Raw genomic sequence first — 72,089 nt, 5'->3', positions numbered from 1 at the left:
ATAAATAAACAAAGCTTCCTTCTCACCTTCTCCCACATTTTGGCGGGAAACGCTGCTCTCTCGATGACCTTCATATAGAGGAAACACTGACCTGAAGGACAAAAAGCGTCATTAACCAGCTGATTTATTATCTTTGTTATTTATTTCTGGTGTTCGGATCGTGCGGCGTGTTCACAGGTGGATGTGACTTTACCTTTCTCCTCTCTGATGGTGGCGTACTGGCTGTTGGCCAGCGGGCAGGACGAGCGGTTACACAAACCTGTGACGTTGTATTCATTACGACAGAAGTTCTGACTCTTCGTCCTGGACAGAGGGAGGATGAGGAGGAGAGAGATGAACTCCGACACAGTGGAAACTTTTATTTTGCTGAACTTTTACATTCTGATTTGGTTTTAAGACAGACTTGAAAAATTGTGAAAGTGTCCTTTAATAACTGACTGATTGAATGACAGAAGATCAGATTATGTTTCAGACTTACTTGACTTTGTAGGAGCAGAACTGTTTGTTCCCAATAAGATCCCAGATCACCTGCAGGAAACAGATTTGACACTTTACAAACATCCATCAGTTACATCAGAAGCTTTTTGATGCGCCAATATGAAGTTTTACACATAATCAAACTGTTATTGTTCAGTCTCGTGTTCTCACAGCTCTAAATGTGAGCAGAGAAGCCGGAAAACTTTAGAGTGACATTTTTATAAACGGAGTTTGGCGTCACGTTTGACAAGAAAAGAAAAGGTTTTCAAATGCTCCTTAAACACTTTGCTTTCACCTGAATGTCATTAGTAAAGTTATCTACTGATCTGTAACTAATCCAGCGACTAAACAGTAGAATTAACTGATAAAAAGTAACCAAATTCCCCGGTTTTAAAGGGTTACCGGTGCGCTAACGTTAGCATGAAGCACGTTAGCAGCGTCACATGAAATAATGAGACTTACGTCGTCGTGCTGCATGTTTATTTCCTCACAGAGCTGCTCACAGCTTCACCACAAAGTCTCCTGTTTGTCTCTGTTATATTAAACCACTTTCTGTAAAGTTACGAGAGATTTCTGCCTGTGTTCGAAGCCACATGGACGATCACGGAGCCGCCATGTCTGTTTGCATGGACGAGATCTCGGCTGCGGGAAGTCAACGCGAGGAAAGTCTCGCGATACTATGACCAACAGCATGGATTACTGTGAACAAACAGGATGAATTAAATTTTACCGGTGAAATATTTCAGACATTCATTAACAAATTACACACTTGATACAAATCTTTTCCTCAGGAAACAAAACGTTATAAAAAAGAATAAACAAACTTAATGTTTTACAGAGTAAATACAATTTAAAATGAAAGTGAAAAATAACATTCCCTCTGTTTTTTTTTTTTAATTTATGTTAAAAAAAATTTGGATTTATCCTATTTTATTTTTTACGCTAAATGAGACGTTGCTGTCAAAGAATTATATTTATTTATTTTCAGTTGTATTTATAATAGTTTTTTTTTTTTTTTTTAATTATTATATATTCTTTGCTGATGTGACAGTTAATTTAAGATTTCTGTTTAAATAAAAAATTGTTCAAATAACACAATGTGTTTAATAAATTAGTTCTGTATTTATATTACTTTCACTCTGCACATTACTGTTAATTTACTCTTAAATTACTGTTAATCTACTTTGCACGTGTCCATTTCTGCACTTTTGTCCAAACTGTGATTCAACCTGAACATTACTTTTGCACATTTTGTATTTGTACATTTTTTATTTACTTTACTGTGTGTTTATTATTAGTGCTGTTTTATTATATAGTAGATTTTATCTTTGCAGTTATCTATGTCTTCTTTTCTGACTCTGATTCATATTGATTTCACCTTCTAGACAGATTATCACGTATGTTATTGAATTTTGACACGCATCTGAAAGTCCCGCATAGTCAAACTCTTTAATATGTGACCATTTAAAGGTGAATGTCGGTTCAGGATCAGAAGGGCTGAGGCGCAGAGCGTAACAAGGTAGGGCTGCACCTGTCACGGAGAGCCGTGAACGCACCAATCATCATTTTCATGAACCGAAGGATCGAACTTTCAACATGGCGCTGAACGCGTCAGTACCGCCGCACGAGCTCTCTGACTGACGGTGTCACATGTTGAATACTCTACATGTATTATTCTCACCTGTCTGCTCACCTGTAAACACAACAACAACAACTTACACTCGCCTCAACGTGTTATAAGAAGAGCAGCGACAGGTAGAAAGCAGAGTTTTGTGATCTAGTCTGAAGAGATGCATTATGGGAGAAACCGAGGTTAAAAACAACGGCGACGCCTCGCGCTCCGGAGGAGAACTACATCCCATAATACTCATAATGTTCATGTTTTAATAAAGTTATTTTAGAAAACGTTGTGTTCAATGTCACAAACAAATTAATAACACACACAGTTATGAAACAGTCTCTAACTAATTCAGGCTAACATGCTAACATGCTGCCATCAGGCTAACAAGTTATTCTGATGAAGATAATTTGGTTCTTTGAAGGCAGTTTGAGGACTGATGATCAATCCTGGATGAAGATTATTGATCCTGGATGAAGATTATTAATCCTGGATGAAGTTATCTTGACTAACGAAGGCAGAATTAGCAGCAATTAGCGCTGTAACCCTGATCAGCGTTCATATGATTGGCTGAGAGCTGATCATGTGACGACTGTTAAATGAGGCAGGTGTGTTGGGAACATGAGTGTGATTATTCTGCTCAACAGTGTTTCTACTGTTTCATCTGTTCACACTGTGAGTGATGTTGATGTTCCTCATTCAACATACTTATTAATTATATTAATGATAATTAGTTTATGAAAATTAAAGTCTCAAAGAGCATCTATAACTGCTTCAACATGTTTCAGCAAGTGAGTTCTGCATTAATCACTTAATTGGATTTAGTGTTTCAGTTTCAATATATTTGAAAACATAAAATATAATTCATAAATCTTACCTGCATTGTTATGTGATGAGATTATATTAAAATACACAATAAATATAAAGGGCAGCAGAATATTTCCATCTGGATTAAAGCTGAGTATCATTTAAAGAATTATAATACAAGCACCCTTAAACAGGTTATTTCATTTGATACCCGTCATGTGATTGGAAGCAATCAGTTGTGTAAAAAGCCGCCACTCCTCCATCCAAATGATTTTTACATAAATACATTTTTGAAAGTGTTCAAATTATTGAGATATTTATAAAATAACTGTACAGGTATTATCACCACAGACTGTTTGGGTTGCAGCTGATCACACGTCACATTAAATAGAAGAACGCTTGCAGTGATTGGCTTTTTGGTCTTTTTTTTCTAGATCTGGTACAAAAAGGATCAACTGCAGGTGTCATTTAATTAGAGAAGATTCGTTATTACTTGGTTCTGAGTTATTTCAGTACTGATACTCAGCTCCAGTCTGACTGTAGTCCAGTACAGTGAAGTTCAGTACTTGAGTAAATGTACTTAGTTACATTCCACCTCTGTATTATTAATTATAATAATCAATTTATGAGTATAATTGGCATTGCCAGTGTGAAGTTGTTCATGTCTGTGATACTGATGAAGGCTGATGAAGGTCATGTCAGAAGCATGACTCATCGTCCCTCCGACACTAATTAAAGCTTATTCTTCTTCTACAAACTTTAATCCGTCTGCTGGTTTGTTTTGATCATGTCGGAGGAAACAGAATAAACTCACAGACTCCTCAGTGAAAAAACAGAGAAATGGTTTATTTTAGTAAATAGTGTGAGCTCTTCACTGCTGTACAACACTGGCATCTGTAGTTGGCACTCTTTAAAGGGACAATCCACCCAAAAAAAAACAACAAAACAAAAACAAAACAAAAAACAACAGAATTCACACTCGTCATCACCTCTCTGGCTTCCATTAAACTGATAATAACGGCTGTGAGTTCTGTTTATCGGGGGACATCTTTAGATTTCTTCTTTTTTTTTTTTTCCTTTTTTTATTTTGCTCAATAACCTCCCAAAAATACCAGCCTCTGGGACACACAGTACAAAATGAAACAGGGAAAGAAAAAAAAAGAGAAATAAAATCAAAGGCACCCAAAGCCACAACAGACAGAAGTCAGCCGAACAACTGAAAACTACACTGACATGCAACTCACATCGATTTACACTGAGCTATATAGGCATGCAAAAACAACACTGCTCTGAACAGGCGCTGATTGACAGCACACACACACACACGCACACACACACACGCACGCACACACTCACACACACTCACACACACACTACAGATCAACAGCTTTCTGTAAAACGGCGTGTCGGCTGCTGCACAGACAACTACTGACGGGAGGCTACAGATCGACCCAGACGCAGTTTGTTTCCCCCCACGACCCAGGAGTCTCACTGGGATGTCAGATGCATTGTGGGTAACGCTCCCACAACATCCAGTTAACGATTAATAACAATAATAATAATGATAATAACAACAACGGCAGCTGAGGAAAGTTCAGACGCCACCGACTGAAAGTGACGAACACCTGCTGTTCAGGTGTGAAGATTAAAGAACAGCAGTCAGCTGATTCCTCCAGAACCAGAAGTGATCGGATGACGGATCAATATCGACTATTTCTCCAACCTGCAAACCCTCGAATGCTCTCCACGTTTTCTTTGAACTGTAAATATTCTGCATTCAGGACCCGAAACACACGAAACACACAAGAGTTTTACGAATTTTGTTTTCTTTTGATCAGAAAATGATTAATTATGATCTGAGAAGGTTCCACAGCTGATCGCTGAGATCCAGAATCATAAACCGGTTTTTGTCATTTCTACAGTAGATCAATAAAGTTTGTTATGTTGAGATCACAATTAATAATTCTATTATCACCAGAAAACACAAGATGGATCCCGGATTTTCAAATGAGAGACGTTCTCTAGGATCAGAACATGTGCTTAGATTAGACCTGATGTTCAAGAATCTGCAGAAAATCTCATTTTGAAATGTTCCACAATATCAAACAACTGCTTCTAGAACCAGAACAAGTGGTTTTAAGGCAGAACAAGTTCTGGAGCTCTCACTAGATTCTAGATTTGTTCTAGAATTAGAAAGCGCTGGTTCTATGTCTTTAAATAAGAGTCTCCTTGCTCTAGAATCTTAAACTGTGCTCCAATCAAAAGGAAAGTAAATGTGTTCGTCCTTCAATAAGATGTTTTCTTCCATAAGAACAATGTACACATGTTTATGATCATCAAACCACAGATTCTAGAGCAGTAAGTCTAGAATCAGAACATGTGTGTCTGAAGGAAAACATCCGTCAACAAGATGTTTGCTGGTCAGAACGTGACGGGTTCTCAGTTCGATGGTAAACGACTCTAGAGCAGCAGTGCAGGTGTTTGGTTCTAGAACCAGAACAAGCCGAGCACGCTCTAGAATCAGAAAGTGTTTTCAGAACAGGAGGTCTCCGTGTTCTAGACGTGTTCCACAACCTCAGAGCAGCAGAGTTTGTGTTACGACGCTGGATTACATTTGAGATTTTCTAGAACAGACTCAAAATCAGAGGAACAAACCCAGCTGGTTCTAGACTTGTAGCGTGTTCTGCGTAGAGTTTCCACGTTCTAGAAGCTGTGAATTGAAGGAAAGCAGATTTGTTCTTCCTTCAGCGAGACGTTTTTGGATCAGAATGAGAAGGTTCTAACACGTTCCACGGTTTCAAACTCTAGAAAAATAAAATGTTCTGAAATCTTGGATTCCAGAATCAAAATAAGTAAAACATTCTGAAAGTGGCGCCACTGTGACTCGAGACTGAGAACGTCCCGACAGAACGTGTTCCACAGTCTGAACACGTGAGGATTCATGTTTTAAAAACACACTCGAGAGACTCTAGAACCAGAATGTGATGGAACCTGTTCCACAATATCCAACAACGGAACAGTGACGCAATGTTAAAAGTGATATATGAATGTGAATGACACACACACACACACACACACACACGCACACACACACACACACACACACACTCTAACCAGGAATGTTCTAGATTTCAAACAGCTGTGATCCAGAATGAAAACGGTTTCAAACGTTTTCGTTTCTGATCTTCCCTTTCAGGCACACGAGATGCTGAACAGGCAACACGGCTGTTTACGCTTCAGCTGTTTGGTGTCTGAGTGACGTCTACACGCGGACTGCGGCGGGCGGGCGGAGCTACATCCGCTCAGAGCAGAGGATGGTGGGATGTAAAATGAACCGAGACGGTTCCTTCCCAGCATCCTCTGCCTGAATTCGACCAAACACTGAGGAGGAGGGATGCTGTAAAATGACTGTAAGGGACGAGTGAGAGTCAAAGAGAATTATTTAAAAATCCTAAACGTCTAATAAGATCAGTGGAGCTGATACACAGTTTACACAGGACAGAACAGGAGAGGTAACATAAATCCAAAGAACAGATAATATACAGAGAAAACAAGGCAATCAGCTGATATAAACATATAAACAGAAAGGTGACTATACAGCGCGTTGATATGCAGCAGAAGAAGAAGAAGAAGACGAAGAGCTACGAAGGGGACAGATTTAAAAAAAACAAGACTACGTCAAAACCTCGTATGTGGCTGGACCGTTAGAGGGCTTAATATGAAACAACGGATACAGGAAGTGGCGACACCTGGCCGAAGTGACTGATGGAGTGACGCTATTGGGCGACCAATAGCGTCACTCCATCAGTCAGTCAGTTATAGTTTATAGGGCGCCCTGCTGTTGTGGTCCAGCCAAAAAAAAAACAACATATGAAATATAAAATCAACTTTAAACAGATGGTTTGCAGGTTTGATCTGTGCTCCTGCAGCCGGGAAACAAACGCTGCTTTGTGTCATAACCAACCAATCAGAAAACAGCGCTCAGGTTAGCTTCGGACGGGGGGGGGGGGGGGGGGGGGCTTGACGACTGCTACAGTTTACCTTCACTCAGGTTTCAGTGTGCTGGTTTGTTTTTGGTTTTATTAGACTGAAGCGGGGCGGACGTGAACCAATCATATTGTTTTTAGAACTGAGCGACACTGCTTCAGCTGTCTGAGGGAGAACGTTAAAGGAACATTCAGAACATTTTGGGAAATCCTCTTCAGTCGTTCTGATATCAGCTCCTTCGCAGCAGAACTTCCCAAAACATCAGGTTTGTTCCTTCAACCTGAACAAACATCATCTCATCTGGACCAGAATCCATCAACGCTTGTACCAACATGTTTAATTAGAGGAAACATCAGCATCCTGGCTGGTAAACGTCTGGAACACTTAATACTTTTTGGCACAGAAATGGTCGAATAAAACATGTCGAACGTCCGTGTTGAAGCTGCACCAGAAACAGTTTTAATAACCAGAAACACGTAGAACTGCTGAGCTGCAACTAACCGTCACTTTCACCATCAGTTCATCTGGTTCAGTCTAAGAGTTGTCAGAGAATAGTAAACATGTGTTTTATAATTTCCCACAGCTCAAAGAGATGTATTCAAATATCAAGTTTTGTCTGATCAACAGTCCAAAACCCAAAGATATTCAGTTTACTGTCATATACGACGCAGAAAAGCAGCAAATCTTCACATCTGAGAAGCTGGAACCAGAGAAGGTTTTAGCATTTTTGTTTTGAAAAAAGATTAATTGTAAAAAATCACTGCAGTTATAATTGTTTGGTCTAAAAAAATTCCAGAAAACAGTGAAGAGAATCCTTCTTCCTGAATCCTGAATTTACTGTCACATGAGACGAAGAAAAGCAGCAAATCCTCACAAACAACAGTCTGGAACTGGGGAATGTTTCGCATTTTATGCTTTAAAAACGTTTCAAACAATCGACTGATGATCAAAATACTTACAGAATATTTTGTCAGGTGATCAAATAATCAATTAACGGACTGACGGCTGCAGTTCTGTCTGTTAGCATCGTTAGCATTTCTGCTGAAACTGAATCTGGGCGGCAAACACGACGTTGTGACTAATGAACAAACACACCAACAATCTGAGAACTGAGCTTCTGCAAGTGATGTAAAAACTAAAAAAAAAAAAAAAAAAAAGGCATTCTGGGTAATCAAATCAACAGCGACAAGAAACGACATTTTATTTCTAAAGGTTCTCTAATTTTATACTAATTTCCTGAGTAATTTGCAGGTATTTAACAGTTAATTTTTAGGTTATTTTACAGAGACGATGGTGCAATTTGCTACAAATTATAAAAAACACAAAACAGAATAAAGTGTTGAGTTGGTTTAGTTGGTAAGTTCCCGCTCGTTATATTTGAGTTTATACATAGTTGTTAATTTGCAAAAAAAATCTTAAAATCTTACACTGTTAACAGTTCTTTAACTGACAGAAAATACTTCTCAGTGTTTAGTTTTGTGTGTCAAACTACATATGAGCATATTTAGGTTGAGATGAGAGTATTTCCTGTATTCTACCAAATTAAATAATAATGTCAGTACACAGAAACGTCACAGCAGCTTCTTTTAGGAAACGATTCAAAAATTACGGAAAGTAGGGATCCATGAAATAAAGTGCTACTTGTTGAAAGTGTTTTTAAGAAACAACCTATTACATATGTAGTATTTTCTGTCTGTGAAATAACTGTTCAGAGTCTAATTTAGGAAAATTTTTTTGCAATTTACCAACAACATGAATCCAACTATGATGTAAAACGTCCTAAAGTGAACCGTACCTGCTGATTACTCTGGAAATGTTCGGAAATTAGTGTAAAATTAAGGGACCTGTCAAATAAAGCGTTACAAAAAGGACAAAATGATAAAAGAATGGAAACAATAAGAGTCTGTGTTCTCTGCCCCCCCCCCCCTCCAGGCAGCGTTTCAGTCCGTCCACAGGTGACCTGCAGGGAGGCGGAGCCACAGAGACGCTCTGCCGTCAGACACCAGTTCCTCCTGAGCGTCCTCAGAAAGCAGAATAGTCACGTTACAGCGTCCGTGATGGAGAGCAGACGACGGTTCATCTAAAAAAAAAGGTCCCCTCCCTTCATTAACCCTGGCAGACCTGTCCCCCCCACTCCCCCTCCTCACAGCGCAGGTCTCCAGCAGTCCGACAGGGTTTCAGGAGAGGGGGCAGGGGAAGGGGGGGTTCGTCTCCGGGTGTAGAAGTCGGGTTTCAGCCATGTTTGTTATTAAAATCAATGCAGTTATTCCAAATGACTTTTCTTGGAGCGATTTAGTGTGTCAGCAGCCGTTGAAGAATCCTAGAAGAGTCTGAAGCTGTCTGGAGAAAAGTGATGAACGATCAGATAAACCTGCTCGCTGGTTTCTAGTTTCTGGGGTTTTTTTCCGTTCTTAAGGCGCTTCATAAAAGAAAGAGGAAAGAACTGAAGTCATCTGTGTCAGACTGTGTCACAGGATGTTTTAAACCCTAGTTTATCTTCACAGGGAGGGAGGGGGTGGTGGGGTTGTGGTTGGGAGGAGGTGGGCGGGCGGGCGGGCAGGGGGGTTCGGTGGGTCTAGGCAGGTCTCGGTAAGTCTATTTGGGGTCCTGGACCGAGTGCTCTGGTCTTAGGAGGTCTTGACCAGGTCGTAGACGTAGATGTGAAAGTCGTCGTCGAACTTGATGAAGTAGACGGAGGGTTTGGCCTCCACCTGGTGGATGACCATGCCCGACCGCTTCCCTCCGTCCTCTTTGGCGTATTCCACCTGTTTGCCCACCAGACTGTCCACCACCTCGCCGGGCTCCCGCTCCGCCGCCACGCTGTCATCTGCAGACACACAGAGAGGGAGACAACGACTGTTACTGCTGTTATTATCCTGATTATTACACAGACACATGTGTCCAAAAGTATGTGGACAGCTGAACACTGGACGTTAATCTGCTGCTGGAAACAGCCTCCGCTCCTCTACTGGTTTCAGGTTTCCTGCCAGATGTTGGATCCTGTGACCTTGATAATGAAGCCCAGCTCACAGTCGGAGCTCCGGTTCATTCCAGGAGTGAGTGTGGGCTGAGGTCAAACTATTTCACACCAAACTGGGAGCTGGCTTTTTGTGCACAGGAGCACTGACATGTTGAAACAGGAAAGAGACAAACACACAACTTGGGAGACGACTCGTCTGAAAGATTACGGAGTGTTGGAAGATTAAGATTTTCCTTCATTGTAACTAAAAAGATCACCAGAAGTTTACTGAACTATATGAACAGACTGTCCACATACTTTTGACCACATCATATATTTCTCTATGGATGTCAGTCAGAAGAAAGCAAAATGCAACTCATAATGTTTTTACTGATATCTGCTGTTGGTTGTCATGGAAACTGAAGACAAAGTTCTACTTTTGTGCAACAAATGTGAACAATAAATTATTTTTTCCATGTTTTGTACATGTTTTCAGCGTTTCAGTAACGTTTTGTCTTTGTCAGTAATTAACATTAGTTAACAGAACAGATTTATTACTAAATTCATCAATTAACACATAAAAAACTGCTACAAATTCAAAGACTGCAACAGCTGTAGCTTCAAAACGATCAGAGGACGAAACAAGACACTCGAACTAACAATAATCAAATGTCTAAAATGAGTCTGAACCAAACTACAGCAGCTCATAACAGGCTCTGCTGGTCTGAGTGTGAAGACTCACTGGAGTCGGGCATGATGCGCAGGTCTCCCTCCTTGTAGTCGTCCAGCAGCTGGTACATGTAGAGGACCGGGTCTTTCTCGTAGGTGATGTAGAACCAGGAGGTCATGATGGGGGCCCGGGCCAGAACCATCCCCCTCCACTCCTCCTTCGGCCCGTCCTCCGTCTCGAACATGTGCTCCACCGCCTTCCCGATCATCGTCTCCGCCAGCAGCGAGTCGCTCACACGGGCCGGAGCTGAGAAACCAGACCAGAGTCTCTATCAGACCAGATCCTGACTGGAGGTGAAACCGTATCAGGATTTCATATCAGGATTACAGTGACTGACGTTATAACGGTTGTCAGTATTATCACAGTATCGTTCAAATGTGCTGAAAAGGTTCAAAAAACACGGAAATCATTTCACCAAGTTTTATATCGAAAAACACAAATAAAATTAGCAGCACTTTGTGTTTACATAAACATTCAAATAATAACATGGTGAATAACTAATGAAAACATACTAACATTAGAGACGACACCGTGTGGCCATGAAAGGAACACCCGTCTCCTCTACTGGACTCTACTGGATTCTACTGGATTCTACTGGACTCTACTGGATTCTACTGGATTCTACTGGACTCTACTGGATTCTACTGGATTCTACTGGACTCTACTGGATTCTACTGGACTCTACTGGATTCTACTGGATTCTACTGGACTCTACTGGACTCTACTGGACTCTACTGGACTCTACTGGACTCTACTGGATTCTACTGGATTCTACTGGACTCCTGTTCTCATTAAACTGTCACTTCTTCTTCTTGTTCAGTAACTTACAGGAAAAGACTGAAAACAGGCCTGTGTTAAACAATACAAGGGGCGGTGTTGTTGTTGTGTTGTTGTTGTTGTGTTGTGTTGTTGGTGGTGTGTTGTTGGTGGTGTGTTGTTGGTGGTGTGTTGTTGGTGGTGTGTTGTTGTTGTGTTGGTGTGTTGTTGTTGTGTTGTTGTTGTGTTGGTGTGTTGTTGTGGTGTTGTTGTGGTGTTGGTGTTGGTGTTGTTGTGGTGTTGTTGGTGGTGTGTTGTTGGTGGTGTGTTGTTGTGTTGTTGTTGGTGTTGTTGTGTTGTTGTTGTGGTGTTGTTGTTGGTGTTGTTGTGTTGGTGTGTTGTTGTTGTGGTGTTGTTGTTGGTGTTGTTGTGTTGGTGTGTTGTTGTTGTGGTGTTGTTGTTGTTGTGGTGTTGGTGTGTTGTTGTGGTGTTGTTGTTGTGTTGTTGTGGTGTTGTTGTGGTGTTGGTGTTGTGTTGGTGGTGTTGTTGTGTTGTTGTTGTGGTGTTGGTGTTGTTGTGTTGTTGTGGTGTTGTTGTTGTTGTGTTGTTTAAAGTTCCGTTGAGACAGTGAAACTGATCCAGCAGGTCCAGTTGTGGTAACTTATCATCAGAAACGCTGCACGCTGGTTTGTAATATTAACAGACTGGTTTCTAAACGCTGGTTACTGGTGAGCACATGTGAAACACGTCTGAAATAAGCATGAAGTGAACTGTGTGAGCTGTCTGCGGACGCAGAACACGGAAATCATGACTCGGCCTTTTCTCCTCTTAGAAGGTTGAATAATCTCAGTCGCTGCCTTCCACCATGTTTTCATTGATGCAAAACAAACAAACCCACGTCGCTGCGTCTGGGAGACTGTTGCTAACTCTGGTCCACGCTGGACAGTGTTTACTGTGAGCACAGTGATCAAACACGGTTTTGTCAGGAATCTTACCGCGATTTATCATGAAACCTTTAATCTCTAATCATGACTGTCGAGACCTTTTCTTCTGGTCTGATTTCTGCTTTAAGCTTTGCTTTTTGATGCAGAACCTGTAAAAGTTTTTGTATTTTTATTTGAATTTTATTTCTTTTTATAATATTGAAGAGTGTGATGGTGATGAGTACAGCTCCCATTTTCATGGGAGTTCTGTTGAGACAGTGAACACTAAAACACTACAGCTCCCATTTTCATGGGAGCTGTAGTGTTTTTGTTTACTAACATTGTAGTTTAACGGTGAAGGTTTCAGAGTCTGAGAGCAGCTGCTGTATCGGAGCCAAAGCTGTCTGAGAATATGGAAAGAAGTTCCTCACCCACTCTGTCGGGCAGGACCTCCAGCCCCACCACCCGCTCGTCGCTGTACAGCTCCAGGCCGTAGATGCAGTCGAAGCCGTCGTACTTGATCAGGTAGAGTGAGGGGTTAACAGGAACCTGGTCCAGGACCGTCCCCTTCCACTGGGACGACTTACCTGCAGGACAACAGGAACTTGTTAGCAAACAGTTGTTTATTTCCACATCCAGCAGTTACGGAGCAACATTATCATTCATTTAGAGTCGTGTTTCTGTCCAGTATTCACTCTCTTTTAGCTCTTTTTTACTGTCCCCCAACTCCTGAGGGAAACATCTGGCTCTTTAACTATGTTCACCAGCTAGTCTACAGCTAACTGTGTCTGTTAGCGGGTAGCGTACGGCGGCGTTTTACAGCTTTTTCTTTGAAAACGACGCTATGAGAGACGCTGAGAGTGAACCAGAACAGTAAAGTTGCAGCCGGACAGATAAACAATGAGCTGAAAGTCACTATAAAGCTCCGTAAAGCCGAGAGGAGCTGCAGAGTCACTGATGACTCTCTGTAGGTTCATCACTACCAGCCACGATAGATATAACATTATATATATATTATAGTAATGTCTGTTGGCTCTGACTAGCTCAACATCTGGTCACAAACTTTGTGAACAGTCATGAGATGATTTTTCTTTTCTGTTATAATAATTTGTCTTTTCAGGACTTCCCCGTCTGTATGATGGAATTATGGGAATAAAAAGGACAAACTCAGCTGAACAGGTGTTTACAGGCAGTAAACTTCAGCTTTATGTCCCAAAAATATAAAAATAACCGTCTGTAAATCCGACTTACTGCCCTCCTTCCAGATGTGCTGGATCCTGCAGCCGACGATGTTCCTTCTGGGCTGAGCCAGTGTCTTACTGGGACCAACACTGGTCCTCTGTTTCCTGCAGGGAGGAGAGAGAAGACAGTCAAGGAGAAGGAGACGGCAGGAGAGAAGAGGAGGAGGGAGGGGAGGATAGAGAAAAGGAGGAAGAGCAATAAATAGTAAAGAGAAGTAAAGAGACGGGACAGAAAAAAACAGGAATTGAAACAGGAAAAAATAAAATTAAAGGAGTAAAGAAAGTAAAATATGATTTTATTTAGTCTTTCAGTTCAACAAAACCAAGCATTGACCCGACTTACTTGTGTGAATTCTTCTTCTTCATCATGTTTGCAGACACGCCTGAATGCCCTGAAACACAAACACTCATCTTCATCACTTTCACAGCATCCATCACAGCCAATCATCAATCCTCAGACGTCCGAGCCGACCTTGAACGCACCGACGAGGCGAGTTTTCAGTTGAAGGGAAACGTCTCTGAGATCATCAATGAAAAGTTACTTTATTATTAAATCAGATGGTTTCAGTCTGTTCTGATTGTTGCTTCCAGTTCTTTTATTGATCTCATCAATGACAGATTATAAGATTATTTTCATTGTTGAATGATTGTTTGGTTTATCAAAAAAAAAAACAGTGAAAAATATTCTACAATCTTTAATCTGTTTGTTTTTATTTCTTTTAATCTTTTTTATATTTTACTTATAGATAATAATATTATTATCATTATTAACAACAACAACAACAACAATAATACATTTATTTTCACAGCACTTTTCAGAACAGTTTAAAAAGCTTAAAAGTCTTTTACAAGAAATATTAAAATATAATGTTTTGATCGTTTTAGTTATTGTTTATAATTTGGTCTTTGAACTGTTTTAGTTTCTCTTTGGGATTCATAAAAGTATTTAATCAATACATCATATCTAAGATGATTCTTCACTATTTATTTATCCGACTAAAACTTCAAAGCTTCAAATAACCAAATAATTTGGCATTTTTGCTTAAAAAAAATTATTTGATAATCAAAACAGTTACCAATAAACTCTCTATCGATCGACTGATTGATTAATGATCAGTGTGATCACTGAATCAGTGTCAATTATTTTGTTTCTGTCAGTTTGGCGCGCAGCTCTAAATACTACATTACCCATGAGCCTCAGCTGCTGTTGCTATGGAGATGAAGATGTGAGTCAGAGGTGACGTGAACTCAGAATGCTTAAACCTGTCGCCGTGGTTACCGAAGCTGCCTGGATGTGTCGTCAGGTTTCTCAGAGAACCACAACAGAATGCTGAAGCTCTGTGATTGGATGTTTGTTAGTGAAATGCATCCTGGGAGTCGTAGTTAACTTTTCTCCTTCAGGTTTGGACTTTTTATCAGAGAACCGGATGTTTTCATGAAGCTGCAGACGTGGCGTGTTTGAGGTGTGACGTGTTCGGTGACTCACCCCCGTCCGCTCGAGGCCGCGGGGCCGCTGGGCTCTTGAATGGGGTCTTCATTCATCCACCTGTAGGGGGGCAGCCTGCCAGGCCACCGGTCGGGGGCCAAACGCTGGGAGCCGGACTGTGTGACGCCGGGTCAGTGGAGGTGGTGGGTGGGGGGGGGGTCGGTGTGAGGCGTGAGGAAGAGGGGGGAGGGGATGAGGATGGAGGGAGGGGGCAGGGGGCAGGGGGGAGGAGGAGGAGGAGGAGGAGGGTAGGGAAAGGAGGGAGGAGGAAGAGGAGGAGGAGGAGGAGGAGCACCAGGAATTAGGCCGGGCCCTGGACAAGCTGCATACAGGCCGGGTACAGACTAACACCTGGAGTCTGAGGTGAAGTCACAGCTGATGAGGAGACGAAGCGTTCGGCCTGAAGACAGAAACCAGAGCGAGAAGATTAGAAACTACAGCAGAGAGTCTCTTTTACTTCCTGTTTTCATTCACACGTAACAACAACAACAACAATAACAATAACAGCGGCCGACGCTTCATACGAGTGTTTATTTTCTACTTTGACAGCTTGTTCACAGTTAAACGTATCGACCGTCTTTCTCTGCTGCAGCAGAAACAGCGACTGTAAACTGTTTCTTCTTCGCTGGTTTTCTGTGTGGCTGACTTCCTGTCTGTCTGTCCTCTGCACATGCCCAGTAGGAGGAGGAACTGTTTGTGTTTGTGAGAGACTTTTAACCGGCTGATTCTGTTCAGTTGAACGTTTCTCCTGTCGGGAGGAAACATTCGATCTCTGTGACTAATCTGATTATTGTTTTACAAAGACGACTGCAGGTCAACAGGCAGAGGTCAAAGGTCAGGGAATCCTCCGTCCTGCTGCTGTTTATATGAATTAAAACCATCTCAGTCTGAACCAGAAACAGCCTCCAAATCAAACTGATGACAGTTTTTATCTTATTTTATTATATTTGGAGGATTTTATTCTCTTTATATTAATATGATTATTTTATCTAGTTGAACCTGATAAAGTGGAATCTGGGTGGTTTTATTAGTGAAGAATATTAATAACATCATCAATCATTTTCATTTCTTTAAAGGAATAATTCTCTGATTTCAGTTTCTTCGGTGTAAACATGTTTCTGCTTTTCTGTGATAATAAACTGAATATTTTGATTTTATTGACCAACAAACAACCGATCGATCAGATCTGATAACTACTCTATCAACTAATCCTTTTGTCTATAAAATGTCTGAAAACAGTGAGAAATGTCGACATTGAGCCCGACGTCACGTCTTATTTAGTCTGATCGACCAAAACCCAAAGACGACGGCGATACGACATCATCAAACATCGAGCGTGTTCCCTCCCTGCCTCATCAACAGCCAATCATATCCCTTGATAACGCAGCAAGCTACTATTGACACGCAGGCAGCCAATCATTGATCAGGTGTGTCGATCGGTCGCAACTTCGACATGTGACACGACAACAGAAACAGCGTCGAGCGAGACGACGAGGAAATAAACAGATCAGCTGTGAGCACGTTAACGTCTGTGGTGGACGTCGTGCCGTCAGGTCACATGACCTCCTCAAATACGTCAGAGATGTTCAGCAGGTTGGAGCTGCAACGATTAGTCGATTAATCGATTGAGTTTCATTTCATCTTCTTTGGTTCCAGCTTCTGTTTTTCTTTGTCAAACATGTAAATTGTAAATTGAAGATCTGAAGGTTTTGGACATTTTTCTATATTTTTTTCATTTCAGAGCCAAAAAAAACTGATGATGAAAATAATCAGCAGATGAATCAATAAAGAAAGTGATGTTTAGTTGCAGCTGGATGTTGTTTTATAACCTGCAGGTTTAACAAATAAAACAGGAAATGGAACAAATGAAAAAAAGGTCAATAAAAACCAAAACGAGGCAGAAAAGTCAGCATGAGAATCATCATCATCATCCTGCTGTCAGTCATCAGAGGCAGAAACACACACGACATGTAAAAATCTGGATGAACTTTAATCCAACAGGCAGCCGGAGGAGGAAAATCCCCCCCCCCCCCCCCCCCCCCCCCCCGATACCCAGAAACAGTCTGTCTCACAAGGTCACCAACAGCCAACGACGACTACACGGAAACACACACACACACACACACACACACACACACACACACACACACACACACACACACACACACACACACACACACACAGAGAGCTGCTGCTTCAGAACGTAACCCAGAAACACACAAAGAGTTGTGAAAAGCTGCAAGCTGCAAGAACAACAACAACAACAACAACACAAACCACAGAGCTGCTGCTGCTGCTGCAGCCGCTGCTGCTGCACACATGCAGCGCTGCAGCAGTAACACAACACCACAGCAGCACGCTGACGTCACGGCAGCTCAGGTTCAACCGGGATTAAAGCCAGACGCCCAGCAGGAGGACGAAGGTCTGCTGCTTCAAACATCTTCACACTGAAAACACCAGCGAGGTTTCACTGCTGCTGCTGAAACCTCAAACTAGTGGCTTCATTGATCAGCTCATCACTGAAGTCAGACGTCTTTGTCTTCTGTCACAGTAAAGTGAACGACTTCCAGTTTTAAGACTGTTGGTCAAACAAAACCAGACAGTTAAATTATTGATCAATCTGTCTATTGTTTGATATTATTATTTAATCGTTTAGTTTATAAAACATTAGAAAATAATGAAAAAGCTGCAGAAACAGAAACTTAACTGCCAACTATTCTGATCATTGATTTATTGTTTTGAGTCGTTTTTTTAATGGAAAAAAAAGTCCAAATTCTCTGATTCAGCCTCTTAAATGTGAATATTTTCTGGTTTCTTTCGTCTCTTTGACAGTAAACTGAACGAACAAAACAAGACATTTGATGACGTCAAATCGGGAAACACTGAACCACATTTTTCCACCAAACAACTAATCGATTAAACGAGAAAATCAATCAATTGGACAGATGTGACAGATGTTGGGTTTCCTGTCACATGTTGACGGGAGAAGCTGACGATCATCAGACGTCTCACGTTACCCGACTGTAGTTTCGGAGACAGTAAAACTGGTCCAGCTGCTGAAACTACAGGACATCAGATCCAGGATGTTCCAGCTGAGGACGTCAGGATCTGGATCACAGATCCTCAGCAGTGTTCCTGCTGTCTGACTGCACGCTGCTGCTCTGCTGCATTTATTTATAGCGAGCATCAGGTTTAAGCTGCAACTAAACCATCCGTTAATCTGTCAATTATTTTCTCCGTTAATCAATTAGTGGTTTGGTCCGTGAACATCATTAACTGGTGAGAAACGTCCGTCTCGGATCACGTTGACGTCCTCAAACGTCCTGATCGACAGTCAAACTGTAAAGATATTTATTTACTATCACAGCTGACTGAAGAAACCAGGAAATATTCACGTTGAGAAGCTTTAGCCAGAAGATCAATGACTCAAAATGATTCATTGATTATCAAAACAGTTGATCGATTCATTGCTGCAGCTCTGCATACATCTGTACAAAAACTGAGGAAACGTTTTGACATTTACATGCAGAGTTCAGCAGGTTTCCTCACAGCTCTGATCAATCAATTACTACAATTTACAGATGAATCTGTCAGCTGTTCTTTTGATTAATCGCTTCATTGATAAAATAACAGATAATAGTTTTAAGTTGCATCTTTGGCTTTTAGGAAACAGTGACTGACTTCTTTCTGACATCAACCGAAACATAACCACTAATCGATTAATCTAAAAATAATAATCAACATTGATAATGAGAATTATCATCAGTTGCAGTTTGTCCTCAGTATCTGACTGACCTCACCTGAGGCTCAGCGTACCTGACAGCAGGTTTGCAGACTTTTACCTGAGTGTCCTTCTGCGTTTATCTTCCTCACAGTGTTTGATGACCCCTCACACCTCTGCACACTAACAATCACAGAGTGTGTGTGTGTTGAAGCAGAGGACACTTAAAGTAATTCCTGTGTTTGTGTTAATATATCTGAGCTGCTGCTGCTGATACCCATCCAGAGGTCACCGTCCCCGCTCCCCGTTACCTGCCCGTCTCTACCTGCCCCGCTGCTCGCACTGATGTTAAAATATGCGCACAGGTAATTAGTGAGCCCTGCAGGCGGCAGCCATATTGCGCCACTATTTACAAACCCCGCATCCGCGCAGAAACGGCGCAGACGAACAAAGAGCGGAGGTCTGTGCGGGAATCTCAGGCGCTAAGCTAGCTGCTCTGCGGTAAAATGTCCGCGCGAACAAACAGCTCGTGAAACGGCTCGTGCAGCGGCGCCGGAGGCCTCAGTTTCTTACCGATACAGCAATCAGCGTCGCCGCATAACCTCGATCAACCGCCGTGACTCCAACTGATCCGCTCTGCCTCTGTTTAGCTGGCCGCTGCGCCAAGCTAGCTGCGCCAAGCTAGCTGCGCAAAGCTAGCTGCGTAAAGCCAGCCGCGCTAACATGGAGCAGGGTGGAAGAGAGGCGGCGCGCGCTTCAAAATAAGAGCACGAATTTTGATGCAGTGAAATAAAGATTTTTAATATCGATTAATCTGTTGATTATTTTATGGAATAATCGGTTAGTTGTTTGATCCATAACATGTCAGAAAATGGTGAAAACTGTTGATCACTGTTACCCAAAACCCAAAATCATCAAATGTCTTGTTTTGTCCACAACACAAAAATATTCAGTTTACTGTCATAGAGACTAAAGAAACCAGAAAATATTCACATTTAAAAAGCTGGAATCAGAGAATTTGTACTTTTTCTTTTTTTTTAAAAAGTGACTCAAGACAATTAATCAATTATAAAACAGTTGATTAATTTAATAGTTGACAACTAGTTGATTAATCATTCCTAGTTCCAGGTGCTCAAATGTTTTAAAATACAACACATTGAAAGACACCAAACCACTTATTTTACGGCAATACTTTAACTGCATCGAGCTCATAATACTTATGTACTTTTACTGTAGTAGGATTTTTCATGCAGGACTTAAACTTGTAATTGAGTATTTTTATATTGCTGTATTAGTACTTTTACTGTAGTAGAGGATCTGAATACTCCTTCCTCCACTAATTAAACCTCATTAAATTTGGAACAAACCTTTGTCAGCGCTTGTACGCAGTCTTTTATTTTAAACCTTCTAACCGGAGGTGTAGTGTTTCCCGCCGGTTACCTTGACGCGGGTTGTTGTTGTGCGGGTTCTTTCACCGCCGAGTCCCGCCTTTCTCCTCTTGCTAAATAGTGATCCCGAAGAGTGACGGCGGCGCGGTTTGCTGCTGACCTTCCTGCGAAATACTGAGACTCTCTGTTGACCTGTTTTTTTCTCTCAGTCGGAGCAGAACAGCAGAACAGCTCAAACACGAACAGCATCTGGTCTTTTTTGTGAGCTCGGAATTTAAATTTAACGACACCGCACGCGTCACACATCGTTAAGTTAATCAAACCGCCACTGCATTGTAGTGCGGCGGCAGCGCGGCAGGCGGCGCTGTTGGCTGGATACAACGAGAGGCGGTAACTGTAAATGTTTTAACTGATCCAGAGTCAGATCTGATAGCTGCTAACTGTGTAACAGAGAAACCTACTTAAATAAGCGCTGATCTGGGAACAGCTCCAATCACTGTATCATACGTTGGAGGCGGCGCCGCGCGCCAGGGAAGTTGCGTTGGTTTGGATGCCATTGACGGTCCGTACGGGCGGTGTTTGTCGATATAAACAGTAATAGACGGAAGCGCCGCTCACCCGCGTAACCCTGCTGATAAAAACACAATGACAAACTGTTAAATTACAATCAGAGCGGAGGAATTTTGGTGAAAAACGAAAGCCGAACCTCCTCTTACAGTTTACCGCTCCGTTAGCGAGTTTAGCTGAAGTCCATGATAGCGCAGACACGTAGCTATAATCCACACAGCGGGACACCCTGGAAGAGACGGAGGCACCTCAGGAGGATGGACGGCAACACGGACTCCATGTGAAAATCGTCCCGGCAGGATGTGAGATGAACCGGGAGAAAACAGCGACCGAGGCCAACGACATCATGTTGGTCCGGAGCTCGGTGAGTTAGCCGTGTTAGCACTGTCAGCTAACGGAGGTCTCTACGAAAATAACCGTTAAAAATTAAAGATAAACAGTTGACAGCTGCCGGAATCGGGTGGATAACATTATACAACAGTAACACAATGGAGACGCTCCTCTGTCATGTAGGTGAACGACGGTTCATAATTCGGACGGTTAACGTTAGTTAGCTCGAATGTGATGTAACTCAACGTTAACCGGTAATTCTCTTTTTCACTTAACTTAACGTTAGCTAGTTAACGGTAAGTTCAGGTCAAAGGACGATTTCACAGTTTATCAAGTGAGTCTTAAACCAACAGTCAGGAGCCTAAATGAACATTAATGCTGTTTTGTTTGCTGTAATCATTCCTCCTGTTCATACTGACCATTAGAAGATCCCTTCATAATGCACTTACAATGGAAGTGATGGAGGACAAATGTATTTAAAAGTTTATCTGAAGCTAATCTGAAGCTTCAGCGTCTAAATGAGTCAAATCAAGTAGATATCTTTCAACGTTACAGTCTTTTTAGTGCCAAAGTTCCCCTTTTTGTTACTATACTTCCACCTGCAGCTCAACAAAGAAACACTGTCCGACGAAACACAAAGAGGGAATTTGATGCTAAAAAGACTGTAAATGTGTCAGATATCCACTTGATATGACTCAGACTGCTGAAGCCTCATATAAGCTTCACATCAACTTTTAAATGACTGTGTGGACACACTGTGGATTTGAAGGATCATTTAATATCCAGTATGAACAGGAGGAATGATTACAGACACCTGACTGCTGGTTTAACTTGTCCTTTAACCACAATAATTAGATAACGCTGCCTAGTTTCATGGGAACATATCTGACTGCTCTCTGTGTGGAGGAGTCAGATGTTTACCTGATGGCAGTTTGAACACCTGTTTGCAAATGAAGGCTGTTTATCAGCAAATGTACACAAACAAACTCTACACAGAACAAACTTTGACTCTGTTAAATGAGAACTTTCATATCGATTTACTATGGTATCAATTTGCATGTAACTGATTCCTCAACGGGCCCTTCATGTCGGTTTAGTATTTTACAGCTGCGTCATATAAACTAAATATAAAAGGTGAAACTTTGTGTTGAAAGCAGCTTCTACTGGGTCTCTGCCCTTTCAATGAAAACATGATGCATTTGACAGTAAATACTTCTATATATAATTATCTCATTCTTCCATATGTGTAGTTAAAATAAAGTTTTCCACTGGACTATTAGTTGTGAAATACATTCAGCTTCACATCAGATAGTTTAAGACCACAACTAACTATCACTTTCGTTTACAAAAAGTGAGAAATGTAAGTTCCCACAGCCCCAGGCGATGTCTTCAAACGCCTGAATCTCTATGAGCTTCAGTCTAAAACCCAAATACATTCAGTTTACAGTGATATAACAGAGAAAAACAGAGAAATCCTCACATTTGGAGAAACTGGAACCAAAGATCTTTTAGTGTTTTTGTGTGAAACATCACAGTTAGTGATCAGCTGGAGGACGTCTGGCTTACGTTTCTCAGTCTGATGCCACTCTGTCTCAAGACAAGGCTCTGATTCATTTTCTGTCAACTGACAAATCAATGAATCAATGTTTCAACTCTAAAATAGTAAAGAAATACTTGTAGTTTTCATTTTGATTCCACGTGACAAATTAAATGTCATCATGCAGCTCTCTCTCTCTCTCTCTCTGCAAGGATGAGAAACACTCAGACTACAGTACAGTCGGTATCAGCTGACTGTTGTTTACCTGTGAAGCCACATCACAAACAGCCTCACTGATAATAATATGAGGAAAGTATAGAAGAGCAGATACAGGATATCAGCTTATTTAGACTGTTTAGTTTGTTAAAGCTGCTCTGGTTGAAACGTAAACACACGTTTAGCATCTGCAGGTTAAGCTAACCTGTTGTTGCTAACTGTGGAGCTAACCTTCACTTTACCAGCAGCCGGTGAAACAACAGACGAGACTTTTCTTGGTCTTGAGAAGCCGCAGCATTTATTAACAGACACGCTGTCGTGAGACTGATAACTTCCTGTTAACCTCTTCCTGCTCTGCTCTACCTCCACCCTCACTTTTCCGCCGCTCGCTCTCTCGCTCAACCGCTACGCACACACATGAAGCGCTGCCCCGTTCTTTAAAAGGTACAGATTTAGATGAGTTAATATGTGTCATCACCGACAGCTGTGCAGTTTTCACATCTGTCAGATTCGATGCAGCGTGGTGTATCATCTACGTAGAGCATAAAACTCACACTCAGAGTTTGGATATTCAAATAAAATGTTGGACAGTAGATGATTTGAATATTGTCATGGATAACAGCGTTTTCTACCTGTCATCAGTTTGTACGCTTATACATTTAAGTTTTTGCCCACAAACTTTGCTCCAAGTTTGCATGTTTCACACACTGAACAGCAGCCTGAACATTCAGATTTCTGACTGCAGAACCTGCTCGACAAGTGAGTGTTTTCCTCCACAGACTCTGCAGCTCCGAGTCTACAGGTTCAAACTTAAAGGATCATTCTGCTGATTTTCTATATTTGTCTCTTTCAGAAATAATAAGTAACTTCAGATTGTACAACGACACACGATACATAAATTACTACATAGATTTCTTAAAAACATGACTTTATTTCTTCAGCTTTTAAATGTTCTGCTAAATCTCTCATCCAATGATGGCAGCAGACCGTTTCTGTATCACAGATGATGAGAGTAGCGAGGTCAAAGGTCACATTCATCTTCATCAGCCAGTCATACTGTCGGAGCAGGATGTTAAGAGGAGAGCAGAAGAAGACTTTCGTTTCGATCTGATCGGACAGGAAGTGAGGTGATTCCCGCAGATGAATCTTTAATGCTTCTTCTTCTTCTTCTTCTGGCCGCAGCACGGCCGAGGACGAGCCAGAGTGACTCATGCGGTGGTGGTGATCTTCCTGGAGTTCTTCGCCTGGGGGCTGCTGACCACGCCCATGCTGACTGTGAGTAAACACGCCAAAACATCCCCTTCATGAGGTAAACATGCACCAGCAGCTGCAGGGTGTTTATTTGGTTTCACACGTCTCTCTGTGATGAAGACGAGTCTCTTCTGATAACAGATGTTTTTGTGCTTCTCCTCATTTCTGTCCTTATTTCTGTCATAGTTGTTGTTGTTTGATGTTCAGATGATCGGTTGGATTTCTGGCAGATCAGAAATGAATTTTAAGTCGTCTGTCTACAGTTTGATCAGATCCTTGATCACATTTCCAACATGGCTGCTGTTACAAACTGTCGTGAGCTTGTTTTGAATCTGATTGGAGGATGTTTGCTGTTGTGGTTAAACCGTCGAGATGGAAAAACTTAATCTTCACATCAGAATCCTCCAGACATCTGCAGCTCCACATTCGTTCATACTTACTGTTCTCTTTCTATTGTTGAGGATGATGTCGTCTTCTTTGAATAAACTTTATCGGTTTCATGTTTATATTCAGGTGTGAGCTCAGCCAGTCAGTCAGTGTAAGAGTGAAAGTTGCACGTCTGGCTGTGCAGAGAGGGAGATTAAAAACGTCTAGTGTGAGTTCACACGACATAAAAGCTTTGATAAGATGCAAAGCGTCTCTGATAAAAACATGATCCTCGACTCTGAAGGTTCATCAGACGCCAAAACATTTTCCAGCTGTGGAAAGACTCAGACAGTGGAGATGCATCGTTCATGTTAAAGTCCCTGAATGTGAGCTTGTGTATATTTGATTGGATAACATGGTGCTTTGCTGCAGGCTCAACTTTTATGCAGACGACCCTCTGATTTATAATTATCAAAACAGCTGGCAATGCAAAAAATGGAGGCAAAGTTAAATTTGTCTCCTTTGTTGCTGATCTGATGTTGTGACTCATAACTGTAATAAGATCTGAACCTTGAGTTTTCTGATTGCGGTAAAACTAACTGTGGTTTATCATGTAACACGAGTCACTTCCTCTTGATGGATTTTTATAACTTTTGAGCATTTCTTGCTTAAACTAAACATGTCCTGGACGATGAAGCTGATATTCATCTCAGCTCCCGTGAATGAAGTGAGGTTTGATAAAGCAGTTGTGAGGATGTGTCCCGTCACGTCTGCTGCTGCATCACACAGATAAAAAGCCTCAGTATGTGTGACTAGTGTGTAACAGCCGTGTTAACTAATGTTTCCATAGCGTATTTTTTACATTAGTCACATAGCTGGCTCATTAAAACACTCTTTAACACGCTCTATGGCCATCAGTGTGCGTGTGTGTGTGTGTGTGTGTGTGTGTGTGTGTGTGTGTGTGTGTGTGTGTGTGTGTGTGTGTGTGTGTGTGTGTGTGTGTGTGTGCGTGTGTGTGTGTCTGTGTGTCTGTGTGTGTGTGTGTGTGTGTGTGTGTGTGTGAGTGAGTGAAGATAAGAAGTTAAACTGACGTCAGACCTGAAATTAAAAACACATGTTTGACATTCGGTTGTCGTTTCAGGTCCTTCATGAGACGTTTCCTCAGCACACCTTCCTGATGAACGGCCTGGTTCAGGGTGTGAAGGTAACACACACACACACACACACACACACACACACACACACACACACATCAATATAAAACCATCACATCAACCTTCTGGGCTCTGAGACATTTTTTTTCCTGTTAGTTTTAACACAGAAACATTTGTATGAACTCAGTTCTGTAAGTTACAAGCTACTAATCGACATCATCTCTTTCAGCTCAACATGAGATCTGTGAATATATGAGCTGCAGTGATGTCACATGACATTATAAAAAAGTTAGAAGACCAAGAAGTCAAAAGAAAAAGTCAAACAGAAGTTGAATTTTTCACCATTTGATCCGTTTTCCACAACAAACAGCTCTGTGTAAATGTTAAATGTCTTCACATTTGTAGCCTGAAGCTTCGGCTGACAAACAAAAACAACGTCTCTATTACTCAGAACAACAGTTATTTACATTTATATCAAAACCATCTGGATTCGTTTCTTCATTTCTGTTCAGTAATAAAATGTTTGCAAACAGAATAAAACCACATATTTGACTGTATGTGTAACGAGGATCACTTGAGACTGTAAAGAGTTGTTTGTACAGTTGATATTAGATAAATAAACACATAAAACATCAAATTATGGCTTTTACAATTTAGCTGATACGACCCCAGAGGCTTAAACGGACAAGTGTTGGTGAGAATATAATGTTGTCATAATTAAAAAATACAACATTGGACGGAGGCTGATTTTATGGGGGGGGTTTTTTAACGTTTGTTTTTTCTGTGTGTGACGGTTCAGGGCTTCCTGTCGTTTCTGTCGGCTCCTCTGATTGGTGCTCTGTCAGACATCTGGGGCAGAAAGTCCTTCCTCCTGATGACGGTCTTCTTCACCTGCGCCCCCATCCCCTTCATGAGGATCAGTCCCTGGTGAGACAGGAAACAGTCTGAGGAAGGAACAGAAGCTTAATTATTTAACTCGAATGTCATTTAAGTCCAGTTTATTTATTTATAGAGACACATTTAAAAACAACAACAACAACAGGAGTCAAAGTGCTTCACAGAAACATGTGAAATACCGTTAAATAATTCAAACAAAACAAAAATAAATTGATAAGTAAAGAACTGTAACAGACAAAGTTAATTTTATCACGCTATTAAAAATTAAGAGGCTTAAAGTGATTCTATGAAGGAGGTTCTGCAGTCTGGGAGCACAGATGGAAAAAAAAAAAAACTGGCTCAGCTTTTTGGATCTGAGGATGTAAAATATGTTTCTCAGATTTTTAACATCGGGTTAAAAGTCGAGATTTCTGGCAGGTGTTCTAGAAATCAGACAGTCATGATGCTCCTCACAGTTTCCCCACAGTCACAGGTGACGTCTTCAAATGTCTTTATTTGTCCAACTAACAGAAATATTCAGTTTATTATTATAACGTCTGATGAGGAAAAGCAGCAAAATCCTCCCAGTAGAGAAGCTTCATCCAGACCACCGTCAGTTTGTTTCAGCAGCATTTATGATCGACCACTTATACAGTAAAATAAATATTTTTAATAAAACTGAGATGCAGGTTGATGAAGTTCTGCTGTGTTTGAATCATAGACTGTATAAAAATATGGACGTAGTTACCGTGACGACGCCCGTCGGTTTCTGAAGAGCGGTTTTGAAGCTCAAAGCGAGCCGCTCCGGCCGTCGCCATCTTGGCAGTGCGTGACGCTGCCTAACTCCCAGCCAATCAAAAATGGGTAAAGAGGCGGGGCCGAACGGCTGAAACAAGCCAGCTAGCGGCTGGCGGACCTGTCACTCAAAGCAGCCACGTCCTTCATTATGCAGAACTTTACGGCTTAATAACATTTAAACAGGTGAGTTATAAAAAAATTCACCCCCCGTACAGTTGTCATGAAAGAGGAAATTAGCTACAGAGACCAAAACCGTTTTTTGTACCAGACTGTAAACATGTTTATTTCTGCTGTAAAGTTGGGCATTTTAACATGGAGGTCTATGATTGACTCGCTTCTGGAGCCTCAAGTGGTCGTTCAAGGAACTGCAGGTTTTGGCCTCATGTAAAAGCCCCGGAGGTTGCTGCCTGGTTTGAATACGAGGATCTGTTTGAAGCAGTCATGTGACTTTAGATCCTGAATATTAAGAGTCCTTCACATATTTATGATTTCGTTCCTGTAACATCGTCAGATTCACGCTGGACGGGTTTTTAAGAAGACAATATTCAAAAACCGGGCGCCTACATTACCCACAATGCAACTGGATTTCTGACAGTTGGGTGGGAGATTCAGGTGTGTGATGCTAGTAGCGGCTAATGTAGCCTGGAGCTGCTAGTGAGGTCTGCTAACCTCACTACTAGCTGCCTTGAGTGACATCACTTGAGTCAGTTCATCAGATATCACACTCGCAGCCTTCACAGCTGGATCGTGCAGGTAGTTTCTGGACTCGGCAGCCGTGTGTCTTCAGCGTCTCAGACGGAGTCGTATCATTTTGAAACTAAGTGAATTTGTAGTTCAGGCCTGCAGACGTCCAGTCAGTGTGACGTGTCGAGTCAGCGGAGAATCTGCTGCTGCAGCCCTTTGTGTCTTCAGGCAGACTGTTGGGAGTTTAGAGTCACATGCTGCTCATGTGAGCGTCTGAGGATCAGAGCAGCAGCAGCAGCAGCAGCAGCAAACATGTTCACCAGAAACCTCTTTCCTCTCCTGCTCGTTCTGCATGGAACATGCACGCTGCAGATCCTCAGTGTGTTTATCAGAAATCAGCCGTGAAACATGAGCAGCAGTGGAGGCTCTGGATCACAAGAAGACGATATATAATATCTAGATCACTGATAGGCTCCTTTTTAAAAAACATTCTGAGTTTATTTTAGCTGTCAGGAGTCAAACATTTCATTCTATGTGATATTAAAAAGGTCTTGAATGTAATTTGGTGAACACTGTGCGTGTTGTATGTAAATCTGAGCTGTTTCCTGTGTGTGTGTGTGTGCATGCGTGCATGCAGGTGGTATTTTGCTCTGATCTCAGTCTCGGGGATCTTCGCTGTGACCTTCTCGGTGATCTTCGCCTACGTCGCCGACATTACAGAGGAGCATGAGAGGAGCACCGCCTACGGCCTGGTAATTACACCGCCGATGAGTAAAGACGCTGCTGTTTGTGTTTATCAGATGAACATTAACCGAACCAACCAGTCAGTATTTATACTTTTCATTCTTTTCTCTTGTAAAACCAAAAAAAATACAGTTTGAAAACTCTTGTGATAAATCTCGGCGTTGTGTCGCCCCGGGTTTCGTCTCTCAGGCTACAAACAGGCTTCCTCACATTACAGTCTCGTTCCTTCGTCTTCCTTCAGCTGGATGTTTTTCCTCTGTTTGTTTTCATTCATCTGCTGAAGGAGGAAAGTTTCTCTGAGCACAAAGAGAACGAACTTCCCAGTGAAGGAGGAGACATTTTTAAATGAAACATACAGTATTTACATTTAAATGAGATAGAAGAACGATTTCAATTTTAAGGATTTTAATGAGACAAGAAGAACTTTTTGGGGGGGGAAAGTGAAGTGGTGAAGGTTGTTGAGAGTGTGTGCAGCCTTAAAGGAATACCTGCAGACATGACTGAGGGCTGAAATAGACCTTCCCAACCAGGGAACCAGGTTTTAGACGGTTTGTTTGACATAATCAGACATCTAAAGACTTTCAGTTTGGAGTCTGATAACGTGAGATTTCTGATGTTTTATAGACTAAAAGATGAATTAATAAAATAATCAGTGTTTGCAGCTCTGCTCAGCTTTGTTTTTCAGGTTTAAAAAATACCGTATTGTCTCTAATATGAGTTCATGTGGACATAAAGGAGCAGCGCTGCAGACACATACTAACTAACAGTATACCGTGTGTATATACAGTATACTGTGTGTATATACAGTATACTGTGTGTATATACAGTATACTGTGTGTATGTACAGTATACCGTGTGTATATACAGTATACCGTGTGTATGTACAGTATACCGTGTGTATGTACAGTATACCGTGTGTATATACAGTATACTGTGTGTATATACAGTATACTGTGTGTATATACAGTATACCGTGTGTATATACAGTATACCGTGTGTATGTACAGTATACCGTGTGTATGTACAGTATATCGTGTGTATATACAGTATACTGTGTATGTACAGTATACCGTGTGTATATACAGTATACCGTGTGTATGTACAGTATACTGTGTATGTACAGTATACCGTGTGTATATACAGTATACCGTGTGTATGTACAGTATATCGTGTGTATATACAGTATACTGTGTATGTACAGTATATCGTGTGTATATACAGTATACTGTGTGTGTGTACAGTATACCGTGTGTATATACAGTATACTGTGTATGTACAGTATATCGTGTGTATATACAGTATACTGTGTATGTACAGTATATCGTGTGTATATACAGTATACCGTGTGTGTGTACAGTATACCGTGTGTATATACAGTATACTGTGTGTATATACAGTATACCGTGTGTATGTACAGTATACCGTGTGTATGTACAGTATACCGTGTGTATATACAGTATACCGTGTGTATGTACAGTATATCGTGTGTATGTACAGTATACCGTGTGTGTGTACAGTATACCGTGTGTATATACAGTATACCGTGTGTATATACAGTATATCGTGTGTATATACACAGTATACCGTGTGTGTGTACATACAGTATACCGTGTGTATGTACAGTATACCGTGTGTGTACATACAGTATACCTTGTGTATGTACAGTATACCGTGTGTATGTACAGTATACCGTGTGTATGTACAGTATACCGTGTGTATGTACAGTATAACGGAGGCTCTGCTGCTTCATGGTGTTTCCGTCTATTATGAAGCTCTGCAGTGAGACGCAGTCACAGGCAGGACAGGAAGTTCACACTAATATGGACTCTTTGAGTTGTCAGTGTGGTTTATGTTGAGCTTCAGAGAATAAAAGCATCATATCAACACATCTGAATTTATTTTTAGAATAATGACACCGCCCTCATTTATTCCATAAAGAAAAGTGTTTCTTATTCACTCACACACACAGATAATAAAATATAAGAAAATATGAGTCAACTGCACATAACATGAAGAGGAATTAATAACAAACATTAATAACATGAGTCTACTGACCACTTATGAAAGAAAGTAGTTGTAAAAAACATGAAAATCATTAAATTAAATAAAAATTATTGTTATTAAATTAGAGCTGCAACAATTAACTGATTAGTTGTTAACTATTAAATCAGTCACCAGCTGTTCTGATCATCGTTTAAACGTTTCTCTGATTCCAGCTTCTTAAATGTGAACATGTGAACAGTTCCTTTAGTCTCTGACAGTAAACAGTTAAAATGAAGAATGATGCAGATTCATTTAATAGTTGGAAACTAATCGATTAATCGCTGTAGAACAGAATCATTTCTCATCTTCATCTTTTATTTTGAAATCCACAGACGATCGCACCAGCGTGACGTCTGACTGGAGCTTCGTGTTCGTCCTGGTTTAACGAGCAGAGAACGAGCGTCTGTAATCAATGACACGTGTTGTCATCTGCTGCTTTAAGGACAGACTGATGACTGGGGTCATGTGACCACATAGTTTCATGTATGAGGAGACTCTTAGAGGTCGAGCTGCTGTTCTCTGTTTCTACTGAACTGAACTTTACTCATAAACACAGCAAACGGCCTCGTTAATTATCAGAAAGCAGCTTTAACACAAACGAGCTTCCAGACTGACGTTAATAGTTTTAGTTGGTTTAGTTAAATGCAAATCTTCCTCTTCCTCCTCCTCTTCCTCCTCAGGTCTCTGCCACCTTCGCCGCCAGTCTGGTGACGAGCCCGGCCATCGGCGCCTACCTGTCGGCGCGTTACAGCGACAGCCTGGTGGTCCTGGTCGCCACGGTGATCGCGGTGGCCGACATCGCCTTCGTGTTCTTCGTGGTCCCGGAGTCGCTGCCGGACAAGATGCGGCTGACGTCGTGGGGCTTCCCCATCTCCTGGGAGCAGGCCGACCCCTTCGCCGTGAGTCCATCAGATTATTGAATATCGATTATGAACGAATCATCTGCAGCTGCAGACGAAAACAAAGAAGAAGTGTCAAAATGTAACTAACGATCGGTGGTTTCAGCCTCGTTACTGACATTGATTAGCTACTTTATATAAACATGTCTGCCAGACATCAGCTGATTGATTGATTGACTGTATTGACGGTTGTTCGTGTGTTCAGTCTCTGCGTCGTGTGGGGAAAGACACCACAGTGCTGCTGATCTGTGTCACGGTGTTCCTGTCCTACCTGCCCGAAGCCGGACAGTACTCCAGCTTCTTCCTCTACCTGAGACAGGTGAGACGCACACACACACACACGCATGCACACACATGCACGCACACACACACACACACGCATGCACACACTCACACACATGCACACACACACACACACGCATGCACACACTCACACACATGCACACACACACACACACACACACACACACGCATGCACACACTCACACACATGCACGCATACTCACACATGCACGTACACACACACACACGCATGCACACACACACGCACGCACACACACACTCACACACGCATGCACACACATGCACGCACACACACACACACACACGCATGCACACACTCACACACATGCACGCACACACACACACACACTCACACACATGCACACACATGCACGCATGCATGCACACACTCACGCACGCACACACACACACACGCACGCATACTCACACATGCACTCACACACATGCATGTACGCACGCACACACACATGTGCACACACACTCACGCACACTCGCACACACACACGCACGCGCACACACTCACACACATGCACACACACACACTCTCACACACACAGGTCAGTTACATCACTATCTCAGTGTCTCTCCTCTGCTCCGCTGTGACGTCTATCCTAATTTGTCAGTCCCGGAGTTGGGAGTGTTAAAAGTGGAAAGTGGAATAAAATTAAAAGCGTAATAAAACAAAAACGGGATTTTTAAGACTCTTTCTACTTTTATTCGAATACAAATACTGGACACATCCCTGATCGAAACACAGAACGCGCTGAGACTTCAGGAGCCGCCGACGCCTCCTGCACTCAGCGAGCTGTCAATCAAACCGCAGGCTGCTGCTGCTGCTGCTGCTGCTGCTCTGTCCTACAAACCAAATACAGAAACTACATATCAGTCATAACTGAGTTAAAACCACAATCTGAATACTTGACATCTGTTTTACTATTTATACATTTATTACGCCACAGAAATGTATCATTTCCGTATCAAGTAAAAACAAGCTGCTCTTACACTAAAACTAAATGAAACAGCAGTTAAATCCAAACATGATGGAGAATAAAAACTCTAAAAGCTAAAGCAATAAGTACTGTCTCAGTTTAAATCATATATTTATATGTATTCAATTGTAAGTTATTATATTGATCTCAATATAAATATTAATAGACAGATGAAACTGACTCACATCTATGAACTGTAACATAACATATTTGTTTATTTTCAAGACAAAATAGCAAAAATTAACAAAATAAAACTGAATATTCTTCTGAATTACATGACGTTTATCCACATTTAACTCCATATTATTTATGTTCAATAAGTGTTTTTTTTTGTGGTCAAATAAACTTTAATGTATAAAATAAAGACATTACATGTTTATTATTATTATTATTTTGATGTTTTGGTACAATGATGCAGATCAGTGCAGGAGCTGATTAGTCGATTGATTGGCAACTCTTTGATGATCTTTGAGTTTTGGACTGTTGGTCGGACAAAATAAGACGTTTGATGACATCATCTTGTGCTGCAGGAAACTGTGATGGTTGTTTGTTTTTTGTCATATCGATAAAACATCTAATCAATGAAGATGAATTGATAATGACAGTCGTTAGATGCAGCCTGGTGGTGACAACAGGCTCAGCTGTAAATAATAATCAAATAAATGACTGTTAATGTTATTGATAACGTGTGTGTGTGTGTGTGTGTGTGTGTGTGTGTGTGTGTGTGTGTGTGTGTGTGTGTGTGTGTGTGTGTGTGTGTGTGTGTGTGTGTGTGTGTGTTTCAGGTGATCGAGTTTTCTCCTGCAGCCATCGCCGCCTTCATCGCCATGGTGGGAATCCTGTCTATAGTGGCTCAGGTACACTAACGCTCTGGTTGAAACAGGAAGTCTGCAGCTCTGTTGACAGTTTATATTCAGTGTGAAACCACAACGCTCACAGTGAAACACATCGTTATAGACTTAATAAGTTCACAACTTCTCACTCACATTCAAGCACAAAACACAAAATCATCCTTCACATCCGGATGCAAACGTGTTTTTTTTTATGTTTCTAGTGTTTCTAATGTTTGCTTCTGTTCTCCGTCAGACTCTGTTCCTCAGCGTTCTCATGAGAACCATCGGTAATAAGAACACGGTTCTGCTCGGTCTGGGCTTTCAGCTCTTCCAGCTGGCCTGGTACGGCTTCGGCTCCGAACCATGGTGAGTCCGCGGACCAGACTCATCGTGACTGTCTGTGTTCACACTCAATAACCTTTTCATTGTGCTTAAGCTTTTTAATTCTGCAAACACTGAAATGAAAAGATGTTTAATTGATCTTCCAGAAGCTCTTCAGAGTCCACACTGATCAGCTGTATTGATCAACTCATCAGTATTCTTGTTCCTGAGTAAAGCTGCAACTAATGATTATTTACATTATCCATTAATCTGTCTAATCTTTATTTTCTCCGTTCATCAATTAGTTGTTTTTGTACATTAAATGTCAGAAAACAGTGAAAAAATGTTGATCAATGTTCCTCAAAGACGACGTCATCAAATGATATTCAGTTTACTGTCAGAAAGATCAAAATAACCAGAAAATATTCACATTTAAGAAGCTGGAAGCAGAGAATTTGGACATTTTCCTCTTTATTGGTTCAATCCTGCTTCTTTAAACCAGACCGTTACTGTCGGCCTCTGAAAACATCATTCATGCCTTCATCTCTGCACTGGTTACCAGTGAAGCTCAGGATTGATTCAAGATTCTTTTAATCACTGATAAAGTCTCACACGGTCGAGCTCCTGCACATATTTCTGAGCTACTAAACCATTAAACTACCGAGCCGTCGCTGAGGTCTTCCAACCAAAACCTGTTGGCTGTAACACGTTCCAAACTAACAACCTCATCAGATCAGCTGAGTCTGTTTCAAAAACACTTGAAAACCTGCTTGTATAGATTGACTTTCCCATAACATTCAATGAAAAGGTGCTATATAAATAAAGGTTAACTTACTTAAAAAATGAATCAGTTATCAAAATATTTGGCAGTTAATGTAACAGTTGGCGACTCATCGTTGCAGCTTTGGTCCTGACAGGTGATCAGTTCTGGATGTTTATTTTCTTGATGATTGAAAGATGTCGATGTGTTTTCAGGATGATGTGGGCAGCAGGAACAGTAGCAGCAATGTCCTCCATCACCTTCCCAGCAGTCTCTGCTCTGGTGTCACACAGCGCATCACCTGACCAGCAAGGTCAGTCACACATGTACACCTGTAGACACACCTGTAGACCAACCTGTACACCTGTAGACCTGTCTGAAGGGAACAAAGGACTCATCTCTCTGTATTTCAGTTTCATGTGTTTGAAGCTTTCTAACCGTGTGTGTGTGTGTGTGTGTGTGTGTGTGTGTGTGTGCGCGCGCGTGCGTGCGTGCGTGCGTGCGTGCGTGCGTGCGTGCGTGCGTGTGTGTGTGTGTTCAGGTGTGGCCCAGGGGATGATCACAGGTATCAGAGGTCTGTGTAACGGTTTGGGTCCGGCTCTCTACGGCTTCATCTTCTTCCTCTTCAACGTGGAGCTGAACGACATTGATCCTGTGGCAGGAAGACCTGCACAGACCACAGAGGTACACACACACACACACACACTCTCTCTCACGCAGGCACACACACTCTCTCTCACGCAGGCACACACACTCTCTCACGCAGGCACACACACACACTCTCTCACGCAGGCACACACTCACATTTGAACAGAACCTGTCTGGAATCTCCAGTTCTATTGTTTCAGACTTTGACTTAGACTAATTGTTGATTAATTGATTAGTTCTTCTGCTGTTCCAGATCAGAATTAATGAGTCATCAGTTATTATTGGAATGATTGTTATTTACAGGAAGTAACGACAAATATGTGAAATACATTTAAATATATTGACATTTATTTCACATAGTTGGCAACTAATCAGTTAATCATTGCAGCTTTAATTTGAATCAAATCTCTTGTAAAGTTTTATTTTAAGTTTTTTGGATTCAAATTATTTTTGTTCACTTTGATTAAAACTAGTTTTTGTTTGATTCTTGAGAGATTTTGTTTAATGTTGATGAAAACTATCTAATCTCAAACTATCTTTGAATATTTAAATTTTTAAAAGTTTTCTGACTTAATAAATCTATTTTTTTTTCTGTGTGTGTGTGTAGAAGTCGATCATCCCCGGCCCTCCCTTCCTGTTCGGAGCGTGCGCCGTCTTGTTCGCTCTCCTCGTCGCCATCTTCATCCCCGAGCACCACCGACTGGCCGACATCAAGACGTGCTCCGCCCGCAAGTCCAGCAGCTCCTCCGCTGCACACGCTCAGGACAGCAGCCCTCTGGCCACGCCCACCAGCGACGCGGAGGACATCGAGCCGCTCCTACAGGACAGCAGCATGTGACTGACTGACAGCAGCCGGCCCCGGCCAATCACGACGCTGAGGCCTTGAGCTCTCTCTCTCTCTCTCTCTCTGCTAGTCCCGCCCACCTCAGAATAAACCCACATTTTATTTTAGTTTTTTTTTTTATTATTATTTTATTTGTTCAGATCGACGCGTCGGGCGGTGTTAGACGGCAATCACACCGACGAGCTGAAGGACGTTTCCTCACATGATGCAAAGTGACTCAAAGCTGCTGTTTGTTTAGTTTTCACATTAAAATTCATATTGGGATAAAAATGTAGGTTTAAAATTCAGTTTAAAATATTAAAGGAGCAGTTCTGTCGTCTCATCTAAAATCATCTTTTATTTGTGTATTTTCATAAATCTAAATCTTAACTTTGGTCTCTGTTAGTGTTGATGAAGCCCCCTGCTGGTGTAACAGAGGAAGAAAAACAATTAATACATGTGTTTGTGCAACATATAATATTTATATCATTATTATTATTATTATTATTATTAGTTGTACCCTTGTTTCCATTCGGATCATCGTCCGCCTCGTTGTTGTTCCACCTGCAGCCACTTTAAGCTCCTCGCTCAGGTGTCGCCAAAGCTTTTTGATAATAATCCAGATAATAATCATCAGGACGTTTGACACCACCAACACCAAACAGATCATCTGTTTCCTCAAACTGACAGAAAACTTAAAGCCAAATCTTTTATTTTCTTTTGCTATTAAAATGTTTTACTCGCATAACAAACAACAACAACAGACATAACAGGTTAAAGATTATTATAACAAACTTTAAGCTAAATCACAAGTTCAGCTGCATATTTTCACTTTTGAATCACTTTCTCTGACGGTAAAGAGACAGGAAGCAGGGAGAGAGAGAGAGAGAGAGAGGAGGTGACGAAATGCAACGAAAGGTTAAAACCACCAGGACGTCCCGACATGTTTCCACCGTGACCTCCGTCTGTAGGCGCCGACGTATCCGACAGTGTTTGAACGCACCGCTGACGGTAACGGTCTGTCCGTGTGATTGCCGCCTAAACACTCTGCTGTCAGTTTGCCTTCCCCCGTGTGTGTATCTGCTGTATCTGTCTCCACCCGCCAGGCCTGCAGAGGTCAGCAGATCAAACGCTCCCTGCTGTACAGGAGCAGCAGCGAGGAGGAGGAGGAGGTGCGTTTAATTCACTGCACAGCTGAAGCCAAGTGTCCCCCCAAAAGCAGACTTGTTTTAACTGAAACGTTTCGCGGGGGGGGGGGGGGGGGGGGAGGACAAACGGCGTCGGAGCTGCTCGGGATTGTGGGATACGACGCAGAAGAGGAGAAGGCCTCCGCCTGCAGGTGGGCGGCGACAGCTCAGGGCGTTTGTTTCCGTTGTCGCTGGTCGCGTATCATCACCGTTTCACACTCTGGATGCAAATAACAAGACTCATGGATAACTAGTTACTATGGCAACAGCTCTGACCGCCTGTGACGTCATCGTCCTCTCCCCGTTTTGGTGTTTCCTTGTTCTCACGTCGACGAGAAATCAGAGCGTCTGTTCAGAAATATTATAGAAAAATGAATTGAAACAGTTTGAAGTGCGCTTGATTTATCTCCAGACAGCAGACGTCTCATCTCTTCTTCTTCTTCTGTTGTTTAAATACTTGAAGTCGAGCCCGTTTCGGTTACTGTGTCCCCTCCCCCACCCACCTGCCACTTCACGTAGCACAAATCAAGCGCTCCGAGTTACTGACGTATTTGAACGTGTGTTTCCAGTCGCGGCGGCGCAGCGAGAATCTGTTTCAGTTTGATCATCGAAGCAGCAGAAACGAACGATCGAGTTTCTGACCTTCGCGGGTCGGCAGGTTTTTAAAAAAAAAACAAACGGTGCCATGATTTATTGATTTATTGATTTATTGATTTATTGTTTTTTGTTACTTTTGTTCTTAAGCTTTTATTTCTACGAGGTCAAAAGGTCACAAACCACGACATTCCAAAACAAACCTCCTCACTTCAGTCACAGCCGCTAACTACAGCGTCTAAATACAGAAACACACCCGTCGCCATGGCTACAGCCGGCGGCCCCGCTCCCTTTTTTTTTTTTAAACTTATCGGTTTCTGTGACGACGCCTCTCCTCTCCTCTCCTCTCACCCAGTGCATGCTGGGAACAGCAGGCGCCCCGTGTGACCCTGACTGGGATGTTTGATCATTTAAAGGACCGTCAGTAGTTTCCTGTTTCAGCCTGAGAAGTTAAATTATTAGAGATTTCACATCACTGCTGAGCGAGTTGTCAGATTTCCTTCCTTCAGGCTGCGTTTAGTTTCACTTCAAAAACGTCCTCGACGGTGATTTAAAGCTGCGGGCGCGACAGGAGACGCACCGCGGAACCAAAACCAGGAGCTAAAAGAGGCTAAAAAGCTAAAAACACTGATCCAGCACAGGGTGATTTGATCTACGGCTGCAACGAATGATCATTTTCTTGATTAATTGATTAGTCGTCCGATCTATAAAACGGTTTTTTCCAACGACGTCGACAAAGATCTTCAGTTTACTGTCACCGAGACGAAAGAAACCAGAAAATATTCACATTTAAGAAGCTGAAATCAGAGAATTTGGACTTTTAGTTTGACTGAAAGCGATGAATCGTCGCAGCTGTAATTTGATCCACTGCTGATACAGAAGTATTGATCTATCAGACATATTAGTGGTGAGATTAAAAAGCTCTTAAGTCATTTATTTATGCAGCGATTTTTTGGACAAATAAAGATAAAATGGATTAAAATGCCCAACAATTATATAAGAGAAGAACATTAATATGAAATAAAACGAGTTTTTTTATAGTAATTAAGTGAAAATCTGTCTGAAAGGAAGGAAATCTAAACAGCGACGAGGAACAATCATCAGGAAACACGTCAAACCTCCAGATGAATCATAAAGAAACGTTGGGAGGCTCCAGATGTCGTCAGAGTCACACGGTCCATAAAAACCCAACATCAGCTGTAAACTTTTAGCCGTCGTGTTGATTTTTTTTTCTGTCTGTCGCTTCGACGGGAAGATACGAGGTCTCTGATTGGCCGATACGGGAGGAAGATGATGGTTCGGAGCTTCATGAAGCACAATCAGGAGGGTTCCTTCAGACTGTTAGAGAAGTTTTTTCTAAAATTCAGATTTAATCTTTTTACGCTTCTGTTGCATCTTAAACTCTCCGTCAGCTCGCCAAACTTTTTTTTTTTTTTTTATTTTGAACCAAACGTTTGTGATTCAACTTTAATCTCTTCTTCTTTGATCCTTTTCACCGACCGTTTTTTTTTTTTTTTTGCTCAATTATGATGTCAAACAAAGACAAAAATGGACCTACAAGTATATTTTTCTACAATCACTCTGAAGCCCTGCAGTTGTTACTGAATGTCCCTGAATGCACCGCCGTGATATTCACACATCCGTCTCTCCGGTCGTCGTGCCGCCGCCGCCACGTTTTCACGTCTCATAGTTCCTCCGGATTTATGATCCTGCTTTGACTGTCACCGATAGATCTGCAGATTATTTTGTAGATTAATTATTTAATCTATAAAATGTCTTTTTTTAAAAACGTGGGGGAAAAGGCCGCAGTGACGTCTCCTCGAGATCTTTAATTTATCGTCACGTCTGAGCAGCTGAAACCAGAAAGTTTGTTTCCTTCAGATGAGAAAATAATTCCTGCTCATTAATGATGATTTTGGAAAGACGATGAGGATGAGGAGGAGGAGGAGGAGGATGTGAACGCTGAGTCGGCAACATGGCGGCCGGAGGAACAAACGCTCGCTGTGTCCCAGTTCAGACGCACTAACTGTTCACTGGTTCTGAATAAAACATGTAAATACATCTGCAGAAAGAAAAACTAAACAAACCATCTGTTAAATCAGTGAGATGGAACATAAATAAATAAACGTCATTATGTTTGTTTAGCGCTGCAACTATCGATGAATCTGTTGATTATTTTCTCTATTGATCGATTACTTGTTTGTTTCCCAACATGACAAACAACCCAAAGATCTTCAGTTTATTGTCATAAAGACGGAAAAAAAACAGAAAATATTCACATTTAAAGAAGCTGAAATCAGAGAATTTAGACTTTTTTTCTTTAAAAAAAAAACGATGAATCTGAATATTTGGAGATGAATTTAATACTCATATCCATATAAAAACATCATCATGACAGTCGGAGCTGCAACGACTAGTCGATCGACAGGATATTGATCGGCAACTGTTTTTTGATAATCGATGAATCGCTCGACTAATCGTTTTATTAAATCTTTTATTTATTTTTGTCTGAAATGTTTAACATGATATTCACAGTTCTGTTCCACCAAAGTTTGCTGATAGTTTATAAACCAAACGATTAACGAATAATGAAATGAATTATTTGCAGCCTTAACATTATTATTATTATTATTATTATTTTCCTGATTAACTGTTTGGTCTTTAAAATGTGTGACGGCATCATAAATACAAAAACTCCAATTAATATTAAATTAATTGTCACATGAAACAAAAAAAAAAGCCGCAAATCTGCTGAAATCTGAGTTTTGTAGATGATTGATTGGTTGCAGCTCTAAACGAGTAATCAATACTGTGTACAGTTAGTGTAAAACATGGATTCGGGACACGGCTGATAACTGATATTTGAAAATAATAAGTGTTACTGAAGCTTTTCAAAACTCTTTTTGTACTTGAGCACTTCTGTGAGACTCCGACGCTCGGCCGTCGGGACAGAAGTGAACGTTTCCCTCCTCTGTGAACATGATGCAGAACATTTTTGCTGCACTTTAATTTCTCTGAACGTGTGCCTCTAATCATTCTTCATGTTCATATCTGTTTTTATATGTAAACGATGACGTGTTGTGCATTTGCAGTTGCTTTCTTTTATCTTATTAAGAACATAATTTTGAATAATATCTATGATGATAATAATGATAATAAAGAGAAATGTATGGAATTTGAAACTTGGACTTGATGTGTTTTGTTTTTTTTTATTGATTTTATGGTTTTCAATCAGATTAATTATCAAACTGAACGATCAAACATTTAGAAATCAAAGTCTGAGTTTACTTGAGTATTTCCATGTGATGCTACTTTCTACATCTCAGAGGGAAATATTGTACTTTCTACTCCACTACATTTATTTGACAGCTTTAGTTACTTTTCAGATGAAGATTTGACACAATGGATAATATAACAAGCTTTTAAAATACAACACATTGTTAAAGATGAAACCAGTGGTTTCCAACCTTTTTGTCTTTTGACGTCTTACAAAAAGCAGTGTGTAGTCGGGGTCACATTTCACATGTCTATGAGTTGTTAACAGCTCCACCAAATAGTGATTTTTCCCTCTAAACTTCTCACATGCTTTCATTTCAATAAATGTTCAAATGATCCAATATTTCAGCAAAAATCAAAGATTAGAGAAAAAGTCCAAAAACTGAAAACAGATTTGTGTATCAGAACTTTGTTTTTTCTTCTTTCCTCTCCCATTAATCATCTCACCACCCCTCAGATTTATCTGCTGACCCTTTGGAGGGGCCCCACCCCTAGGTTGGGAACCACTGGACTAAACTAGCTAACTGTATATAAAGTAGTGTAAACTAGCTCCACCTCCAGCAGCTACAACAGTAACATGCTGCTCTAACACTGATGCTTCACTATTAATAATCTAATGATGTCATATATAATAATATATCAGTCAGAGGGACCAAACCACTACTTTTACTGCAATACTTTAACTACATCAAGCTCATAATACTTATGTACTTTTACTTGTATAAATAATAATATTAATACAGAAATCTATAATGTACTTTTTTTAAATAAATCTTAGTTTCTCTATTTTGACATTTGTAACTAAATTTGTAGTTTAAACTCAACTGTAACAAACATAAAATTTACAAATTCATAAACTGTCTAGTAGATCAATATACTGTAAATCAATATCAATGTTTCCATAAATAATGTAAAAACATGATCAAGTGTTTCATGGATTGTTTATTTTCAAAAGCTTTTTTAGATATCAGGCTGTATTTTTATTTTTAAATTGTGGTTACCATGGAAACGGCCCAGTGCATCTGTCAAATCTGCAGGAAAACCAGTTAAACACATACAGGATGATTTAAACACTTTGTTCCTCTGGTTAGCTGCCTGATATGAGACTCATTCTGAACTCACAGGTGTTAATAAAACTATTGGCTTTGCCTTCTTCTCTTCTACTGGATCCATTGTTCCGTCCACGCTGGAGAAAAGCCTTAAAGCTGCGAGCAGGGAAACACCAGCATCTCTCAGCTGTTACAATATGACACCTGATTTGTAAAAGTTGTCGTAAAAATATTTCAATAATGTTATTTTTGCATGAGTTGTGAAGTTTTCTTGTTTACTTCTACTGTCAGAGCTACAACACAGAGTGGTGGGAGACGTACTCAGGTCCTTTACTCACGTAAAAGTAGTACAATTCAAAAATACTCCATTACAAGTAAAAGTCCTGCATTCAAAAGTAAAAGTAAATAAGTATTTTCAGCTAAATGTAGTAAAAGTATTAGTGCTCATTCTGCAGTCAAATGTCTCATGACTGATATATTATTCAATATAAGGTTATCAGATGCATCAGTGTGTAATCAGCATTTTACTGTAATAATCTACTTTATCATCATATTTGTGTTGCGTTTTTGACGCAGTTGTTGATTTACAGAAGAAACATTCAGAAAATATAATGAAAAGCTAATTGAATGAAAGCTGCAAGCAGCGTTGGTCAGGACTTCGCACTCTGGCCCGTCGGGATCAGATCATTTTGCTTTTTAAAAATGAGGGATATTTATTACAAGTGTGGTGTGCTTTTATTTTGAAAGATTGGTTGACAGGATGAGAATTTTCTGCAGGGTGAGACATTTCTGTCTTGCTCACACCTGTGTCATCAAAATCATGCAAGTTTTGGGCCCATTCACTTCTCTTGATGAGTTTGTGTGTAAAACAAATTATCTTAATTTTCATCAAGTCTATTTTTAGAAAAGTAAAGACTTTTGACCCACATGACCTGGTCAAAGGTTGATTTGAATGGAGAGTGTGAGCGAACCCACACCTTTTTGAACATTTACTGCTTCCACATAGTTTTAGATACAGACTTCATTTGAACTTTAAATGAGTCACGAGACTTTGACCTACAAATCTTGAATTTACATGTTTTTTCTATCTTTTACTGTTTTTGAGATATTAGAGTGTGAGTTTTAAAGTCTTTTCTTGCTCCTCCTGTGATTTTATAATGAGTGTGTATTGCGGAATGTTTCACAGCACTGAGGGAGTGACATCACCAGGAGCAGTTGGAGAGGAGGATTTTAGAGTACGCCTCTTATGATATATCCTCATAAATCCCATGACTTTGGCCAAATCTTACATTAAAAATCATATTTTGATAGGAAATTTCGTGGTGAATCCATTGATACAGGTTTGAAAGTGGTCAGACTTATAGTTTAGACATCAGAAGCCTCTGACTGACACAAAGTTCATGCCCAGAGATTGCCTCCCCATTGGTTTACATTCTAAAGGTGATGTGGCACCGCAACTTTCAGGACTTATTAAATCCAAACTGTTCGAGTTATTACAAAGTTTTTAACAACTTTTTTTCAGCACAGTGTCATAAGTCATGTATCAAAGTTTGAAGCCGATACCATTAACGCCCTCAGAGGAGATAGCGTTTGTTCGGGGGCCAAAATTGGGGCAAAGCCTTATTTTGAAAGGCTGATTGCGGATTTCCTGTTGGATTTAGGTCAGGGGTGTCAGTGTATGATTTGTAGGTCTTGATGAGACGAATAATTGAGTTTTGGTTTGATCTCTCTACGACATTCCTACGGGCCGTGGCGGCCATTTGTTACATAGGTGGCACTAGAGAGCACATTGTGGCACTTTAGGGGTTAATTTTTACATTTTATCAAATTTTTCACCAGACCTGATGTGCGTGCCAAATTTGTTGAGTTTTACAGTAGTCCTCTGCCTTTTGGGCTCAGTCCCTAATAAATAAAATATGATTTAAAGAATTCTCTGAAGACGAATGTGTTTGTTTTTGATGTTGGGCTGCTTGTATGCTTGTCTAAAACTCAAATAGAAGAATATCAGAAGTCCACAACTGAATAACTAAGATGAACACACAGTAAATCACTGTGTACAGTTCCACAAAATAGAAAAGAATAAGTTTCAAAACATTCAATTTACATGACAGAAATGTCCTGTTATGATGGATGCAGTGTTCTGTCTTAGTTGCTGTGCAGTTTCTGTAAATCTGTAAAAGTGTGTCTTAAAACAACAGTGAAACCTGTTTTTCTTGCTGTAATCATTCCTCCTGTTCATACTGACCATTAGAAGATCCCTTCATAATGACCTTACAATGGAAGTGATGGAGGACAAAACCCACAGTCCTCCTTCTGTGCAAAAACGTATTTAAAAGTTTATCTGAAGCTAATATGAAGCTTCAGCGTCCGAATGAGTCAAATCAAGTAGATATCTTTCAACGTTACAGTCTTTTTAGTGCCAAAGTCCCTCTTTTTGTTACTATACTTCCACCTGCATCTCAACAGGGAAACACTGTCCGAGGAAACACAAAGAGGGAATTTGATGCTAAAAAGACTGTAAATGTGTCAGATATCCACTTGATATGACTAACTCAGACTGATGAAGCTGAATAGAAGCTTCACACAGACTTTTAAATGACTGTGTGGACACACTGTGGATTTTGGCCACCATCACTTCTATTGAAAGCACATTTGAAGGATCTCTTAATATCCAGTATGAACAGGAGGAATAATTAGAGATTTGTTTCTCTGTAACTCAGCGAGCAGGAGCTCCAACAGTAAGCACTTCTGGTGAAATGCAGCATCAAAACTAAATGAGTTGATTCATAAAATGACTTTTCATTTTTGATGAAGGCACTAAGAATTAAGATTTCTTTAACAGGGTGAATGAATAATTACTGCTACTACTGCTTTTATTTCATATATGTATTTGTTCATTTTTATTTTTATTATTTCCTCTCATTATTGCTGAAATATACAGTATTGTGTGAGTGGGTGTTGAATGACCCACTGTGATGGGTTTCCTATGAGGCACCAAAAGACATGTGACAGTTTTGTCCTACAGATGGCAGCACGGCCACTAGTTATCACAGTCTGCCTTAAAGTAGTTACATGCAACATGAAAGGTTTGCATATTGCTTTGTTACATGGAGGAAAATATTAAACCAGCTCAAATAAATGCAAGGTGACGCAGCCTACCAACAGGAAACACATTTGTCTGACAATGAACACAAAAACTGTCCAGATTATGGACTTCACTGATGTTTTATTCCTCCTATTTATCCGGCCATAGAAGAGGGGGCCCAATCCTGATACAGAAACCCATCCAGTCCTTCACTGAGGCATCATTTTGAGATAGAGAGGGAGGATATGTGATGATTAACACAACAATAGACAAAATTTAGGTGTCGCTGCTAAAGGTATGAAGCTCCACCTGAGAATAACCTGCCATTTATGAAGATCATATTTGACCTGACGGACATGACCTGAATTAAAGAGTACGGTCTTGACCTGCTCTATGTGAAAAGTGCCTTGAGATGACTTCTGTTGTGATATGGCGCTATATAAATAAAAATTGATTGATTGATTGATTGACCTGACGATGAAAAAGCCTCGAGGTAAACTGTTAATAGGTGGGGATTTTAATTGTGTGATATCAAGTAGAACTCTCATATTGCTGGAGACAGGGATTATAATCTCACTCCCATTCTCATGTAGCGGCCGGGTTACACCCATCATGTTCTTTGTGTTTTCAGTTAACAGGCAGGAGATGCTGACCCAACAGCACAAAAATAATAAACAGGAATAATTTGATGAAATTCATTAGTTATGTCTACATTAATCTGGAAAACTCACACTACATATTCCAGGACTGACTATTTTTTTTTTTTAAACTGCTCAATGACCTGAAGAGGGCAATAGACTGTCAAATACACACTCCAACTTCCCCACACTACAGTGGAAAAGGGGAAATGGTGATTCTGAACCAACACACCGGATGCTTTATATGAATTTACAGACAACTAACTAGGCTGATTGGCTATAGCTATATTTCTGGCTATCGGATAACACAGGAGTCCATTTTGATGAGAAGTCAGTCAGCTGATGTAGAGATGTGTGTGTCTATCTATATGTCTTCTTGTTAATCAGTTAAACAGGAACCAGTTTGCAACCTCTGTTCACTTGTCTCACATGTGGCAGTAATATAAAGGGAATACATGTACAGTATGTGTCACCTGTTCTGTCCCTGCTCAGGTTTTTGCAGCCTCATTTTCTTTCAGAACACTGCAGAGAAAATGAAAATAGAAAATAAAACACACTGAGCAGCAGCTGATGTGCACACCTCTTGTTGATATTGATAAGAGTTCAGGTTCATCCCACACAATGAGCCCTGCATGTTTCTTAATTAGCTAATGTGACTAACGATGCAGAAAACACAGTACCATGGTTTAGCAGACAGCAGTCTGACACACAATCGCACAGTCAGTCCACACGTGTCCAAATGTGCAACTGCCCTACATCCTGTTGAGCAATCCTACTGCGATTCAGGGAATATCCCTTAACTCAAAGGAAAGAGGAAAGAGCCACACAAGTGAAACTGTAAATGTTGACCCCTTTTAGCACTTTCACATCCCATCCATAACTTGATATCTACATTACAGTTCAGAAGGGGATCCATTGGCCCTGAGTCATCAGGAGACACTGCAATGTAAAGCAGTGTGTCATCAATATAGCTATAGTAATATATGATGTGCCTCCTGATGATGTTTCCAAGTGGCAGCATTGATCATCAATGTTGTTGATCAATGCTCCTGTGATCTGGGGAATTTGCCAGACAAGTGAAATTGAAAATATTGGCTCACTTAGCACTTTCACATAACCGACTCAGAACAAATGTAAATTTGTTTCCATTTATTTGGTCAAGCAGGGAAAAATATAAATGGTGATTTGATTCAATCAATCAGACTTTATTTGTATAACACTTTTCATACAAACAAAATGTAACACAAAGTGCTTCACACAACAAATAATAACCTCCCACCCCCACCCCAACCCCCACTTTGTAATTAATAAAGCACTCAATAAAAACACTAACTGACGAAACGCTATCATACATCTCATCAATTTGCAATGAGGAAACACCGGAGGCATGATTAGAGACAGATAAAAACTTAAAGCGTTGAACTAACTGTAATTGAGCTGTATACTTTTTAGGGAGGCCAGAGAGTAGAGCATTACAATAGTCAATCCTGAGGGTAATAAATGTGTGCATTAGTGTGTTGGCTTGAGAGAGAAACGGTTGCATTCAGGCAACCCAGTCTCACCCAATGGTGTACAAATAACACGGGTTTACACTTTAAAAATACATGCAATGTGTACGCCATATTTTTAACCTTTTCACATGTCATTTAATGCTGTTGGTTTTGTTTAGGCGCAAACACCACTTGGTTAGGGTTAGGGAAAGATCATGCTTTGGGTTAAAACACTAAAATGCAGTAAAAATGTAAAAAATGTTGGACATGGCGTTACAATTCTCTGTTAAAATGCCTGCACATGACAATAAAATGTCTGGTTGGTGGTCTCAAACAGTGCTCTCCTGCTGCTCTGCAGCTTTTTGCCAACTGATTATCTAGCCATGCACCCAACCTGCCACCTCCTAATAAGGTATAAATCACCTTATACAATGAAAGAAATCACAGTATATGACGTTACTTCTCTGGGAAGGATTGGTGTATCACCTGAACGCAAAATTGGACTTTGGCGTATGCACTACATGAAATTTGAAAGTGTCAAGTTCTGTTATTTCTATGCAGATTGAACAGAAAAGGCTGGTTCTTAAGATGCATCCTAGTTAGGTTTCTAATGTGAGGTTCAAATTAAGATCTAAATCAAAGATAACTCCAAGTTTTTTACTTGTTGACGGGGGTTTCTTGCCAGTGCTTGCTGTTTGGCATTGAGTTTCTCTCTCTGAGCTTCAGTGCTAATAACCAGGACTTCAGTTTTGTCCTGATTGAGCTGTAGAAAAAACTTTACTGCCATCGATAACCTGATATATAAAATACACGTCAGAAGGGCATCTATTGGCCCTGAGTCATCAGGAGACACTGCAATGTAAAGCTGTGTGTCATCAGCATAGCTATAGAAATGTATGCCATGCCTCCCTCTGAAGTTTCCAAGTGGCAGCATGTAAAGATTAAAAAGCGTAGGACCTAAAATTGAACCTTGAGGAACACCACAATTTATTTTATACCTTTCAAATGAACACTAGTCCATGCTCGGTGAGTTAGATTTGAATCAATTTAAAAAAAAAATCACTTCCTCAGCAATCAGTCAGTCAGTTTTAATGCATTTACATACAAGCGGAGCCAAAGATAGCATGTTTTCTGACGTCCTGTGTGACTGTTAGAGGCTGTGATATCAGTATCACATTGTGCGATGCACAGACACAGAGACTCACAAAGTCAGGCCACACATGCATCCACATGTACAACAAGCCTACATCCTGTTGAGCAATGCTACTGTGATTTGGCGAATTTCTCTTAAATGACAGGACAGAGGGAAGTAAGGGAAATAAGTGAAACTGTAAATGCTGACCCCACTTTGCACTTGCACATAGCCGACTCAGTACAAATGTAAATTTGTTTTAATGTTTTGGTCAAGCAGAGCCCCAAACCCCCCACCCCGAGTCATCAGGAGACACTGCAATGTAAAGCTGTGTGTCATCAGCATAGCTATATAAACGTATGCTGTGCCTCCTTTTGATGTTTCCAAGTGGCACCATGTAAAGATGAAAAAGTAGGACCTAAAATTTAACCTTGAGGAACACCACAATTCATTTTATAGCTTTTAGAGGAACATTAATCCATGCTTACAAAACAATCTCTATCGGTGAGGTAAGATTTGAATCAATTCAAAACAGCACCAGAGAGGCCAATCACACTGTGACCAGTTTAACTGTCAGTTAAACTGGTCACAGACAGAAGAGAGTAGATATTTGCAATTGATGACACAAGTCAACCTTTTTTCTAAGGGGTCACAATTAAGCCAATAAAGGTTGGGCTCCTATAGTGTTCAACTGTTCAGCCAAATTGAGAGTCAATCACTTCAAACTCATGCTTGCAGCCACCTCCAGGTTGCACTATCTTGAAATAACAAGACTACTGTATGTAAATATAATGACTGAATTAGTATAATTAATTGAATGAATTCCCTCAAAGACCTCCCTTCTTCATGGATGCAATATTACTAAGGAGCCACTCTGTAGAGTGATTCTCTGAGCCAAAGCCTCTTGACAAGAAGTGTGAGTAATTCTGAGAAACAGGCTCCTTGTAGGAAAAAGGAAGGAGTGGAAAAACTGAAAGTCAAACTGTGAAGTGAAACCATTGGGTCATGCTGAATTTCATCACTGTGTTGGTGTTACTTAGTATATAAAGGACAGAAATCCTTTGAGTTGAACCATCAGAGTCCAGACTGAAGGAAGACAGTGGAGTGTGAGCCAGCACCTGTCTACAGACACAACTATGAAGTCAGCTGTCATCGCCTTTCTCACCTGCCTGCTTGTCCTCTATGTACAAGGTTAGTGCTCCGTGATCGTCTCGTCCTTTGTGATGGAGCTTGTGTTTTAGAAATGCTACAGAATAGAACTTTAAAGCTGCAGTAATCAATAATGTTATTTCCATATGGATCAAGTGACTATGTGTTATTGTAAAGGGGTCACTGGTAGTGATGAACTGGACTCAGTTTTACTCTACATGCAGCACCAAACAGCAGAAACTAGCTGGTGAACATAGTGCAGCATTTATAAAGGAGAGTGAATGTTATGTGATGATATGTTACATGTTGTGTTTACAGGTTGTTCCATTGCCTCCATGTAGACTCAAAGGGGCTAATTTTAACTATATCTTGTAGTTTAATCCATAAAAATACATCAGAGTTTAATAGTTGATTATATTTTGTAGTAATAATCTAAATGTGTAAAGTTGTCAGATAAATGTAGTAGAGTGAAAAGTACAATGTTTACCTCCGAAATATACTGAAGTAGAAATATAAAGTAGCATAAAAAGTGAATCTGAAGTCTGTTAAATGAATTAAAAGATGATCAGCAGCTAATAAGGTTGTGTCTTTTCTTCCTGCAGGACAATCAGACAACACAAAGAAATGCAAGTGTTTAAATGATTATGTCGGCCGGATCAACACAAAGGTCATCAAGGGAATGCCAGACATACACCACCCAAGTGTCTTCTGTCTAAAGACAGAAATTATGTAAGTTCATGAGCTGAATTAAACCACATTTATGGACATGTCATTCTTCTGCATTACTCAGCTTCTCTCTAACGTGCCTCTTTCTTCTCTCGCAGTATCACAGTAGCAGATAAGAAGAAGTGTGTGAATCCAGAGTCACCACTGGGAAAAATCATTCTGAAAAACATGAGCAAGTAAGATCAGCTTGACTTCACTAACTTAGGACAACAGAACAGTGTTCATGCTCAGAGTCTTCAAGATGAAATACTGCTGTGAATGTTTCTGATCTCTGTTGCTTTATACTAATAGTTCAATGTCATTTGTTGATTCAGGCAAAAGAAGAATGAAGCTGTGAGCATGACGACGACTACCAGTCAAACTAATACACAGAGTTCAACGAGTCACCACACAACATCCACCATGTAGAGCTGCTGCAGTACTTTTATCATGTAAATACAATAAGTGCTTTTCTGTTTCTGTTCTCTTAACTTAAATTGTCATTGTGTGTATATAGTAAATGAGTAATTTGTATATATTCTTAATATTTTTTGGTACCAAAAATAAAAACCCCTGATTGTACTTTTTAGTGTTCTGTGTTTTGTTACACAAACTGACTTTTCATTTTTGATGAGGGCACTAAGAATTGAGATTTCTTTAACAGGGTGAATGAATAATTACTGCTACTACTACTTTTATTTCATATATGTATTTGTTCATTTCCTTTCATTATTGCTGAAATATACAGTATTGTGTGAGTGGGTGTTGAATGACCCACTGTGATGGGTTTCCTATGAGGCACCAAAAGACATGTGACAGTTTTGTCCTACAGATGGCAGCACGGCCACTAGTTATCACAGTCTGCCTTAAAGTAGTTACATGCAACATGAAAGGTTTGCATAGCTTTGTTAAATGGAGGAAAATATTAAACCAGCTCAAATAAATGCAAGGTGACGCAGCCTACCAACAGGAAACACATTTGTCTGACAATGAACACAAAAACTGTCCATAGGTGGGGATATTAATTGTGTGATAAATGGGTCATCAGATAGAAGTCCTTTATCTCAAAAATACATTGATCAGCATCAAGTAGAACTCTCATATCGCTGGAAGAGGAAATAAAAATAGAAAATAAAACACAGTGAGCAGCAGCTGATGTGCACACCTCTTGTTGATATTGATGAGTTCAGGTTCATCCCACACAATGAGCCCTGCATGTTTCTTAATTAGCTAATGTGACTAACGATGCAGAAAACACAGTACCATGGTTTAGCAGACAGTGGTCTGGCATACTGCTGTTAAAGGATCAGTTTGTGAAATTACTTATTGATTCTATGTAGTTCACATATGAACTAAAGTTACTATAGTCGACTGCTGTTTCCTGACTCATTGTACTACACCTTCTTTAATTATTAGCTATGTCTGCAGAGCTTGTGGCTGCTGATATCCAGAAATCTGAAAAGGGAATTAAATTGAAATTGGATATTTACTGTAAGACTATCTCAGGTGAGAAAAATCACTACCTCAGCAGTCAGTCAGTTTTAATTCATTTACATGCAAGCAGGGCCAAAGACAGCAGATTTTCTAACAGCCTGTGTGTCTGTTAGAGGCTGTGACATCAGTATCACATTGTGCAATGCACAGACACAGAGACTCACACAGTCAGTCCACACGTGTCCAAATGTGCAACTGCCCTACATCCTGTTGAGCAATCCTACTGTGATTCAGGGAATATCCCTTAAGTCAAAGGAAAGAGGAAAGAGCCAGACAAGTGAAACTGTAAATGTTGACCCCTTTTAGCACTTTCACATCCCATCCATAACTTGATATCTACATTACAGTTCAGAAGGGGATCCATTGGCCCTGAGTCATCAGGAGACACTGCAATGTAAAGCTGTGTGTCATCAGCATAGCTATATAAACGTATGCTGTGCCTCCTTTTGATGTTTCCAAGTGGCACCATAAAGATGAAAAAGTAGGACCTAAAATTTAACCTTGAGGAACACCACAATTCATTTTATAGCTTTTAGAGGAACATTAATCCATGCTTACAAAACAATCTCTATCGGTGAGGTAAGATTTGAATCAATTCAAAACAGCACCAGAGAGACCAATCACACTGTGTAGTCTACCTAAAAGAATCAAGCGATTTACTGTATCAAAGGCTGCGCTTAAGTCCAGTAGTATTAATACAGAAAGTATTCTTCATATCCATCTTGGACCTCAGGTTGATTACAACCTTCACTAGTGCTGCCTCAGTGCTATGATTGGCCCGAAAACCTGATTGGTACTTTTCAAAAATATTGTGGGAGTTCATAGTATCATTTAACTGATTGAAAACAAACAAAGAGAGTAGATATTTGCAACTGATGACACAAGTCAACCTTTTTTCTAAGGGGTCACAATTAAGTCAAAGGTTGGGCTCCTATAGTGTTCAACTGTTCAGCCAAATTGAGAGTCAATCACTTCAAACTCATGCTTGCAGCATGCACCTCCAGGTTGCACTATCTTGAAATAACAAGACTACTGTATGTAAATATAATGACTGAATTAGTATAATTAATTGAATGAATTCCCTCAAAGACCTCCCTTCTTCATGGATGCAATATTACTAAGGAGCCACTCTGTAGAGTGATTCTCTGAGCCAAAGCCTCTGGACAAGAAGTGTGAGTAATTCTGAGAAACAGGCTCCTTGTAGGAAAAAGGAAGGAGTGGAAAAACTGAAAGTCAAACTGTGAAGTGAAACCATCGGATGATGCTGCATTTCATCACTGTGTTGGTGTTACTTAGTATATAAAGGACAGAAATCCTTTGAGTTGAACCATCAGAGTCCAGACTGAAGGAAGACAGTGGAGTGTGAGCCAGCACCTGTCTACAGACACAACTATGAAGTCAGCTGTCATTGCCTTTCTCACCTGCCTGCTTGTCCTCTATGTACAAGGTTAGTGCTCCGTGATCGTCTCGTCCTTTGTGATGGAGCTTGTGTTTTAGAAATGCTACGGAATAAAACTTTAAAGCTGCAGTAATCAATAATGTTATTTCCACATGGATCAAGTGACTATGTGTTATTGTAAAGGGGTCGCTGGTAGTGATGAACTGGACTCAGTTTTACTCTACATGCAGCACCAAACAGCAGAAACTAGCTGGTGAACATAGTGCAGCATTTATAAAGGAGAGTGAATGTTATGTGATGATATGTTACATGTTGTGTTTACAGGTTGTTCCATTGCCTCCATGTAGACTCAAAGGGGCTAATTTTAACTATATCTTGTAGTTTAATCCATAAAAATACATCAGAGTTTAATAGTTGATTATATTTTGTAGTAATAATCTAAATGTGTAAAGTTGTCAGATAAATGTAGTAGAGTGAAAAGTACAATGTTTACTTCCAAAATATACTGAAGTAGAAATATAAAGTAGCATAAAAAGTGAATCTGAAGTCTGTTAAATGAATTAAAAGATGATCAGCAGCTAATAAGGTTGTGTCTTTTCTTCCTGCAGGACAATCAGACAACACAAAGAAATGCAAGTGTTCAAACAGTTATGTCGGCCGGGTCAACTCAAAGGTCATCAAGGGAATGCCAGACATATACCACCCAAGTGTCTTCTGTCTAAAGACAGAAATTATGTAAGTTCATGAGCTGAATTAAATCACATTTATGGACATGTCATTCTTCTGCATTACTCAGCTTCTCTCTAACGTGCCTCTTTCTTCTCTCGCAGTGTCACAGTAGCAGATAAGAAGAAGTGTGTGAATCCAGAGTCACCACTGGGAAAAATCATTCTGAAAAACATGAGCAAGTAAGATCAGCTTGACTTCACTAACTTAGGACAACAGAACAGTGTTCATGCTCAGAGTCTTCAAGATGAAATACTGCTGTGAATGTTTCTGATCTCTGTTGCTTTATACTAATAGTTCAATGTCATTTGTTGATTCAGGCAAAAGAAGAATGAAGCTGTGAGCATGACGACGACTACCAGTCAAACTAATACACAGAGTTCAACGAGTCACCACACAACATCCACCATGTAGAGCTGCTGCAGTACTTTTATCATGTAAATACAATAAGTGCTTTTCTGTTTCTGATCTCTTAACTTAAATTGTCATTGTGTGTATATAGTAAATAAATAATTTGTATATATTCTTAATATTTTTTGGTACAAAAAATAAAACCCCTGATTGTACTTTTTAGTGTTTTGTGTTTTGTTACACAAACTGACTTTTCATTTTTGATGAAGGCACTAAGAATTAAGATTTCTTTAACAGGGTGAATGAATAATTACTGCTACTACTACTTTTATTTCATATATGTATTTGTTCATTTTTATTTTTATTATTTCCTCTCATTATTGCTGAAATTTACAGTATTGTGTGAGTGGGTGTTGAATGACCCACTGTGATGGGTTTCCTATGAGGCACCAAAAGACATGTGACAGTTTTGTCCTACAGATGGCAGCACGGCCACTAGTTATCACAGTCTGCCTTAAAGTAGTCCCATGCAACATGAAAGGTTTGCATAGCTTTGTTACATGGAGGAAAATATTAAACCAGCTTAAATAAATGCAAAGTGACGCAGCCTACCAACAGGAAACACATTTGTCTGACAATGAACACAAAAACTGTCCAGATTATGGACTTCACTGATGTTTTATTCCTCCTATTTATCCGGCCATAGAAGAAGGGGCCCGATCCTGATACAGAAACCCATCCAGTCCTTCACTGAGGCATCATTGTGAGATTGAGAGGGAAGATATGTGATGATTAACATAACAATAGACAAAATTTAGGTGTCACTGCTAAAGGTATGAAGCTCCACCTGAGAATATCCTGCCATTTATGAAGATCATATTTGACCTGATGGTGAAAAAGCCTCGAGGTAAACTATTAATAGGTGGGGATTTTAATTGTGTGATAAATGGGTCATCAGATAGAAGTCCTTTATCTCAAAAATACATTAATCAGCATCAAGTAGAACTCTCATATCGCTGGAATGGAACGGTTCGGGCACCTGACAGTAGCCAGTCTATTGACCCGGTCACACTGATTCCCGTCATTACAAACTTTAGGCCCAAGAAATGCCTCCCTGCTCACACAACTAGAGCTATCAGTTGTAACTTGATCCATATTACCTACAGTCATAAACAGTCTATGCAATCCATCACTCCAGCTAAGTTTGCTCTATTCAATGCTAGGTCTCTGTCAAACAAAACCTTTATCCTGAATGATCTGATCACATCACATAATTTGGATTTTCTGATTCTGACAGAAAAATGGCTGAAGACTGGGGACTGCTGCCATTTAATTGAACTCTGCCCTCCTGAATAAAGTTATTTTAACTCCCTAAGGTCCACTGGCCGTGGTGGTGGCCTTGCAGTCGCCTACAGCAACCTTTTTAATTGTAAACATATCACTATTGATAATTTTCAGAATCAACTGTCAAAACCCTATCTGCTGTATCTCAATCTACCGTCCCCCTAAACCAAACAACAGCTTTTTAGCAGAGTCCTCTGAATTCCTATCCTTCATTGTTCTCAAACATGATTCTTGTAGGGGATTTCAACATCCATGTTGATGATACATCCAACCATTTTGCTACTGAATTCCTAAACATTACTGATTCTTTCAATCTGGTGCAGCATGTTTCTGGTTCAACACATAACCGAGGCCACACCCTTGACCTCGTTTTTACTCTTGGCCTGACTATTAATTCCCTCTCATTGATTGATCTTGTCTCTGATCATAAATGTATTCTATTTGACTCCTACATCCAGGCAACTGCTCCAAGTCAGAAGCGAACAGTATGTTCCCGCATTTTTAATAACCAGTCTGCTTCAAATTTCTCATCTATTTTCTCTGATTTATATAGTGGCCATATTCGACCGTCTAACATTAATGATTTGGTCAGTAATTTCAATAATCTGTGTTCCTTTGCGTTGGATGCCATCGCACCTTTCACAACCAGGTCAGTAGCGGCTACCAAATCATCACCATGGATAAATGATGCTATCCATAGCTGTAAGCAGGAATGCAGGAGGGCAGATGGAAAAAGACAAAACTCAATGTTCACTTCCAATACATGAAAGAACTTTTAACGTACTCAATCAAAAAACCAAGGATGCAAGATCAGCTTATTTCTCAGACTTAATTACCGCTAATAAACACAATCCTTGAGCTCTGTTTAAAACAATTAATCAGCTTGTACAACCTGCTACTATCTCTGCCACCTCAACTGAAGACTGTGAATTGCATTTATCATTTTTGCGTCAACAAGATCAATAGCATTAGATCCAACATTGTGCTGCCATCCACCACTTTTGATCCACCTAGTAGTGTTTCAAATTTACTAACCCATTTTGCCCCAATTACCATGCAAAACCTTATAGAGACAATTTCTCATCTGCGCCTGTCCTCGTGCAATCTTGATATCTTACCCCTCAAATTCTTTTTGGAGGTCCTTCCTATCATTAGCCCTGCTGTACTCACTATTATAAACATGTCCCTCACCTCTGGTTATGTCCCTGATCAGTTTAAGACAGCCAGTATCCAGCTGGCTTTCTCATAACATTTGATAAGTTCAAGTGTGTGCTCTGGGTGATGGCCGTACGCTTGCTGTGTTCGTATGTGTGAGATGTCAGTATGTGTTCTTGAATGTGTCTTTCATGGTTTTTGTGTCCTATTTTCTTTGTGTCCTAATGTCACTGTAAAGCACTTTGTAACCTGTGTTAAAAAAGGTGTTATATAAATAAAATTTTACTTACTTACTTACACACACACATAACAGCAAAAAAATAATAAACAGGAATAATTTGATGAAATTCATTAGTTATGTCTACGTTAATCTGGAAAACTCACACTACATATTCCAGGACTGACTATTTTTTTTAAAACTGGTCAATGACCTGAAGAGGGCAATAGAGTGTCAAATAGACAATATAACGTTATCTGACTGTGCACCGTATCCATGCAGAGAAGTAGGATTATCCACTAACTGCAGTAAATGAGGCTGAACTCCTCCCTGAACAGGGTAACAGACGCCATCTCCTGGCTTCTCAATTAACAAAACAACATGGAATTACTACAATTTTTTTTTTAAATTATATACTGTATCTGTCTTTATTGAACTATGAACAAAACACTATTGTGATAGTTAACTGATGTCACGTAGTCTGTGTACAGGTTACTTGCTGTCCAGGAACACAGATATTTTACCCACATTTAGAAGTCCACACTCAAGTAACTCAAATACTCCAACTTCCCCACACTACAGTGGGAAAGGGGAAATGGTGATTCTGAACCAACACACCGGATGCAATGCACAGACACAGAGACTCACACAGTCAGTCCACACGTGTCCAAATGTGCAACTGCCCTACATCCTGTTGAGCAATCCTACTGTGATTCAGGGAATATCCCTTAACTCAAAGGAAAGAGGAAAGAGCCAGACAAGTGAAACTGTAAATGTTGACCCCTTTCAGCACTTTCACATCCCATCCATAACTTGATATCTACATTACAGTTCAGAAGGGGATCCATTGGCCCTGAGTCATCAGGAGACACTGCAATGTAAAGCTGTGTGTCATCAGCATAGCTATAGAAATGTATGCCATGCCTCCTTCTGAAGTTTCCAAGTGGCAGCATGTAAAGATTAAAAAGCGTAGGACCTAAAATTGAACCTTGAGGAACACCACAATTCATTTTATACCTTTCAAATGAACACTAGTCCATGCTCGGTGAGTTAGATTTGAATCAATTAAAAAAAATCACTTCCTCAGCAATCAGTCAGTCAGTTTTAATGCATTTACATACAAGCGGAGCCAAAGATAGCATGTTTTCTGACGTCCTGTGTGACTGTTAGAGGCTGTGACATCAGTATCACATTGTGCGATGCACAGACACAGAGACTCACAAAGTCAGGCCACACATGCATCCACATGTACAACAAGCCTACATCCTGTTGAGCAATGCTACTGTGATTTGGCGAATTTCTCTTTAATGACAGGACAGAGGGAAGAGCCAAATAAGTGAAACTGTAAATGCTGACCCCACTTTGCACTTGCACATAGCCGACTCAGCACAAATGTAAATTTGTTTTAATGTTTTGGTCAAGCAGAGCCCCAAACCCCCCACCCCGAGTCATCGGGAGACACTGCAATGTAAAGCTGTGTGTCATCAGCATAGCTATATAAACGTATGCTGTGCCTCCTTTTGATGTTTCCAAGTGGCACCATGTAAAGATGAAAAAGTAGGACCTAAAATTTAACCTTGAGGAACACCACAATTCATTTTATAGCTTTTAGAGGAACATTAATCCATGCTTACAAAACAATCTCTATCGGTGAGGTAAGATTTGAATCAATTCAAAACAGCACCAGAGAGACCAATCACACTGTGAATTCTACCTAAAAGAATCAAGCGATTTACTGTATCAAAGGCTGCGCTTAAGTCCAGTCGTACTAATACAGAAAGTATTCTTCATATCCATCTTGGACCTCAGGTTGATTACAACCTTCACTAGTGCTGCCTCAGTGCTATGATTGGCCCTGTTCATAGTATCATTTAACTGATTGAAAACAAACTTCTCAAAAATTTTACTTCAAATGGGCAGATAAGATACTGGCAGTTAAACTGGTCACAGACAGAAGAGAGTAGATATTTGCAACTGATGACACAAGTCAACCTCTTTTCTAAGGGGTCACAATTAAGCCAATAAAGGTTGGGCTCCTATAGTGTTCAACTGTTCAGCCAAATTGAGAGTCAGTCACTTCAAACTCATGCTTGCAGCATGCACCTCCAGGTTGCACTATATTGAAATAACAAGTCTACTGTATGCAAATATAATGACTGACTTAGTATAATTAATTGAATGAATTCCCTCAAAGACCTCCCTTCTTCATGGATGCAATATTACTAAGGAGCCACTCTGTAGAGTGATTCTCTGAGCCAAAGCCTCTTGACAAGAAGTGTGAGTAATTCTGAGAAACAGGCTCCTTGTAGGAAAAAGGAAGGAGTGGAAAAACTGAAAGTCAAACTGTGAAGTGAAACCATCGGATGATGCTCCATTTCATCACTGTGTTGGTGTTACTCAGTGTATAAAAGAGAGAAATCCTTTGAGTTGAACCATCAGAGTCCAGACTGAAGGAAGACAGTGGAGTGTGAGCCAGCACCTGTCTACAGACACAACTATGAAGTCAACTGTCATCGCCTTTCTCACCTGCCTGCTTGTCCTCTATGTACAAGGTTAGTCCTCCGTGATCGTCTCGTCCTTTGTGATGGAGCTTGTGTTTTAGAAATGCTACAGAATAGAACTTTAAAGCTGCAGTAATCAATAATGTTATTTCCACATGGATCAAGTGACTATGTGTTATGGTAAAGGGGTCGCTGGTAGTGATGAACTGGACTCAGTTTTACTCTACATGCAGCACCAAACAGCAGAAACTAGCTGGTGAACATAGTGCAGCATTTATAAAGGAGAGTGAATGTTATGTGATGATATGTTACATGTTGTGTTTACAGGTTGTTCCATTGCCTCCATGTGGACTCAAAGAGACTAATTTTAACTATATCTTGTAGTTTAATCCATAAAAATACATCAGAGTTTAATAGTTGATTATATTTTGTAGTAATAATCTAAATGTGTAAAGTTGTCAGATAAATGTAGTAGAGTGAAAAGTACAATGTTTACCTCCGAAATATACTGAAGTAGAAATATAAAGTAGCATAAAAAGTGAATCTGAAGTCTGTTAAATGAATTAAAAGATGATCAGCAGCTAATAAGGTTGTGTCTTTTCTTCCTGCAGGACAATCAGACAACACTAGTTCATGCAAGTGCATAGACGGTTATGTCGGCCGGATCAACTCAAAGGTCATCAAGGGAATGCCAGACATATACCACCCAAGTGTCTTCTGTCTAAAGACAGAAATTATGTAAGTTCATGAGCTGAATTAAACCACATTTATGGACATGTCATTCTTCTGCATTACTCAGCTTCTCTCTAACGCGCCTCTTTCTTCTCTCGCAGTGTCACAGTAGCAGATAAGAAGAAGTGTGTGAATCCAGAGTCACCACTGGGAAAAATCATTCTGAAAAACATGAGCAAGTAAGATCAGCTTGACTTAACTAACTTAGGACAACAGAACAGTGTTCATGCTCAGAGTCTTCAAGATGAAATACTGTTGTGAATGTTTCTGATCTCTGTTGCTTTATACTAATAGTTCAATGTCATTTGTTGATTCAGGCAAAAGAAGAATGAAGCTGTGAGCATGACGACGACTACCAGTCAAACTAATACACAGAGTTCAACGAGTCACCACACAACATCCACCATGTAGAGCTGCTGCAGTACTTTTATCATGTAAATACAATAAGTGATCTTCTGTTTCTGTTCTTTTAACTTAAATTGTCATTGTGTGTATATAGTAAATAAATAATTTGTATATATTCTTAATATTTTTTGGTACCAAAAATAAAACCCCTGATTGTACATTTTAGTGTTCTGTGTTTTGTTACACAAACTGAACCTGTGCTTACCTTCACCTCTCAATAGAATGTGTTCACACTGAGATTACAGATAACTAAGAGACAGTAGATACAGGTCCAGTCCAACGTTTGGACACACCTACTCATTCAAGAGGTTTTTCTGTATTTTTACTATTTTCTACAACATTGTAGAACAATACTGAACACATCAAAACTATGAAATAATACATGTTGAATTATGTAGTAAAGAAAGAAAGTATTATCTTTCATATTTTAGATTCCTCACAGTAGCTACTGTTTGCCTTCATGACAGCTTTGTACACTCTAAACAATATCTTAACCAGCTTCATGAGGTTGTCACCTGGAATGCTTTTCAGTTAACAGGTGAGAGGTGTACAACGTGCGGGAAAACTCAAAATTCTCTGTATACTTGAAACATTTAGAAGTCCAGACTTGAGTGACTCAAACACTCAGCACTACAATGGAAAAGGGGAAATGGTTATTACTGATTCTGATCACCAGATTTATATGGAATGGTAAAAAACCACAAATAAACACTGTACATTACACCTGCCAAAGATAAGGGTGGTATGGCACTCCCAAATTTAAAAGATTATTGTCATGCAGCAGTAATGAAGTAGTGTAAAAATTCCAATCCAGTCCCTAATTGGTAATATTAAATTAGTAAAGGTATTACAAGATTCAATAGACTCAATAAGTTCCCACGCACCGAATACTTGGTTTGATCTAATTAAACAGCAAAAGAAGAAAGGGAAGTGAGACTGTTGAGCTGTTTTGCTTATGATGACAGATTTAAACCAAGTTTGAATGACCAAAACTTCAGAAATTGGGAGAGAAAGGGGATTATAGCAATGTGCACAATAACCAAGAGTGGAGATATAATGAGTTTTCAGGAGTTGAAAGACAGATATCTCTCTCTATAAAGCAAGGAATCTCTGTCTGCACATATATATGTATGTATGTAAGTTTGTATTTCGAGTATCTCAAGAATCATTCATCCAATCTACTTCATACCTGGCAGGTGGATTGCTGGGGCAACGAGGAAGTGCGATGCCGATGTGTGAAGTTGTTTGGATGAGCGGTTCTCAAGAAATGTATAAAAATACCTCATAAATAACATTGATTTGCTTCCTCTTCTGCCCGTGCAGTCAATGAATAGAAATACGGGCAGTGCCATTCTGCCACTGATAGCCTGCGTGTGAGGTGTTTAGGGAACATCAGTAAATTGTAGCGTCTACCAATAGTCTGTGTTTAGGGGACGGGCACAACTCTCTCTAGGTACTGAGAAATCGGCCCGTTCCGAACAGGCACATTTTGACAGGCACTGCACCACTGGATTAGAAAATTTGGTATTTTATTGGATATTTACAGTTCAAATAATTCAGTACAGCATAAAATAATAATCTCCGACAAAAGACAACAAAGTAATAGCTAGAAGGTCGTTGACCTCAGTAACTGTTGTAAACACAGTTCCAAAACTGACAGTTTCAGTTATTAGGAAACAAAATGCTGATTCATCATTCATCTGACTGATTCATCTATTAGCCAAACTGTTGTCTAGATCTGGCTTTAAGTTTATACAAATTAATTCCCCACAAATCATTTTTCTTATATTACAAACATTGATCTATAATCAGCACCAGAATCAAGATTTGTTTTTAAGATAGAGACTGATTGGTCCATCTATCATCTATATGGCCCACATTTACTTATGTGTACAATTTATATGCACTCATCTCATTTCAGGTCAGTGTAGAGAAATACAGCAATACGGACAACCACCTACAGTGGAAAAAAATCCCAGGTGTAGAGTAAAGTCCCTGCATGTTTTGAAGGCAGACAGCACGAGCCTCAAACAACAGACCAGCTCTTTCTTCAACGCCCCAGGAATGCTGCCCAATAATATATAAGTGAGAGTCCTAAACTCCTCACTGACCAGACCAACTAAACAATCTGCTGCAAGAACCAGCAAGATAGGAAGAGCAATTCACACCCTAGTGTCAACTGATAGTACCATTTGGATAAAAGACCCATCCACCAAAAAGACACCATCATATCTCACCTATAAGAGCCAGTCACACTTCAGTCCCACTGTGGATTTTGACTTTCAGGACTTCAGGAATGACCAACCCAAGAACTGATCACTGGGCAAACCAGTGTAAGGCACAAGACATGCTGCACAATATGCCATACAGACATTTGCCAGAACACACAAATTGGGTTATACTGGGTCAATCATAGGCCTTGAGGTCACAGAGTAGGCGACACCAAGTCTTGCAGAGAGAAACACTTCCTCTCCTTGGATATGCAGCTGTGTGATGTTTGAGGAAGCAGAAGCCTCTCTGATAAAGGGTAAATCGGCGTCGCCATGGTTAACAAGTTCAGAAGGACGTAGTAGTTTCAAGGGGCCTCCCACTCCCACCTGAAAACAATCCCAGGGGAAACACTAGAGAGAGAGACAGACAGCAGCAGATGATGGAGAGGCGAACAGTGCAGCACTACACCGCATGAGCTGTATCTGAATATCATGTGTGTATGTGACACAGAGACTCACGCAGTCAGTCCACACATTTGTGTCCACATGTGCAACAACCCTACATCATGTTGAGCAATGCTACTGAGATTCACAGAATTTCTCTTGAATGACAGGAAAGAGGGAAGAGCCAGACAAGTGAAACTGTAAACGTTGACCCCACTTTGCACTTGTACATGACCGACTCACCGCAAATTTAAATTTGTTTTCATATATTTGGTCAAGTAGAGCCCCAACCAATACATAAAGTTCAATTAAAAGCTAGATTAAAAAGATAGGTCTTGAGTTTGCTTTTAAAAGTATCAACACTCTCTGCTGCCCTCAGGTCTTCAGGAGGCTGTTCCAGAGACGAGGACCATAATAATGAAAGGATGCTAGAGGGTTCTAGAGGATTCATAGGCTGAAAGCAAACCTGCTAAATAGATAGGACTAAGACCATTAAGAGCTTTTTAACCAATAAAAGGGTCTTAAAATCAATTCTGAAGCAAACAGGTAGCCAGTGCAGAGACTTTAACATTGGTGTAATGTTTGCTCTCTTTCTGGTCCTTGTCAACACACGTGCAGCTGAGTTTTGAAGGCATTATTCCAGTTTCTAGAGATGTGGTAAATATATAGGTCAACGGCTTGATCATTGAAGAACTAATTTTGATGATCGAACATGGCTTGACCTCTTCATGACCATTTCCTTCTCCATAGGACGATCAAAGGAGCAGGGGTTGTGGCCAAGTAAGGTGTCTGTCCACTGACCATGGTCGCTAGCACAGATCTCTGGTTACCACCAGTAGGGGGCGCTGAAGCTTGTGGTCTATATTCTATATTGTCTATATTCTTATTGTTGCACTGTATATTGCATCTTGTGTGTTTATACCAAGATAGTAATAAATCTCTCTCTCCATGGAGTCATTGCAGACATATTGTTCAAAATCACTGACACTTACTTGAAAGAGGCTGATCTGAAATGGGAGGACTGTGTGGGGATCTGCACAGATGGGCTCAGTCAATGGCTGGTAAACGAGGAGGGCTGCAAGCCCTAATCAGGAAAGCCCTGGACACAGTCCTTCCTTTTGCCACATCCTACCTGTTTGAGATCAAGACAAAACACAGATCAAAGCTGCACATTGAAGATGAGCTAAGAGTGGCAGTCTCACAGCTGAATCCCCAATTGGAGAAAATCTGCAGCACAAAACAAACCCACACCAGTCACTGAAAAGATTTCAGAATTATGATTGTAATTCTTGCAGAGAGAATGTTCAGCTTTTTGTTTACTCTCAGAGTCAGTAAATGAGGCAATTTTACAAAATCTCTTGAAATCAATGAACACTGTTACCAAGTAAAATATTAGCTGCAGCGTCACTTTTAATGCTTCCACTCTAAAAGTAACTTGTTCCTCATTTAGTTTTCTTTAAAAGAGGTTGCAGTTCTGTATTAACTACAGACAATGTTTCAAATAAATTTCAAAAAAATCTACAAAAGGGGAGCCCTGTAGAAAAGGTTTGATGGAGATGGAGAAATGCTTTGATGGGGGCTTTGGCATATCAAGTAGTAGACTATTAAATCTATTAATGCTGAAATAGTCACAAGATTAAGAGTCAGAAGTTAAGAGATAAAAAAAATTTGAATCAGGATCAAAATGCTCCATAAATTGTGTGTGTGTGTGTGTGTGTGTATTGTGTCTATTGTTCAGAAGTCAGCGGTGTAGCATTGTTCTGTCTAGGCCTCAGTGTAGGTTTCTCGGATGGTGGGTTAACAATGAGTATCTCTTACCGCAGGTAGGCAATCTCCCCCTTCTCCATGGCAGCCCTCATAGCTGGAAGAAGTTCTTTTCGCTTCTGTTGAACACCTTCAGGAAAGTCCTCATTTATAAAAACGTTTGTGCTTTTCAGGGCTTTGCTGAGGACTTCCAGTTTGTCCTTATAAGGCAGAAACTTGACAATGATGGGCCTGGCGGAGGATGGAAAAAGCTTCCCAGTCCTGTGGGCCCATGCCAACTCAATTTTGTGTCTATCTGTAGCTTCTCCGACAGCAGCTTCTTCACTTTGTCCTCAGAATGAAATCATTTTTCACTTGACCTTGTATATAATCAGTTTTATCATTGAGTGAGATGAGACTTTTGCAGACTGTTTCCACATCATGCTTAGTATCTTTGTAGATATCACTCCACGTCTTGCAGTGGTTTTTAAAGTCATGAGATTCCCTTTGAGTGAACTCCAGACTGACCCTGAGGTCACTTCTCTCAGCAGCTCCCCAACTCTGTTGTTTGAGCAGTTGACAAAATTTCCACTCAGGATTTGAAGTTTTTCTCCTGTTGTTCTTGACAAGTTTTATAGAAGTCCTTTTGCTGCTCAAGTAATTCACACACCTGAGCCGTGGAGATAGTCTCCTCTGGATTGTTACTGGAACTTCCTTTAGGTGGAATGGCAATATTAACATCAGGTCCAGTGAACCACTAAACCCAGAATAAGGCCTACAAGGCCAAAGGCCTGGATGATCCAAGTCTAACAAAATTATATGTCCAGTGCTGGATTTCTGGCCCAGATACAGGATAAAGTTGGTGAAACCTCTGTTTGACTCTGTTTGTATAAGTAAACCAAAGACAAATTAAGAATTCAAGAGATATTAGATAGATAGAGTCCAGTTAATCCCACAGGAGTCACAGAGGAACACAGCAGCCCTACATCCTGTTGATCAAAACCACTGTGATTTGGGGAATTTTCCTTAACTCTCACAGGAAAGAGGAAACAGCCAGACAAATGAAACTGAAAATATTGGCTCACTTGGCACTTTTTCGAGACTAAGAATACAAATATATATATATATTAAAAATCACTCTGTGGTGAAATATATAATGATTGAATAAGTATAATCAATTGAATGAATTCCCTCAAAGACCTCCCTTCTTCATGGATGCAATATTACTAAGGAGCCACTCTGTAGAATGATTCTCTGAGCCAAAGCCTCTGGACAGGATGTGAGAGTAATTCTGAGGAACAGGCTCCTCGAAGGAAAAAGGAAAAAATTAAAGTCAAAATATGAGGTGAAACCATTGGGTCATGCTGCATTGCATCACTGTGGGGGTGTTACTCAGTGTATAAAAGAGAGAAATCCTTTGAGTTGAACCATCAGAGTCCAGACTGAAGGAAGACAGTGGAGTGTGAGCCAGCACCTGTCTACAGACACAACTATGAAGTCAGCTGTCATCGCCTTTCTCACCTGCCTGCTTGTCCTCTATGTACAAGGTTAGTGCTCCGTGATCGTCTCGTCCTTTGTGATGGAGCTTGTGTTTTAGAAACGCTACGGAATAAAACTTTAAAGCTGCAGTAATCAATAATGTTATGTCCACATGGATCAAGTGACTATGTGTTATTGTAAAGGGGTCGCTGGTAGTGATGAACTGGACTCAGTTTTACTCTACATGCAGCACCAAACAGCAGAAACTAGCTGGTGAACATAGTGCAGCATTTATAAAGGAGAGTGAATGTTATGTGATGATATGTTACATGTTGTGTTTACAGGTTGTTCCATTGCCTCCATGTGGACTCAAAGAGACTAATTTTAACTATATCCTGTAGTTTAATCCATAAAAATACATCAGAGTTTAATAGTTGATTATATTTTGTATTAATAATCTAAATGTGTAAAGTTGTCAGATAAATGTAGTAGAGTGAAAAGTACAATGTTTACCTCCGAAATATACTGAAGTAGAAATATAAAGTAGCATAAAAAGTGAATCTGAAGTCTGTTAAATGAATTAAAAGATGATCAGCAGCTAATAAGGTTGTGTCTTTTCTTCCTGCAGGACAATCAGACACCACTAGTTCATGCAAGTGTTTAAACGGTTATGTCGGCCGGGTCAACTCAAAGGTCATCCAGGGAATGCCAGACATATACCACCCAAGTTTCGTTTGTCTAAAGACAGAAATTATGTAAGTTCATGAGCTGAATTAAACCACATTTATGGACATGTCATTCTTCTGCATTACTCAGCTTCTCTCTAACGCGCCTCTTTCTTCTCTCGCAGTATCACAATAGCAGATCGGAAGAAGTGTGTGAATCCAGCGTCACCACTGGGAAAAATGATTCTGAGAAAGATGAACAGGTAAGATCAGCTTGATTTAACTAACTTAGGACAACAGAACAGTGTTCATGCTCAGAGTCTTCAAGATGAAATACTGCTGTGAATGTTTCTGATCTCTGTTGCTTTATACTAATAGTTCAATGTCATTTGTTGATTCAGGCAAAAGAAGAATGAAGCTGTGAGCATGACGACGACTACCAGTCAAACTAATACACAGAATTCAACGAGTCACCACACAACATCCACCATGTAGAGCTGCTGCAGTACTTTTATCATGTAAATACAATAAGTGCTTATCACAATAATTTGTGTATATTTTTAAAATTTTTTGGTACCAAAAATAAAACCCCTGATTGTACTTTTTAGTGTTTTGTGTTTTGTTACACAAACTGACTTTTCATTTTTGATGAAGGCACTAAGAATTGAGATTTATTTAACAGGGTGAATGAATAATTACTGCTACTAATACTTTTATTTCATATATGTATTTGTTCATTTTTATTTTTATTATTTCCTCTCATCATTGCTGAAATATACAGTATTGTGTGAGTGGGTGTTGAATGACCCACTGTGATGGGTTTCCTATGAGGCACCAAAAGACATGTGACAGTTTTGTCCTACAGATGGCAGCACGGCCACTAGTTATCACAGTCTGCCTTAAAGTAGTTCCATGCAACATGAAAGGTTTGCATAGCTTTGTTACATGGAGGAAAATATTAAACCAGCTCAAATAAATGCAAGGTGAGGCAGCCTACCAACAGGAAACACATTTGTCTGACAATGAACACAAAAACTGTCCAGATTATGGACTTCACTGATGTTTTATTCCTCCTATTTATCCGGCCATAGAAGAGGGGGCCCGATCCTGATACAGAAACCCATCCAGTCCTTCACTGAGGCATCATTTTGAGATAGAGACGGAGGATATGTGATGATTAACACAACAATAGACAAAATTTAGGTGTCGCTGCTAAAGGTATGAAGCTCCACCTGAGAATATCCTGCCATTTATGAAGATCATATTTGACCTGACGGTGAAAAAGCCTCGTGGTAAACTATTAATAGGTGGGGATTTTAATTGTGTGATAAATGGGTCATCAGATAGAAGTACTTTATCTCAAAAATACATTCATCAGCATCAAGTAGAACTCTCATTACTCAATCTGCACATCTGGCTAAAAGGCTACTGCAGATCACTGGGAATTCCTTTTGTTGACAATTTCACTACATTTCTGGACAGACCTACGCTTTTCAGGTATGATGGTCTTCACCTAAACTGGTCTGGCTCTCGTCTTCTATCTACCAACATGGCACTGACGCCGAAATCATGCAAATCTTTGTGTAACTGACATGGGGTTAGTCCGTTCCATTATAGTAAGAACTCTGCTCTTAAGTGTGATACTCCTGGGATTGTAAATGCCACATACTGTGTAAATCCTGAAACTTTTCTGAACAGGAATGGAACGGTTCGGGCACCTGACAGTAGCCAGTCTATTGACCCGGTCTCACTGATTCCCGTCGTTACAAACTTTAGGCCCAAGAAATGCCTCCCTGCACACACAACTAGAGCTATCAGTAGTAACTTGATCCATATTACCTACAGTCATAAACAGTCTATGCAATCCATCACTCCAGCTAAGTTTGCTCTATTCAATGCTAGGTCTCTGTCAAACAAAACCTTTATCCTGAATGATCTGATCACATCACATAATTTGGATTTTCTGATTTTGACAGAAAAATGGCTGAAGACTGGGGACTGCTGCCATTTAATTGAACTCTGCCCTCCTGAATAAAGTTATTTTAACTCCCCAAGGTCCACTGGCTGTAGTGGTGGCCTTGCAGTCGCCTACAGCAACCTTTTTAATTGTAAACATATCACTATTGATAATTTTCAGAATTTCGAAATGCTTATGTTCAAAATCAACTGTCAAAACCCTATCTGCTGTATCTCAATCTACCGTCCCCCTAAACCAAACAACAGCTTTTTCGCAGAGTTCTCTGAATTCCTATCCTCCATTGTTCTCAACCATGATAGAATTATTCTTGTAGGGGATTTCAACATCCATGTTGATGATACATCCAACCATTTTGCTACTGAATTCCTAAACATTACTGATTCTTTCAATCTGGTGCAGCATGTTTCTGGTTCAACACATAACCGAGGCCACACCCTTGACCTCATTTTTACTCTTGGCCTGACTATTAATTCCCTCTCATTGATTGATCTTGTCTCTGATCATAAATGTATTCTATTTGACTCCTACATCCAGGCAACTGCTCCAAGTCAGAAGCGAACAGTATGTTCCCGCATTTTTAATAACCAGTCTGCTTCAAATTTCTCATCTATTTTCTCTGATTTATATAGTGGCCATATTCAACCGTCTAACATTAATGATTTGGTCAGTAATTTCAATAATCTGTGTTCCTTTGCGTTGGATGCCATCGCACCTTTCACAACCAGGTCAGTAGCGGCTACCAAATCATCACCATGGATAAATGATGCTATCCGTAGCTGTAAGCAGGATTGCAGGAGGGCAGATGGAAAAAGACAAAACTCAATGTTCACTTCCAATACATGAAAGAACTTTTAACATACTCAATCAAAAAACCAAGGATGCAAGATCAGCTTATTTCTCAGACTTAATTACTGCTAATAAACACAATCCTCGAGCTCTGTTTAAAACAATTAATCAGCTTGTACAACCTGCTACTATCTCTGCCACCTCAACTGAAGACTGTGAATTGCATTTATCATTTTTCATCAACAAGATCAATAGCATTAGATCCAACATTGTGCTGCCTTCCACCACTTTTGATCCACTTAGTAGTGTTTCAAATTTACCAACCCATTTTGCCCGTATCCATGCAGAGAAGTAGGATTATCCACTACCTGCAGTAAATGAGGCTGAACTCCTCCCTGAACAGGGTAACAGACGCCATCTCCTGGCTTCTCAATTAACAAAACAACATGGAATTACTGCAATTATTTTTTTTGATTATATACTGTATCTGTCTTTATTGAACTATGAACAAGACACTATTGTGATAGTTAACTGATGTCACGTAGTCTGTGTACAGGTTACTTGCTGTCCAGGAACACAGATATTTTACCCACATTTAGAAGTCCACACTCAAGTAACTCAAACACTCCAACTTCCCCACACTACAGTGGGAAAGGGGAAATGGTGATTCTAAACCAACACACCGGATGCTTTATATGAATTTACAGACAACTAACTAGGCTGATTGGCTATAGCTATATTTGTGGCTATCGGCTAACACAGGAGTCCATTTTGATGAGAAGTCAGTCAGCTGATGTAGAGGCTATAACATTACTGACTGGTGAACAAGTTTCTTCAGAACACTGCAGAGGAAATAAAAATAGAAAATATAATACAGTGAGCAGCAGCTGATGTGCACACCTCTTGTTGATATTGATGAGCTCAGGTTCATCCCACACAATGAGCCCTGCATGTTTCTTAATTAGCTAATGTGACTAACGATGCAGAAAACACAGTACCATGGTTTAGCAGACAGTGGTCTGACACACTGCTGTTAAAGGATCAGTTTGTGAAATTACTTATTGATTCTATGTAGTTCACATATGAACTAAAGTTACTATAGTCGACTGCTGTTTCCTGACTCATTGTACTACACCGTCTTTAATCATTAGCTATGTCTGCAGAGCTTGTGGCTGCTGATATCCAGAAATCTGAAAAGGGAATTAAATTGAAATTGGATATTTACTGTAAGACTATCTCAGGTGAGAAAAATCACTACCTCAGCAGTCAGTCAGTTTTAATTCATTTACATGCAAGCAAGGCTAAAGACAGCAGATTTTCTAACAGCCTGTGTGTCTGTTAGAGGCTGTGACATCAGTATCACATTGTGCAATGCACAGACACAGAGACTCACACAGTCAGTCCACACGTGTCCAAATGTGCAACTGCCCTACATCCTGTTAAGCAATCCTACTGTGATTCAGGGAATATTCCTTAAGTCAAAGGAAAGAGGAAAGAGCCAGACAAGTGAAACTGTAAATGTTGACCCCTTTTAGCACTTTCACATCCCATCCATCCATCCCTTGATATCTACATTACAGTTCAGAAGGGGATCCATTGGCCCTGAGTCATCAGGAGACACTGCAATGTAAAGCTGTGTGTCATCAGCATAGCTATAGAAATGTATGCCATGCCTCCTTCTGAAGTTTCCAAGTGGCAGCATATAAAGATTAAAAAGTGTCAAATTGAACCTTGAGGAACACCACAATTCATTTTATACCTTTCAAATGAACACTAGTCCATGCTCGGTGAGTTAGATTTGAATCAATTTAAAAAAAATCACTTCCTCAGCAATCAGTCAGTCAGTTTTAATGCATTTACATACAAGCGGAGCCAAAGATAGCATGTTTTCTGACGTCCTGTGTGACTGTTAGAGGCTGT

General features: G+C 40.2%; 4 protein-coding genes, 1 long non-coding RNA gene and 1 other non-coding gene across 6 annotated transcripts in view; 2 read left to right on the top strand and 4 right to left on the bottom strand.

Moving 5' to 3' along the window:
- mak16 (MAK16 homolog (S. cerevisiae)) overlaps positions 1-1,175 on the bottom strand; it is a 3,343-nt gene extending 2,168 nt beyond the window's left edge. The window contains exons 1-4 of the mRNA XM_042420401.1: positions 940-1,175; positions 479-528; positions 194-303; positions 27-91 (exon numbers count right to left, since the gene is read on the bottom strand). Of these exons, the coding sequence (XP_042276335.1) occupies positions 27-91; positions 194-303; positions 479-528; positions 940-954 (240 nt within the window). The 5' untranslated portion in view covers positions 955-1,175. The remainder of the gene's footprint in view (positions 1-26; positions 92-193; positions 304-478; positions 529-939) is intronic.
- A 788-nt stretch (positions 1,176-1,963) lies between these two features.
- Positions 1,964-2,061, bottom strand: LOC121904732. Its single transcript, XR_006098292.1, has one exon. It is a non-coding gene; the product is annotated as a small nucleolar RNA U13 (small nucleolar RNA).
- A 5,541-nt stretch (positions 2,062-7,602) lies between these two features.
- On the bottom strand, positions 7,603-15,176 carry spinb (spindlin b). Its single transcript, XM_042420407.1, has 6 exons — positions 14,985-15,176; positions 13,842-13,890; positions 13,509-13,603; positions 12,689-12,844; positions 10,591-10,824; positions 7,603-9,716 (listed from the first exon to the last, which is right to left on the bottom strand). Exons 1-6 carry the CDS (start codon positions 15,034-15,036, stop codon positions 9,517-9,519), a joined length of 786 nt encoding a protein of 261 aa, XP_042276341.1. The 5' UTR covers positions 15,037-15,176; the 3' UTR covers positions 7,603-9,516.
- A 5,530-nt stretch (positions 15,177-20,706) lies between these two features.
- Positions 20,707-40,745, top strand: mfsd14bb (major facilitator superfamily domain containing 14Bb). Its single transcript, XM_042420376.1, has 12 exons — positions 20,707-21,024; positions 23,926-24,018; positions 25,502-25,564; positions 26,314-26,441; positions 28,510-28,624; positions 31,340-31,558; positions 31,764-31,877; positions 33,636-33,707; positions 33,937-34,049; positions 34,980-35,077; positions 35,306-35,448; positions 36,020-40,745. Exons 1-12 carry the CDS (start codon positions 20,968-20,970, stop codon positions 36,248-36,250), a joined length of 1,446 nt encoding a protein of 481 aa, XP_042276310.1. The 5' UTR covers positions 20,707-20,967; the 3' UTR covers positions 36,251-40,745.
- A 5,792-nt stretch (positions 40,746-46,537) lies between these two features.
- Positions 46,538-65,764, bottom strand: LOC121903432. The gene is made up of 3 exons (XR_006098045.1): positions 65,337-65,764; positions 64,511-64,650; positions 46,538-46,586 (listed from the first exon to the last, which is right to left on the bottom strand). It is a non-coding gene; the product is annotated as an uncharacterized LOC121903432 (long non-coding RNA).
- Positions 65,765-66,475: 711 nt separating this feature from the next.
- Positions 66,476-67,900, top strand: LOC121903764 (growth-regulated alpha protein-like). The gene is made up of 4 exons (XM_042421135.1): positions 66,476-66,808; positions 67,369-67,495; positions 67,591-67,668; positions 67,807-67,900. The coding sequence occupies exons 1-4, from the start codon at positions 66,754-66,756 to the stop codon at positions 67,898-67,900; spliced, it is 354 nt and encodes a 117-aa protein (XP_042277069.1). The 5' UTR covers positions 66,476-66,753.
- Positions 67,901-72,089: the final 4,189 nt, after the last annotated feature.

Source organism: Thunnus maccoyii, chromosome 9 (genome assembly GCF_910596095.1).
Source record: "Thunnus maccoyii chromosome 9, fThuMac1.1, whole genome shotgun sequence".
Lineage (NCBI taxonomy): Eukaryota > Metazoa > Chordata > Actinopteri > Scombriformes > Scombridae > Thunnus > Thunnus maccoyii.
This window is presented reverse-complemented; position numbering and strand designations above follow the sequence as displayed.

Coding starts and splice junctions, on each gene's coding strand:
- mfsd14bb (XM_042420376.1), top strand. CDS start 20,968: ATGAACCGGGAGAAAACAGCGACCGAGGCCAACGACATCATGTTGGTC. Junction 26,442..28,509: donor TTCATGAGGATCAGTCCCTG/GTGAGACAGGAA, acceptor GCGTGCATGCAG/GTGGTATTTTGCTCTGATCT. Junction 28,625..31,339: donor GGAGCACCGCCTACGGCCTG/GTAATTACACCG, acceptor CTTCCTCCTCAG/GTCTCTGCCACCTTCGCCGC.
- spinb (XM_042420407.1), bottom strand. CDS start 15,036: ATGAAGACCCCATTCAAGAGCCCAGCGGCCCCGCGGCCTCGAGCGGAC. Junction 13,891..14,984: donor GCGGCCTCGAGCGGACGGGG/GTGAGTCACCGA, acceptor TTTGTGTTTCAG/GGCATTCAGGCGTGTCTGCA. Junction 9,717..10,590: donor GCGCATCATGCCCGACTCCA/GTGAGTCTTCAC, acceptor GTGTGTCTGCAG/ATGACAGCGTGGCGGCGGAG.
- LOC121903764 (XM_042421135.1), top strand. CDS start 66,754: ATGAAGTCAGCTGTCATCGCCTTTCTCACCTGCCTGCTTGTCCTCTAT. Junction 66,809..67,368: donor GCTTGTCCTCTATGTACAAG/GTTAGTGCTCCG, acceptor TTCTTCCTGCAG/GACAATCAGACACCACTAGT. Junction 67,496..67,590: donor TGTCTAAAGACAGAAATTAT/GTAAGTTCATGA, acceptor CTTCTCTCGCAG/TATCACAATAGCAGATCGGA.